General features: G+C 38.4%; 2 protein-coding genes across 3 annotated transcripts in view; both read left to right on the top strand.

Moving 5' to 3' along the window:
- Positions 1–9,586: 9,586 nt before the first annotated feature.
- Positions 9,587–20,940, top strand: LOC120785544 (serine protease inhibitor Kazal-type 2-like). Its single transcript, XM_040120341.1, has 4 exons — positions 9,587–9,658; positions 10,908–11,008; positions 20,315–20,424; positions 20,836–20,940. Exons 1-4 carry the CDS (start codon positions 9,610–9,612, stop codon positions 20,885–20,887), a joined length of 312 nt encoding a protein of 103 aa, XP_039976275.1. The 5' UTR covers positions 9,587–9,609; the 3' UTR covers positions 20,888–20,940.
- A 46,253-nt stretch (positions 20,941–67,193) lies between these two features.
- Positions 67,194–69,430, top strand: part of LOC120785090 (storkhead-box protein 2-like) — a 102,759-nt gene continuing 100,522 nt past the window's right edge. The window contains exons 1-2 of one of the 2 annotated variants that reach the window (XM_040119429.1): positions 67,194–67,682; positions 67,906–68,227. In XM_040119429.1, the coding sequence (XP_039975363.1) occupies positions 67,960–68,227 (268 nt within the window). In that variant the 5' untranslated portion in view covers positions 67,194–67,682; positions 67,906–67,959. Of the gene's footprint in view, positions 68,228–69,430 lie in introns of both variants that reach the window. The other variant, XM_040119428.1, reaches the window with a different exon arrangement.

Raw genomic sequence — 69,430 nt, 5'->3', positions numbered from 1 at the left:
TTAATAACTGTTAACTTGTAAATCATATCGTCTGTGAATGTTATTCCCCAACACGAAAGTCTAAACAACACTGTTTCAAAGCCTTCTCTACACTGCTGGAAATAAAATTCTGGTTGAGAAATACTGAATCGACGATTTCCTTATTTGGCTAAAAGTAGTAGATTTTCTACACAGAGAATAAAAAATATCGAAATTGGCCTTTAAAATATTAACCAAAAGAATTAAATATGGATAGTAGAATATAACGCCCTCCCAGTTTCCTAAAAAAAACCCAAATTCACAGAAAATATACATAGGAGGTCAAGTGTACGCCACACTAGCTGCAGCCCTGTACAGGGATCTAACTGAAATGAATGAGTATGCTGTGTTTTCTTGATGCAGTTCTTATCAATGTCAACAAAGTCAGACTGAAAACATAGCAGTGCATTAAAATGAACAAACAAACAAACAAACAAAAAAGAAGAATCAGGAACCTCAAAATGTGGGGATGTTATGTGGCAAATAAATTAATTCAGATTATCCAGCAATCCATCTCTGTTAGTCAGTCAAAAACATGCCAGTGAATGAAAGTTAAAGTAGCATGTCCCTTGCAGTGCAATCAGTCCTCTAGCCTAAAGGACCACATAGGTCAGCTGCCCCTTCCTTCTGATACAACCCATAGGAGCGTTTACTGAATTCACGCCCCTACGGTGGTAGAAGATACAACACAGATAAACTGTAAAAATTACTACTGAAAAATAAGTAATAACCCTTTTTATGATGTGAAAAAGTTATGGTAAAGTTCTGGTTTGGTTTAGTGAAAGATCTTGGTTCAGGTTAAAATAGGTATTTTATTAAGCTTAGAGGACCTTTGTTGTCGTGCTTGCAAATATAAACAAATGGTTAGGGGAATAGAACGCTTAAAAGTAAAGACTCTGACTATAGGTTTGAAACAGGAGAAACAGCGATCTCCTGTGTTAAAGTATCAAGTTTTGTCAACCCATCCATTCACCCCAACCTCCTGTTTATGCCAACTTTGTGGCTCTATAACATCATCACGCGACATCCTCCTTGGCAGTCATAGTTACTATGGCTCCTCAAGGGCGCTGACACTTGAACATAAACATGCTTAAAAATAAAATGTAACTATGGGTCATAATATGATGCTTGAACAAATGATCTATGGGGTCATTTTTTGTGGAAGGACACTCTCTGCAGCGCTATCTCATGGCTAGTGGCATGATGTTTCAGTGGCATATGCTAATTCATGTTTGGTACTGTTGCCTACTGGTATGCCACAGCTCTTCTACTAGAATGTGCTACTAAAAATTTTCCTACTAAAATCCCCCTCAAGAATGTCTGAAATTGTATTTTTTTTAAATGTTATTCAGTATAGTAATAGTAATAGTATAGTATAGTATGGGATAGTACAGTATAGTATGCAGTAGTATAGTAAAGTACCTTGCAGTATAGTATAGTAGTCAAGGCAATTTTTTTATATATCGCCAGATCATAACAGAAGTTATCTCAGGGTAATTTTCATTTAGAACAGGTCTAGACCGTTCTTCTTATAATATTATTTACAGAGACCCAACATTCCCCCATGAGCAAGCACTTGGCAGCAGTGGGAAGGTAAAAACTCCCTTTTAACAGGTAGAAATCTTGAGTGGAACCAGGATCTTGGTGGACAGCTGTCTGCCTTGACTGATATATTTGAGAGAGCAAGAAAGAAGGCAAGAGAGAGAGAAAAAGCGAGAGGAAAGAGAACATAGAACAATGCAGGTTCCACATAAAAGTGTAAACGAATAGTGATGCAAATAATGGTAATAATAAGATTAACAAGGAGACTAGTAATAGGACTAATAATAACACTAAATAATAATAAGACTACTAATTAAAAAAATAGTAGCTAGACCTGCAGGCAGGTATTGAGGGGGTCCAAGCCCCCCGCGTAATCCACACCCGGCATCCACACAATCCACAATCCACAATCCACACTTGCTCTCTCCCCATGCACACAATGCAAGTCTCAGGTTGAGAGCAGCACAGAGATTGGAAAACATTCCACCAAGGTTGGAATGTTTCTGAGGGGTATTCCAGAAAGCGTGATTAACCTAGCCTGGCATAAACCCTGGATATGGGGTGTAATGAACCTGTTAGAACCTACCCCAAGTTTTGGGATAAGTGTTCTGATCCTTGTCTGATCCTTAGATGTTACGCACAACAATTTTTACAGAGTGGACTTCAACCTAAGATAAGTTAGAGAAAGGTGGTTTTGCATCTTTTTCTAATTTTGTATAAAAGTGTGGTAATCAGACACACCTATGTAAATATATTACATCACTTCCATTATATGAGTACAAGTTATTTCTTTATAAATTTAGCATTTTTTGAGTATCAGAACTCTAATTTGTGATCATCAAAGTACACAGATTATACATGCAAAGTTTAATGCAGATCGCATTTACAGCCTACGACTAGTTTGTAAAAATGATTATAGCATTTTTCATGATTTTACAACAATAGCACCTCCTAGTTGCTGATTGGCGCCAAATTGCGTGCATGGTCTAAGTGGGACAAGAGAAGCTAATGGACCGTGTTTTGTGTTAACAGGAATGATTATTGGCAAGATATGCAACACTTCCTGTTTAGACTGCAACCTATAGGAAGTTTTTCCTTTATAACTTGCACAATTTTTGGATTATCAAAATTCTTTTAATAAGCTTTTATCGTGAGGGCCCATAGATTCTAGGGGCAAAGTTTTGTATGGCTAGGACTCACATCCTAAGAGGAGTTCAAAAAAATAGATTTCGCATATTTCACAATTATGTGAAAAAAAATTATAGGAAGAAATGGGCGTGGCCTATAATCATGATATTCAGCTACATTCAGGGAATGTGTGCATGTAAGGTTTTTGAATGTGTAATGTACAATGTTGGAGTTAAGGGCCAAAATACACTTACCTTGATTATAGTGCCATCTGCAGGTGGACATGTCTCATTTATGGTGTAAGGCATGTGTGCAGCATTCTATACCACCCTTCACTTACATAACTTTTACGGTGTATGCCTCAGTACCACTTTTACCAATGGAAGAATAAAAAAAACCCAAAAACTACTAGGTACTAACAGAGTCCAAGCCCCCTGCACAATTCCAACTCGGCAGCCTGTCGAGGCAATGAAAGTCGGACTGCAGGTCCATGAGTGCAAAACAAGTCCCAGGTTGAGAGCACAGACATTAAAAAACATTCCACAAAGGCTGGAATGTGTATTCCAAAGAGCATGGTTAAACTAGCCTGGAATAAACCCTGGACATGGGGGTGAGTCAACCTGTTTTGTGCTTTCTCGTCTCTATCCTCTCTCCTCCTGTTGCTTGCTGCAGATATTTCTTCCCCTGGTGCCGCAGAGTCTGGATCTGTGACTGCAAATCACCTGCTGCCCCCATGATCCTGCTCAACACCCACTGCTTCAATTATTATGATTATCATTATTATGATTATATTTAGTCCTTTTATTATCAATATTAGCCTTGATATTACAATTATTAGTGTTGAGTCCATCCTTCAAAACATCAGGACTCGCACATTCGTTTAGTGATGTATGCAGGACGCAAAAAGTTAAATTCAAATCTATTTATTAAAATACAGCAGTGTCTTAAAGATTGAGGTTGCTTACAGAGCTCTGGACCAGACTATGCATCCCTGACAAGCATACAGCATTCACATCAGTTCACGAAGTCTGAGCGAATATTCTCTCCCTGGTCCAGCAGATATTAAGTTTAAACATAGTAAATAACATTGTCGGCACCGTCATCTTCTTATTGGCTGAGACCTCCATCCCTCCTCAGGTATGTGCCTCCCACGTACGGACATTTCACTCTGGACATGATTGACTCTCCCTATTTAACGACTTTATCTGTAGAAAAAGAGGTAGAAAAAGACAAGACACTACACAGCACCCAAGGACAGTTTTTCAAATTGTCATGCCGTTTCCATATAAGGGGTTGTTTTTCACATATAGACAACCATATATCTTTGGGTGTATGCTTTACAGAATAACACCTCTGTTTAGTACAAGCACCTGAGTTTAATAAACACCATAAGCTGCTTTCTTTTAGTCTCATAGTAAGATATTATATATAAACACATAAAAATAACCCTTCATTAGTTTTATTATTAGTCTCATTATTATTATGCATCTTTATGTGGTACCTGTATTGTGCTATGTTCTCTTTCCTTCCTCCTGCCCTCCCCCTTTCTTTCTCTTCCTCTCTCTCTCTCTCTCTCTCTCTTTCTCTCTTTCTCTCTCAACCCAGCTGGTTGAGGCAGAAAGCCGCCCACCATGAGCCAGGTTCTGTTCAAGGTTTCTATGTGTTAAAAGGGAGTTTTTCCTTGCCACTGTGACCAAGTTCTTGCTCATTGGGGTATGTTGGGTCTGTAAATATAAATATAAAGAGTACGGTCTAGACCTGCTCTATATGAAAAGTACCCTGAGATAACCTTAACCCAGCTGGTTGAGGCAGAAAGCCGCCCACCATGAGCCAGGTTCTGTTCAAGGTTTCTATGTGTTAAAAGGGAGTTTTTCCTTGCCACTGTGACCAAGTTCTTGCTCATTGGGGTATGTTGGGTCTGTAAATATAAATATAAAGAGTACGGTCTAGGCCTGCTCTATATGAAAAGTACCCTGAGATAACCTCTGTTATGATATGGTGCTATATAAATAAAATCGAATTGAACTGAATTGGTGTGACTTACCCCAAGTTTTGGGTGCTACATGTAAAAATTTATGCAGATTGGACTCCAACCTAAAAAAAATTTGAAAAAGTTGGTTTCACATATTTTTCAATTTTGTGTAATAGCGCCACATAGTGGCCAATATGTACCAAATTTTGCACAGAACCTCAGTGTGGCACATCAAACTACTGGCCCAAGTTTTGTGTTAATCAGACAGACCTATGTAAATATATGACATCACTTCCTTTGTATGACTACAAGTTTTTCCTTTCTAATATTTTTTGGGAGTATAAAAACTCGGGAATATAACTTGGGATGCAGATCGCACTTGCAGCCTAAGAGTAGTTTTGCAACTCAATTTCATCATATTTGATGATTTTGCAACAACAGTGATTGTTGGCAAGATATGCAACACTTCCTGTTTTGACTACAACCTATAAGAAGTTGTTCTTTTATAATGTACACATTTTTTGGATTATCAAAATTCTTTTAATATCTTTTCATCATGAGAGTCCATAGATTCGATGTGCAAAGTTTTGTGCAGATTGGTCTCCAAACCTAGGAGGAGTTTGAAAAAAGGGGTTTTAGATATTTTGCAATTTTGCGAAAAAAATATATAGGCAGAAATGGGCGTAGCCTAAATAACGAGATTCATCTAAATTCAAGGAACGCATGCCGGTAAGGTTTTTTAATGTGCAATGTAATATATAGGATATCATTTTATTTATTGATTTATGTATTTATAACTTAGGTATACACTTATGTGATTTGAAAAAATTACTTCAGTCATGGGAGTATCGCAGCCCAAAAAATCCCATAGAAATGTCCATCCTGCTCTTAGTATCCTACACGTTATACAGTAATTCCCCTGCATTCACCTGATCCTGCTGCTTGTTCAATACCTTAAATTGCTCAATTTATTTATTTATTCGTTTAGTTTGAAAGAAATAATTAGAAAGTTTCATGATTCTGCAAGTTTTGTGTTGAACTGACCTGTGAGCCTCAGTGGGGCATGGCAATCTACATGCCCAAGTTTTGTGTTATTTGGACTGACTGTTGCCAAGATATAACATCACTTCTTGTTACCCAGAGGAAGATATTCCTTTACAACTTTGCATTTTGCTGACTATCAAAATTCTTTTCCTAACTTTTAATCATGAAGGTCCTTAGATGCTATGTGCAACAATTTTAAACCTATTGGACCTTAACCTAAGAGGATTTCGAAAAAGAAGGTTTTGCATATTTTTTTTAACTTTGTGTAAAAGCGCCACCTAGTGGCTAATACTTGCCAAATTTTGTACTGATACTCAAATTGGCATGGCAAACTACTGGCCCAAATTTCTTGTTAAGCGGACAGACCTATGTAAAGATATGACATCACAAGATATGCATCACTTCCTGTTTTGAATGCAACCTATCCTTTATAACTTGTGCATTTTTTGGATCATCAAAATTTCTTTAATAACTTTTCATGAGAGTCCATAGATTATATGTGCAAATATCTGTGCAGATCACACCCACAGCCTAGGAGGAGTTTGTAAAAGAAGGTTTCACATATTTTACAATTTTGCAAAAAGCGTTATTGGCAGAAATGGGTGTTGCCTGTATCACGAGATTCAGCTAAATACAGGAAGAGAGAGTAGAGAGACGAGGAAGCACAAAACAATGGAAGAGAGAAAATGCCAAGTTAATCACTCGCTTTAAGGGATATGAATGTGTAGAGATGGTTCGAGGAAAGCCTGAGCAACCCTAACTACTGTATAAGCTTAATCAAAAAGGAAAGTTTTAAGCTTACTCTTAAACATGGGAAGGGTGTCTGCCTCTACTGAGGGGGCCTACCTCTACTGTGGAACCATCTTCCAGTTTGGAAGATGGTGTGTACGTAGTGCAGGAGTCTGATAGCTGAAGGCTCTGCCTCCTATTCTCCTTTTGGAGACTCTAAGAACCACAAGTAAGCCTGCATTCTGGGAACATAGTGCTCTAGTGGGGTGATAGGGTACTGAGCTTTTTAAGATATATTGGTGCTTGACCAGCAAGAGAGATGAGGAGGAGGATTTGAAATATTATTCTGGATTTTACAGGCAGCCCATGCAGAAAGCTAACACAGGAGAAATATTATCAGTTTTCCTAGTTCCTGCCAGTAATCGCGCTGCAGAATTTTGGATCTTTAAGTCTTTAGAGACTTATTGGGGCAGCCCGATAATAAGGAATTGCAACTCCAGCGTAGAAGTAACGAATGCATGGACTAGTTTTTCTGCATTTTTTGAGACAGGGTGTGCCTGATTTTTGCAATTTTATATAGGTGAAAAGTACATTCCTTGAAGTTTGTTTTATGTAGGAGTTAAAGCTAACTGATTGGTTTCATCTGGCTTCACTGATAAGTATAATTAGGTATCGTCTACATAACATTGGATGTGCATGGAGTGTTTTCTAGTGATATTGCCTAAAGGAAACACATATAAGGTGAATAGAATTGGTCCAAGCACATAATGTCATGGAACTCTGTGTCCAAATTTTGAGTACATGGATGATTCACCATTAATGTAAACAAACTGAAATAGGTGTGATAAATAGGGCTTTGTGCGGTTCCTTTAATGCCAATTAAATGTTCCAGTCTCTGTAACAGGTTATGATGGTTAATGGTATTAAATGCAGCACTGAGAAGTAACAAAACCAATACAGAGGGTCAGTATAGAAGGTTGTTTAACTTTCACCAGTGCTTTCTCTGTACTACAATGCAATCTAAATCCTGACTGAAAATCCTCAAATAAACTATTATTATTTAGAAAGTCACACAACTGATTGGTGACTACTTTCTCAAAGAATGAAAAGAGAAAGGGAATGTTTGATATAGATCTATAGTTGGCTAAAATATCTGGCTCAATAGTAGGTTTTTTATAAAGGGGTTTAATTTCACCTACTTTAAAGGACTGTGGTACATAGCCTGTTAATAAAGACAGACTGATCCTATCTAGTAAAGACTTACTAATTAAGGGTGAAATATCATTGAGCAACCTAGTTGGGATGGGGTCTAAGCAGCAGGATTGATGGTTTAGATGAAGAAATCATTGAATTTAGTTGGTGAATGTTGTCTAAATATATATCAAATTTTAGAGCTTTTTATAAGGATCCTGTGTTTGCAGATAAATTGGTGCCAGTTGAGGGCAGGGGGTGGTTAATTTTGTCTGTAATAGTTAGAATTTTATCATTAAAGAAGCTCATGAAGTCACTACTGCTGAGAGCCATAGGAATACATGGATCGATAGATCTATTACTCTCTGTCAGCCTGGCTACAGTGCTGAAAAGTAACCTAGGGTTGTTTTTATTTTCCTCTATTAAGGATGAGTGAAAGGGCGCTCTGGCATTACAGAGGCCCTTCCTATATGTTTTTAAGACTATCTTGCCAGGCTAAGTGGGATTCTTCCAATTGGTGGAAATCATATCTTTACACGTTTTTGAAGTGTTTGCTTTGATATAGGGGTTTGGTAGTTAAACCATGGAGCTAGCCTCTGTTGTTTTATTATCTTCTTTTTTAGAGGGGCAATAGAATCAAGTGACATTTGCATTAAGTCTGCAGCACTATCAATAAGATAATCAGTTTGGGAGGCACTAAAGCATTGTTCTGTCTCTCTCTGTTCTATTGAGACATGACATTGAATTAAGTGCTGATGGAATCACATCCTTAAATGTAGCTACATCACTATCAGATAGACATCTAGTAAAGACATTTTTGCCTAATGGTGTGTAGTCAAGTAATAAGAATTCAAAAGGAATCAAATAACAGTCTGATAAAGGAGGATTGTGTGGACAGACTATTAAATGTTAAATGTTGTCATATGCCAGAAGAAGGTCAAAGGTGTGGTTAAAACAGTGAGTGGGTTTATTTACACTCTGAGAGAAGCCAATTGAGTCAAATAATGAGATAGTGCTTATAATAACTTCATCTGTACTAAGGACTAAACTTGACAAAACCTCAGAGAATTCATATAAAAATTCAGAGTACAGTCCAGGAGCGTGCTGCACTATAACAAATAGATTTGACTGTAATATATAGTGTAGTATAGTATTGTAAAAAGTAAAATAGTATCATATGGTATAGTATAGTAGAATATAGTACAGTGCAGTATAATAATGTGCTGTATAGTATAGTATACTATAGTATATTATACTATAGTACATATTTATGTACTATACACGCATGCACAGTATAGTATGGTATAGCATAATACTGTATAGTATAGTATAGTATAGTATAGGATCCTGAAATAGACATACACATATACAATATATATTTCAGTAGACAGATTGAAATACATTTTTGTAGAATATGTATAACTAAAACTGTATAACTTTATATTTTAATACTTTTAGAATTTAATCATTTACAGTACATTTGGTATGTAACTCTATATTGTACATAAATAAAACTAATCTCAACTCAAGGTCCTGTTCCTAGCTCTTTCCAGAGCTATCAACTGCATCTTACCACAGTATGTATTAGCAACTGGACCTTTAGTTAAAATTGTTTGTCAAATTACTATTCACTTAAGATGAACTTTGAGGCTTAGCTGTACATAGTGTTTGATGTTGGCTGTGCAGGCTACAGTATACACTAAATGTGTGAATCTAGTTCTTTCCCAGACAGTTTAGACATCAGCCTGGTCACTGGCTCCCTAACTTCTGCTACAACTGGATATTTGTTTTTCCAGCCTATTATTAATTTCATCCACTGGTGTAATCTTGTGGCCCAGATGATCTGGTGATTGTCACCTGGTGTTTACAATGTAGCCAGTCAGAGGAGAGCTTCAACGAGTTCGACAGGTGGTATATAAAAGGAAAACATAATGTGTGAAATACACACCTGTTGCCCAAAGAAACACGTTCACACAGTGGAAGTCATGAAGCTGGCTGTGCTGCTGTATTCTGTCCTGCTTCTCTCTGTCTCTGGTGAGTTCATTAACAGGTAAAATTAATGATCTTTACAAATCATTTGGTCTCAGTTTCAGCTTCAAAGACTTTTTTCCCTTTAAACCACCAACAGTCAGTTTGAAGTGTAGGAAGTTTCCACTTATTCCTTGAGTTGTTTTCTTGTAAAATGGGGTTTTCATATCGAACCGAGATAAACAGAAGGGAAACACTGCAGTATTGTCTCAGATAATGACAAATGTGACAAAATGAAAAAAGATGAAATATCATCATCCCGCTAGTAATTTTGTTTTTGCTTTTCGAAGAAGATAACATTTTAGGTTTCATTAAGAGACAAAACAATTTTTTTGTCAGTGTACTGTTCAGATAGTGTAATGTGAAAAACTGATTGCAGTTTCTATTCACAGTGTAATAAAGGGTAAATCTGCTTAACTTCTTTTTTATATAAAAATGCTCAAAATAATAATACAATGCCTGAAAATAATGTTACTGTGCATTTTCATGATCTGAAATCCGTCTGTCAAATCACACTGATGTACTTAATGTGAGAACAAGAGTTGTTCTTTTGTTGTTGTTGTTTTTAAATTAAAAAACAAATAAAAGTAGAAATAAATGTATTTTGGAAACGTGGCAGGACATGAACTGTGATGGATCATTTTTTCTCAGCTGTGTCAGATGTCAGCTTCCCACGGCTGATTAGAACTGGTTTAAGCAACCATGCTTATTTACCAACCAGATAGCAAACAGATACCACTGGTACCTGATATTAACATGTAAAGTTAGACCACAGTATTATAAAGCCTAACCATAGATACTGATAGCCAGTAATGCAACGGTCTTGCCACAAAGGATTTGTCCACCAGAGTTTTATTGGCAGAAGTCAGTACTACCAATACCAGACCATGGTTTGGAATTATGCTGCAGTGTGAAATTTTCAGTTTCAACATTGTTCTCCCACACATCAAAAGCAAAACACAAAGAGCATCAAAACAAGAGGAAGTTTAGAGAAAAGTGAGACATGGCTGGACCACTTTAATCTGGACAAAAAGCTGGTTACATTCTCACATAATGGGCTTGTTTTGTGTGAGACGTGTGATGGGAGATATTGTGTGAATGTGTGTGTGCGTATTCGGAGTACAAGCATTTTTACAAACTGTGGACTTTTTGCCAAGTCTTCAATTCTTCAAAGAACTGTTTAAGCATTCAGACTTACGATGAGTATCCTCAGAACTATAGTAAGACATGTTTGTGTGTGTGTGTGTGTGAATAGTCCTGTCCCAGGACGATGAGACTGTGACTCAGTTTCCAGACAGTGATGAGACAATGATGTCCGGAGCTCCAGAGCAAGAAGCTGTGTCTGAACCAAAAAAGGTGAGGGTTATCTGATTCTCTGTTTTTACTAAACAAGATAAACAAGATTAAAGGGTTGATTTTCAGACTTTACCACAACATCTTGTATTATACCAGATCAAAGGAGAGACCGGCTTTAAAAGTTCCTCATAATAGCTTTGAACTGTGACAGACTGGTTTCCAGTAACACCTCACTACTGGAAGGAACTAAAGCACAAACTAAGTGATACACACTTGTGTAAGACTTTTAAGTTCTACTTACTAATAGTTTTGATAATATCTTGCCATTTTTAATTAGTTTGTGTGTGTTTGTGTGCGTGCGTATCTGTGTGCAAACGTGCGTGTGTTGAGAAATGACTACCATGTATGGCAGACTTGTCTTGTTGTGATGTTGTGTATACAGTCAAGTCAAGTCAATTTTATTTATAGTGTGTTATCATAACAGATGTTAACTCAGGGCACTTTTAATATAGAACAGGTCTAGACTGTACTCTTCATAATATTATTTACAGAGAGCCAACATTTCCCCATGAGTAAAGCAGTTGGCGAAAGTGGCAAGAAAGAAACCTTTTTTAACAGGTAGAAACCTTGAGCAGAACCCGGTTCAGGGTGTATGGCCATCTGCCTCAACCTTTTGGGGTGACAGAAAAAGAGAGAGGGCAAGAGAGAGAGAGAGAGAGAGGGAGAGGAGGGGGGCGGGGGATTTTCCTGACACCTGGATTGTGAACTCCACCCTGCTGCCTAGGACAGACACCCCTCCTCATGTCATCCATGACCTTAACATGGAGATAAGAAAAGGATGTGCCATGTTACCCAATGTCCACCTGGCCCTCCACCCAACCATCGGCAATGGGGACCTCTATGATGGACTCCATCTACCCAAAGAGAGGGTGAGATCCTCCCAAACCTCATCCTCCTCATCACCAACCCATGATATTCCCCCTGCTGTGAGGACAGTAAGTAGACAAAACAGTTCAACCCGGACCCCCCACTACCCACACCCCCGCCACCTCACCACTATGAAGCACCACCAAAGAAAGCTACCTTTACCTGCATCAAGCCCTGTCCACCAACTGACTTTACAGCATCAGCAACAGAGACATGCAGCAGCACCCGCCCCTTGTGCCCCTCCCCACCCACAGAAGCAGAGCCATGAAGCAGCACCTGCCCCACGTCCAACTCCCCACCCACTGCAGCAGAGCTATGCTGCAGCAACTGCCTCTTATCCCCCTCTCCACCCACAGCAGCAGCGCTATGCTGTAGTTGTAGCCCAGATTACTGCCACATTCCCTCCCCCTGCTACCTCTGCGCTGGAAGACCTCAGGAAAATGCTGCACACCCTTTGCAGCCGGCTTCTGTTCAGCTAAGATATACTTTCTCAGGACACTTTTTCACTTGAGTAACAAAACAACATGGAAATGTATTTTTAGTTTGTAGTTGTAATAATAGCGAAAATTATATTAGTGAAAATAATAAATGCCTCCATTTAATACATATCAAATTATTATTTAGTATTATAAATGGATAGATAGGTTGTAGATGGTGTCATATTTGTCTCACTATACATGTACATTTTTGATTGTTTTTAATGTGTTCATTTCATATAAGATGCTGGAATATTCAGGGTCTCCACTCCTCAACCTTTGGAGCTGAGGGGTGAAAACCCTGAATTCATGAAATCTATCAAAGATGTTGACGTATTTGTCTTGAAGAAACATGTTATCAAAATCATCTGCTCACTCCCTGTCCTCCAGGATATAATGAAGTCATGGTGCTTTCAATAAAATTAAAGGAAGGGCAGAACATTGGGGGGATCATGGTGTGGTATAAAAGAGAACTTTGCTGTCAGATCTCACCAGTAAAACAGGGTAAGTCACACATCAGGTTAAGGTTAGATCAAAGACTAGGCATAAATGATAGGGATCTATACCTCTGTTATTACCCTTGTTATTTATATACCTCCAGTAGATTGTCTGAAAGATATGTTTAAAACTCTCCATCCAGAATTCACCTATTTCCAGGCCCCTGGAAATGTGCCTCTAACTGGAGATGTGAATGGAAAAACAGGAATTGTACCTGATGTCTTTGACCCACAAAAGAAACAACCCTGTGTTTGGTCAGTTTTCCCCACACCAACTATCACCCATCAAAACAACCTTAATTCCAAAATAAATCAAATTGGCAGGGAGGTGGTGCATCTTTGTCGGGTGATAGACCTATACATAGTTAATGGTAGGTTAGGAAGGTACTCTTTACGGACTCTTTGGATCTAGCATAGTATACTATGCTATCACTGACATGGGCCCCTCCACTATTAGTGCATTCACTTTCAGACAGCAATTCCCTCTCTCAGACCACAACCAAATAAATTTGTTTTTTAAAACTCTCAGGTCAAATGAGTGAAGAACAAAAGGGAGCCCATTAAGCTGTATAAATTAAATTCCACTTACAGATGGGCCCAGACAGTGGAGAAAAATTCATCATGCCCTTAAATTCACATGATCTGTTAAATTACAAATCAATTTATGACCAAAATCAACACGTCCCTACCAGAGTAGGTTTAAAGAAAGCCACTGATGATATAAATATGATATTTCATGTGGCAGCTATTAAAGCTGACCTTATAAAACAAAAATGGAAACCTGAAAAAGGAAAACACTGACAAATGGTTTGATCAAGAATGCAAGATGATCAGAAAAGACCTGAGAAAAACATCAAATGAAAAGCATCAAGCAAACAACCTAGCTTTATGGTGCAGATACATTTGAACTTTAAATAAATATAAAAGTACAATTAGGAACAAAAAACAAAATTATACCCAAATGAAACCTGATATTGAGATATTGAAATGTTGAGAATGCCATTAACCAAATTCATTTCTGAGATATGCAGAACAACTTCAACACAAAGCAACCACAAAAATTACCCATCCAAAATTGTGACATTTGGAGAGCACATTTTGAAAATCCGTACAAAGACATACCAATAAATCAAATTAATTCAGATCAATATATTATAAACGAAAAACTACAGGATTAGAGAAAACAATTAAAGACAACAAAAAAAACATTAATCTGTCAATTACTTGGGAAGAATTGGCCACACAGATTAAATCTCTCTGGCCAAGGAAAGCCTGTGGTCCAGACAGCATTAAAAATGAAATGCTCAAATACAGCACCCCAGCAGGGTGCAGTGATGAGGCTTCTCAATATCATATTACAGTCAGGATATTTTCCTGACATCTGGTGCAAAGGGCTCATTTCCCCCGTTTATAAGAGTGGGGACAAATCGGACCTGACTAACTACTGTGGCATCTTTTCCAGCAGTTGTTTAGGTCAATTATTCTGTAGTATACTAAATAAAAGAATATACTAGATTTCCTTGATGAACGCTCCATAATGAATAAAAATCAAATTGGCTTCTTCCCAAAACACTGCACCACCGACCATGTACAGTATATACCTGTCACACTTTAATTAACAAACATGTACACCAAACAAAAACCGGTGAGGTATTTGCATTTTTTTATTGATTTCAAAAAAGCTTTCAACTCCATTGGCATGAAGGATTCTATTAGAGACTTCTACAATGTGGTATAGAGGGCAAAATATATGATTTAAATCCATTTATTTTGAAAATAGGTATACTGTTAAAATTCAAATATATTATGTGTTCAGTGATTCAAATCACTGAACACATATGTATACCTACTTTGGTATAAGCATAACAGCGTCAGGAAGTTTCAACATGGCAGTGAATGCACTAAGAGAAAAAGCTCACAGAGGTCTAATTGAAATTAAGAGAAGCATGGGGTCCACTCAACTATAGCAGGAAGATGTTTATACCCGCAGGGATAAACAACCAACAGAATCTCTACATGCAGAGTTCTGCAGATACATTTTACATATACAAAGAAAAATACCAACAAATGCCTGTCAAGCAGAACTAGGCAGATACCCACTGATTATTGACATTTACAAGAGCGCGCTCATATTTTTTTAAGCACCTTAAATTCAGCACCCTGGACTTCCTCCATTCCAAAGCCCTCCAAACCCAAGAGCTGAGCCCAGAAAGTCCCCTATGTCAGTTGGTGATGAGACTAACTGCCCCTTCTAAAACACAAATTATACATAATTTATAAAAAAATGTAAAGTAACCTATTTGTAACACTGGAGAGAAGAAACTAACAGCCAAAGTAGATTAGAATGTTATCTGTCTCTAAACATAGATTATAAATTGGCAGAATATCTCTTAACTGTCAGAGATAGAAAGCAGTGGCAGGTCCTGACCAAGTATTACACTCATTGACCACAAGCTGGCAATCAAACAAGGAAGACCTATAGAAAACAGACCAAGTGGTCACTGTTCAACAGGTAAGTGTAGGATTGTAATTCCAAATTTCAGAGAGCTACACACACACACACACACACACACACACACACACACACACACACACACACATATACACACACACACACGCACACACTCACACACACACACACACACACACACACACACACACACACACACACACACACACACACACAAACATGCATGCATATCATAATACTGTAAATATATAATTAATCAATGTTGGTGATTAATTAGCATCAAAAGCTAATTAATCAAAATGTATTTTGATGCTTTGGCAACATTGTTTTTGAAACTTTCATGGCAATAAAGCAACTCTGAATTTGAATTTGAGGAGGGGGGCAGGAGAAAAAGGAGGAAAGAGAACATACCACAATTCAGGTTCCACATAAAGATGTGGAATGATAATAATAGTAAGGCTAATAAGACTAATAATAATGATAATAACAACTGTAGCAGTGGGTGTTGAGCAGGATCATGGGGACAGTAGGTGGCTTGCATCACAGGTCCAAACTTTACAGCTCCGGAAGCAGAAGTACCTGCAGAAAGCAACAGGAGGAGAGAGGAGAGATGAGAAAGCACAAAACCACGGGAGAGAGAAGAAGCCGAGTTAATGGGATATGAATGTGTACAGGAGGGGAGGAGAGAGGAGCTTGTTGCATCACAGGAAGTCACCCTGCAGGCAAGACCCATAGCAGCATAACTAGGGGATGCTATAAGGCAAGCCTGAGCCAGCCCTAACAATAAGCTTTATCAAAAAGTAAAGTTTTAAGCCTATTCTTAAATTTGGAGAGTGTCTGCCTCCTGGGCCAAACCGGAACATGGTTCCACAGTAGAGTAGCCTGATAGCTGAAGGCTCTGCCTCCCATTCTACTTTTGGAGACTCTAGGAACCACAAGTAAGCCTGCATTCTGGAAGCACGATGTTGGGCTCTCATGCCATGCACTCGGAATGCTAGAGGGCCTACATGAAGACCAGAGGCCTGACTTTTTCAGTTTCATGGAAGTTTCTGCGACCATTATTTGAAACAGTGCCAATCAACTATGTATGAATTTTGGCTTGAATTTAAACTCTGGCCTCTCACTGGACAAAACTCACTGGGATCACTGTGGGTTCCCTGTGAAGCACTGCAATGTAACCTAGGTTATAACAGCTGATCCACTCTGCTCCTCCTTGATTTTTTTTCTTTTGTGCTGTTGTTGCTCTAAGAGCCTCTCCCAGCTTTCCCCCCGGTGACCTCAGTTGCTGAAAGGGAGCATTTTGCTCAAATGTTTGAACTTAATTTTAGACCTAGGCCATCCGCCTTTAACTCACGGGCAAGTGGACAAACCGTTTGTATTCACCGAATACATTTCCGGATCAGAAGGAGACACCCAGCAGCATTAGGTCATCTCTTATACTGCCTGCAGAAGGACGGAAAGATTTAGTCGAGGAGAGAACAGGTTGTATGTTATTTCGACTCCACTGTTTTCCCACTGCCACCGAGGAAACCAGTTTGTCGTTACCGCTTGAGGAGCGAGACAAACGGCCCTGCCAGTGTTCAGCCAAGGACCGTGCTGAAACCACATCATGTGGATCTACACACACATCAACTGCTTTCTGAAGCAGCTAAAAGTAAGAGTGACTGGGCAGAAACTTTAGTTATTTAATAGTGTGTATTATAAACTTTATTGCTTGTACTGCTGCTGCTATTGTTCTGAACAATGGAGCGCGGTGTCCTGTGATTGCTGTTAATACTATGGACTATTTACATTGTTTGCTGCTTGTTTTATTGTGCTTAGTGTATTAGAGTTGGTGTGCATTCTAACACGTTTTTGGCCGCTCCTGTTAGTCTTACCACAGCAAGTAAATTAGGGGAAATTACTTGCAGTTTTAACTGGTTAAAAGACCAGTGCCCTGCCCAATGAACACTAGTTCACTTGTCGTACTATTTTGTAGTAAAATAGGACATTTTATTGTGTCTCTTTGTAGTGGCTAGGATCTTCTTTGCTTTCTTTGCATGCTTCTCTCTCTCTCTCTCTCTCTCTCTCTCTCTCTCTCTCTCTCTCTCTCTCTCTCTCTCTCTCACTCTCTCTTTTTGGTCTAACCCACACCTAAAAACATCTGCAACATTCACAAACACCCCTGGTGCACAGATAGCGCAAATAGCATCGTTGCATAACCAGATTTGCCCCAATGCCATGTTCTTGCCAGAGACATGTGTTAAATCACCTCTCCCACTCCCGTTTTGTCTCTCACTCCCTCTATTTAAGTATTGCGGTGGAGCCCAACATCTTTCGAACTCTTTTTCTCTCTCTGCCTCTCTACACACACACACACACACGCACGCACACACACACACACACACACACACAAACACACACATCGCATAAAAAAAAAACACACATCTCATCACATGTACTACATGTCTCCTGGTTTGCTGTTTGCTTGTTTGGTAGTATAGTTGCTTGTGCTCATACTTGCATGTTGTAGTAGTAGTCAGATGTTTGTTAATTAAGGGTGATATTGATTTTCGATTAATATTGCCATTGTTAATCAATTCTGTTATACTTAAAGCAATCATTGTTTGTGATTATTTGTGCATAGTTCCTGTGATAACAGTTGGATTGTGTTGGCCAGTGCTCAGATTCAACCCTTCAGTGTTCATTTCTTAAGTGGGGATATCTCCCAGATATTGACACTTATAAGTGAACACCCATTTGAGACTGCATTTATAGTTTGGTTATTGGTCCTTGATACCTGGGTGGTGCCCTATCATTATTAGTTCGTATTAATAATTTTATAAATATTAATAATTATCTTTGATAATTATTGGTAATTTGCTAATAATCAAACCTGCTCCCACCAGTGCACAACAGCAGTGTTCTAGTCAGGTAATAGGGCCTTATGAGCTCTTTAAGATATGATGGTAATTAAGAGCTTTGTAGGTGAGGAGGAGGATTTTAAATTCTACCCTGAATTTTACAGTGAGCCAGTGCAGAGAAGCTAACACAGGAGAAATATTATCTGTTTTCCTAGTTCCTGTCAGTACTCGTGCTGCAGCATTTTGGATCTTTATATCTTCAGAGACTTATTGGAGCAGCCTGATAAAAAGGAATTGCAATAATCCAGCCTAGAAGTAACAAATGCATCGACTAATTTTTCTGCATCTTTTTTAGACAGGATTTAGCTGATTTTTGCAATGTTACGTAGGTGAAAAAAGGAAGTCCTTGAAGTTTGTTTTATGTAGGAGTTAAAGGACATATTCCTATCAAAGAAACTTGAGATTGGAGGCCAGGTCAATGCTATCTAGAGTAACCATATCATTAGATAATGTGTTTCTGAGGTATTTGGGGCCAAGTACAATACCTTCAGTTTTGTCTGAGTTTAATTACAGAAAGTATCTGGACATCCAGATCTTTGTCCATAAGGCAAGTTTGAAGTTTAGCCAAGTGATTGATAACTACATTTGGGTATCGTCTGCGTAACAATGAACGTTTATAGAGTGTTTCCTAATAATATTGCCTAACGGAAGCATATATAAGTTGAATAGAATTGGTCCAAGCACAGAACCTTGCGGAACTCTGTGTCCAACTTTTGTGTACATCGAGGATTCTTTGTTAACGTGAACAAACTGCAATCGATGTGGTAAATAGGACTTAAACCAGCTTAGTGTGGTTCATTTAATGCCAAATAAATGTTCCACTCTCTGTAATAGGATGTGATGGTCATTGGTATCAAATGCAGCACTAAGATCTAACGAGGCCAGCACAGAGACAGGTACTTTGTCCGATGCAAATAAGAAGGTCATTTGTAACTTTCATCAGTCTCTGTGCTATTATGCACTCTAAATTCTGACTGAAAATTCTCAAACTAAACAAACTATTGTTATGTAGAAAGTCACACAACTGATTGGCGATGGCTTTCTCAAGGATCTCAGAGAGAAAGGGAAGGTTAAATATAGGTCTATAGTTGGCTAAAACACCTGGATCAAGAGTAGGCTTTTCAAGAATAGGTTTAATTTCAGCTACTTTAAAGGCCTGTGGTACATAGGCCTTTTAATAAAGACAGACTGATCATATCTTGTAAATAATTTGCTAACTAAAGGTAATACTTCTTTAAGCAGCCTAGTTGGGATGGGGTCTAAGAGACAGATTGATGGTTTAGATGAAGAAATCATTGAAGTTATTTGTTGAAGGTTGATGGGAGAAAACAGTCTAAATACATAACAGGTTTTACAGCTGTTTCTGAGTTTCCTGTGTCTGAAGATAAATTGGTGCAGGTTGAGGACAGAAGGTGGTGAATTTTGTCACAATCAATAGTTGGAATCTTATCATTAAAGAAGCTCATGAAGTCATCACTACTGAAAGCTATAGGAATACATGGATGAATAAAGCTATGACTCTCTCAGCCTGGCTGGAAGAAAACTAGAGAAGAAAACCATTTTACTCTATGAATGATGAGTAATAGGCTGCTCTCGCATTACAGAGATCCTTCCTATATATATATATATATATATAAAAACTATCTTCTATCTTCTATCTTCAAGTTTTAATATGCAGGTTTGGGAGTTAAACCATGGAGCTAACCTCCTTTGTTTATTATTTTCTTTTTTGGAGGGGCAATGGAGTCGAGTGTCATTCGCACTGAGCCTGCGGCAGTCAGTTGCCAGTTTATTAGGTACAACCGGTATAAAATCAAGGTTAGTCTAATACAACAGTCCTGTAATCAGTCCTCCTCCATGAAAGTTCAAATGTTCAGTTTGTGTTGAAACTGTTTTAGAGAGGTGTTGATACAGCTATTAGAGGAACAGCACCACACTGAGTTTGTGCTGCTGCCGAGTTGTATTGCACTATACAGAGAGTTGTCTCTGTTATTTAGCCTACCTTCACTGATATAAATGGGGTGGACATAATAACAGAAACACCTTTCTGAGTGTCTAAACAATAACCATGTAACCATCTGTTTTTTGTCCAGCCTGCCTGTGAGAAGTATGAAGGAGGAACCTGCACAAAGCAGTATGATCCAGTATGTGGCAGTGATGGAAAGACCTATGGCACAGAGTGCGTTCTCTGTCAGCAAAACAGGCATGTAAAACGTATCTACACCTATGTACACACAAGCACACACTGACACACACAAATACGTACGTATGCGTACATACACCTAAGTCAAACCAGTGGCCTGTGGTAGAGCGGGTCGTCTACTAACTGGATCTTCGATGGTTCTATCCCCGGCTCCTCCAGTCTGCATGTCGAAGTGTCCTTGGGCAAGATACTGAACCCCAAAGTGCCCCCGATGTATCATCAGTGTGTGAATGTGCATGTATAGAAAGCACTATTTGTATAGAAAAAGCGCTGTATGAATGTGTGTGTGAATGGGTGAATGTGGCAAAAGTGTGAAGCGCTTTGAGTGGTCAATAGGACTAGAAAAACGCAAAATAAGTGCAGTCTGTTTACCAATTCTCTAACGCCATGTTCTGTGTTTTTTTCCTATAGCAAAGAGAAGAAGAATGTGAGAGTGGTATTCAAAGGGCCGTGCCCTTCTTAACTGACTGTGGTGGACTGTGACACACACACAAACACACGCGCGCACACACACACACACACACACACACACACACACACACACACACACACACACACACACACACACACACACACACACACACACACAGCCTACTTGTACTTCATACTTTGTGAGGAAGGATTGATTGACGTATTGATTGATGTAGTAATAATGTATTCCCTAGACCCTTACCCTAACTATCACAACTAAATGTCTAACCCCAACCCTTACCCCAACCTTTAACCTAACCCTAATTCTAACTGTAGCCCTAAAACCAAGTCTTGACCCCCAAATGGCCCTTTTGAAATGTGTCAGAAACTGAGGTCCGGCAAAAATGTCCTCAATTTCCCAAAATGTCCTCACTCTTTAAGGTATATAACTTAACTAACTGGTCCATACAAAGATAGAAATACAAGTACACACACACACGCACACACACACAAATTAAAAATGGCAGGATATTATTAAAACTATTAGCAGTAGAACTTAAAAGTCTCTCAGAGGCTTATTTCACCTAGTTTTGTGCTGCAGTTCATTCTAGTAGTGAGATGTTACTGGAAACAAGTCTGTCCCAGTTCAAAGCTATTATGAGGAAGCCAGTCTCTCCTGTGATCTGATGTAATGGTGGTTAACTCTGAACTTAAATAAGGATGTTCAGTATCTCTGTAAATTGGATAACACGGCCTTAAAAAACAGAGCTATGCTGATGCCCTCTAGATGCCAGTGATGACCTTTGATGGCTGTGTAATAGGCAGGTCATATCCATTCCCTGTTTCTTGCCTTCTCAATAAAGTTACATACTGCAACATTTGTCCTCTGTTATCCTTTAGTACTCAAACAGCCTGGCTATGTACAGTATATCCCAGTGTAGATCAATCAGTCAATACTAGTATTGGGGATACTTCAGAAAATCTGGATCATTGTGACCTGCACTGGGACCTAACCCTTTTCTGTAACTAGCTTGTCTACACGTTCTATAGAAGGTCAGTGGTAAAAAAGCACAACACAGCTGTCCTGGAAAAATGACTAAAACTTTCTACAGCAAAGAGAAAAACACAGTTAAGCCATTCATCATCCCAAAAGAAGTTGGCTTGTGTCTTTATTCTTTCATCTATATTATGTTTTGACAAATTGTGATTTGAGAGAATCAGACTTATTTCAGCCAATGTCCCTCCAAAATATGGTATTATATCCATTATGAATTATAATACAAACATAACTTCTATTCAATTGATTTTTTGAAAAAACGGAATTCCATTACTGCAGAAGTTTACATTAAAGTTTTGGATATGTTGTTGAGCTAAAGACTTCCAGCTGCTCAGAGTGCCTAGAGAAATAGCAGTCCTATTTAGGACTCACATGCAGTGAGACATATCAGATCATGAATAACCCTCAATGCCATCATAAGACAGAAAACATAATTTTCAATAATCAATTCTTACTGAAATGTGTCCATTTTACAATTTTTTAAAATAAAAACTAAAACAACACTGTTAAACCCACAGTCAGTGTGGTCTGTAAAATAATGCTGGAACACCTCAAAAAGCCAGTAGTGGTCGGTCAGCAGTACATGCCAGCAAATTAGCTTGCTAGAGGTACTGTTAGCTAAGCTACCTTGGTCATGTGACACTGGCCTTGCAGGTCGTTAGTTCCATTGAGAGTCTCCATTTTATAACACAGGTGTTATGTCAATATCTGAATTCTCAAGCCAAACTCGTGAGTACCCTGATGACTTTACACACAGGCCTATCATATTACATCAATTATATTAACAATATAATCACATTACGAAGCTGCTTCAACTCATGAGCGATTCAGAAAACACAGAACAACATGATCATTCCATATGAGTTTTTTTTTCCAAGAGGTATTATAAATGAAACACATTCAATAATTTGAACTCCTACAGAGTTCAAATTATGTAACTCCTACAGAACACAACAGAGATTTTTTTCGGGGACACTAAAAACGGTTAGCGGCATGTGTAGCCAGCATCAATGATATCATAATCATGTAATCATAATGTTAAAACTCAAAAAAACATTGTTAGCTGCTTTTTCAACTTAAGCAAATTACCCATCTGTCAACCCCGTCTCCTAGAAATTACAGAGGTTATATTTTATTTAGTCAGCATCTAAAACAAGCTTATGTTTAAAAAGAAAAAAATAAACATTATTATCATAATTATGAGTGGCAGAGATTATAAGGTTTATGTATATGGAGAATAAAAGTGGACCAAGAATTGACCCTTGTGAGACACCTATACTAACTTTGGAAGCACTTGATATGAAACCATTTGAAAATACTGCCTGAGTTCTCTCACAGAGGTAGTCATAACACCCTTTAATTTACTGCTATGTAAAATATAATAGATTGGCTTACTTAAAAAAAGTATGCAAACTCATGGCCTCGGAAAAATTAAGTAAAGTTAAGATGGTGAGTTAGAATACATTGTTTATTGTGAGTGTTCAATTCTTAAATAATATACATACAACTAAAATAAACTTTTTAAGTTTAAATAACTTAAAAGACATGCTTAGTGATAACTTAATTTTTTTAATTTTATGTTCACTGATTGATACAAATTGAACCCTAAAAACCCTATCAATCACTAACCACACATTAACACTTTTAGTTCTTCTCAATCATCATTTTTCAGATTGATCCAATGAAATTAATCAAACTAATTTCCTTGAACTGAGGGAATTCTACTATAACCATTACAACAAAACTTGATAATTTATGAATAAACACATTGTGTAAACTATAATAATCCCCTAAAAACAATGCATTGAGAACTCTCATTGGGTTGATTCACCTGCATCAAAACATTTATTTTCAAATCCCAAAAAAGTCATTCAACCATCACTGAATACTGGACAGATTCTTGTATTTAAAATGTATTTTGAAACTAATTTTAAATTGTCCATACTGTGATCTTTGTAATGTAAATGACAGTATTGCAATAGCAATATGAATTTAATTTATTATTTAGCCTTGAGTGTACAGTCTTCTGTCCCTTGTTATTGAACTGCAAACATGAGGTTTATGTATGCTGTAGTATCGAACAAGGCAAAATAAAATCACATTATTTCCTTGCACCTTCCTTGCAAGTGTTTCACAGAATTAATCACAGAATTAAGTACCTGGCACCTGTTAACTACAAGACTGAACCTATACTGGTAAAGCCAACCAGACCTCATGCAATTATGACATAATTGAAATTTTTCAAATATCAGTGTTTTTCTGATAAAAACGGAAACTACAACCAACATAGTTTTTGTGTCCCAAACTGAGCATTAGTCCTAGGATTAAACAAACACAAAAAATTTTCAAAGACAGGATCACTAATTTTGTTCCCCCACAAATATTAGGTATTTGTATGACATATTAGAACTCCATTAAAAGTTTTGAAAGCATAAATGCAAAACCTTTGCTTAATTTTGATTCTTTTCTGGCCACATTACCTTAGCCTCCTTTGTTTTTCTTTTTTTTAAACATTGAGCAATCAACTCTGAGCAGTCACAAGGGGGCGCTATTGCCACCACTGTAGGAGCATTCCGTTGGACAGATCTGAATGTGAATTGGAGATTGCAACAATAGCTGGGACAGCAAATAAGCAAGTACAGTTTCAAAAAAGCATCTAATTTTTCTCAGATAAGAATTAACAGCACCGTTTCACAAAAAAATCTCACTTTCTCTCATAGCAATTAACAGTACAATAACGATCGCAAAGGTTACCAAATGCTATCTGCTAGCTGATGACTCCTCATTTGTCTAACCCAGTACTGTAGTAGTTAGAGCCATGCATTTGGGGTAATCCAAATGCAAAGCATATGCAATCCCAAATAACATGCAAACTGCTTGCAAGTCTTTTATATTGTCCATGACAATTCCTTCCTCAAGTATGATGGCAGTGGAGATGGGCTGGAGGTGCATTGAGTCTGGACACTGCTGAGATCTTCACTGAGAACAATCAGCACACCATCTATGATGGATGTTAGGGTCATCTTTCGCTGTATCCTGCAAAGATACCGACGTTCTTTGGAATAGCAAGTTATGTTTGCTACCTATTAGTTTTGCTCTTGTTATGAAGACATTTTTTTGGACAGGCATTTGAAGTAGCGTCTTAGTGTCATCAATGTAGTCACAAGGGGGCGCTATCGCCACCACTGTAGGAGCATTCCGTTGGACAGATCTGAATGTGAATTGGAGATTGCAACAATAGCTGGGACAGCAAATAAGCAAGTACAGTTTCAAAAAAGCATCTAATTTTTCTCAGATAAGAATTAACAGCACCGTTTCACAAAAAAATCTCACTTTCTCTCATAGCAATTAACAGTACAATAACGATCGCAAAGGTTACCAAATGCTATCTGCTAGCTGATGACTCCTCATTTGTCTAACCCAGTACTGTAGTAGTTAGAGCCATGCATTTGGGGTAATCCAAATGCAAAGCATATGCAATCCCAAATAACATGCAAACTGCTTGCAAGTCTTTTATATTGTCCATGACAATTCCTTCCTCAAGTATGATGGCAGTGGAGATGGGCTGGAGGTGCATTGAGTCTGGACACTGCTGAGATCTTCACTGAGAACAATCAGCACACCATCTATGATGGATGTTAGGGTCATCTTTCGCTGTATCCTGCAAAGATACCGACGTTCTTTGGAATAGCAAGTTATGTTTGCTACCTATTAGTTTTGCTCTTGTTATGAAGACATTTTTTTGGACAGGCATTTGAAGTAGCGTCTTAGTGTCATCAATGTAGTCACAAGGGGGCGCTATTGCCACCACTGTAGGAGCATTCCGTTGGACAGATCTGAATGTGAATTGGAGATTGCAACAATAGCTGGGACAGCAAATAAGCAAGTACAGTTTCAAAAAAGCATCTAATTTTTCTCAGATAAGAATTAACAGCACCGTTTCACAAAAAAATCTCACTTTCTCTCATAGCAATTAACAGTACAATAACGATCGCAAAGGTTACCAAATGCTATCTGCTAGCTGATGACTCCTCATTTGTCTAACCCAGTACTGTAGTAGTTAGAGCCATGCATTTGGGGTAATCCAAATGCAAAGCATATGCAATCCCAAATAACATGCAAACTGCTTGCAAGTCTTTTATATTGTCCATGACAATTCCTTCCTCAAGTATGATGGCAGTGGAGATGGGCTGGAGGTGCATTGAGTCTGGACACTGCTGAGATCTTCACTGAGAACAATCAGCACACCATCTATGATGGATGTTAGGGTCATCTTTCGCTGTATCCTGCAAAGATACCGACGTTCTTTGGAATAGCAAGTTATGTTTGCTTCCCTTAGTCTTATTCTCTCTAAAATTCTTATTTTTGTTTGAAATTCAATAAGTTTTGTTAGATTATGTTGTCACAAATCTGATTCCATAAAATGCAGCCTTGGAGGAAACTCATCTCAACCACTATTCAGGACAAAAACAAAAATAGCTTACCTGTCTCTCCATGAAAAGTGCTATGCTCTGTACAGCAGGCTCCTTTTTTAATATCTCGTCTATGTCGTGGGAATGTTTGGTCCATTGTTTGTGAGATGAAAGTGCCATTTTGTCGTTTTTTCTTCATTTCCAATTTGAGGACCTTTCTGGCATTTTAACAGCATTTCTCTGGCATTTTCAATAGTGTGAATGCTGAATCAGCATTCACACTATTATCCTAATCTCTATTATTCTCTTGATTCTCTGATTATTCTTATTATTATTCTTCCATACATTTTTGGCGGCTAACTACTTCTGCATATTTTCAGCTACAGAAACCATTCAGCTATCAACAATGATCAGCTTTTTCAGGACATTTTTTCCTATTATTTTTCGTTTTTACTACTATTTATAATTTTTAAAATATTCAGCTTTTTAAAAAAAAAAATCTGCCATTGAAACGAATGAGCAGAATTTTCAATTCCTCTAAAACTTTACTTTAAAATTAAACTACTTTGGCATTCTTTCAGCTAGATACTTAATTTAAGCTTTAAACAGGTCACAAGACTTTCAGCTATCAAACTTCTATTCAGCTTTTTGATATCTTGTACAGTTTTTGATTTCTCGCAGTTGAAGTTTAATGTTTTTTTCAGATTTGAGTTTATAATGATGGTCTGTGGGAGCAAGTTCCTTCAGCTTTTCTAGTTTTCAGAAATGTTTGAAATTGAGCTCTTGTAGCTCCCGCATCTTTCACTTCTGACACACAATTATCACATCTAATTATAGACAAATTTGCTCTTTCAGACAGTGTGACTACTTAAGTAATAGGACTTCCAGTTTTTGAATTGTCAGCTTTTGAGTAACAAGAGGAGCCCTCAACTCCTCCATAGACTCCAATGTTAACTGACCACTCCCACTCTAGAGCAAAAAAATATATGTGGGCACTTTTAAAACTGCAACATCTCAGTCATTTTTCACATTATCTACACAAATGACACATGCACGTCTTCACTAAAGTCTCCCAATGCTTGCTGAGAAGACATTTCAGCAATATAAAGTATAGTTTTGGAATAGAGATGTCTTGTTTGAATGGTGCCTCAGTGGGGCTCTTTGTCTCTTATCACTAGTCCTGCTTAACAATAACATTAAGCAGTTTCTACCTCCACACACACACACACACACACACACACACACACACACACACACACACACACACACACACACACTTTTTTTCAGCTGTTTTGTCAGCCATTTTCAACACCACTTCAGCAGTGTCCGTCAGCTTTCAGTTTCCAAGTTTTACTTTTACATTGTAGCTGTTTTTTCAGCAATTTTCAGCATTGCTTAAGGAATTTCCCTCAGCTCATTATTCACACTGCATTTTCTTCAGGAAATGCAATTTCTAGTTTTATAACCTTTTGTCGCAAAAACTCTATTCAAACGTCAAACGTGGGAGAATGTGTTGAACTGTTCTGAAAAATTTCTGTTTAACTCGCCCCCATGGCCACAAATTTCACTCTTCACACATCGTTTTTTGCCCAATATGTCTCTTTCAGACATTGTGACTACCAAAGCAAAGTGACTTACAGAATTTGAACTGCAAGCCTCAAAGTGGCAGGAGTACCATCCAACTGCCCCATAGACTGCAATACAAATTTAGAACCAGATTTTCAGAGAACAGCAACAATCCTGAAGAGATTGAGAGAGGCCGCTCCCATTTGTGTCATGAAAATTTTTCCACCATTTTGAATTTTTTGTAGACATACGTTTGACTTCCTACCCTACATCTTTCATTTAAGCTTCACCAAACTTGGTACATACCATGTTTCGATTACCCCCGAACACAGCCCACATACTTGATTTCTGAAATCTTGTATTGTTATTCGAAGATTGGCTAAAAAACTTTTTGTGGGTGTGGTCCAATCAATTCTACCTGCTGTAACTCTTTAATGCAATGAGACCATCTGCTGAGTTTCATTCACTTTTGCCACTAGGGGGCGATATGGTACAAAAAAACAAAAATTGCTTAATACAAATTGCTATTACCCCCAGATAGTAATGGCTAGAAACGTGGTTCCACTTTTAAAATTTCAAGCATGACTAGGCCATATTAGCATTGAAACAGTTTGTTGATATCTCTTAAAAATTGAATTATTAAGTTTTTTAATGAGGAGTGCATACAATCACAAGTATCTCAATAACTTGTAATGCTACAGAAATGAAAGTTGATAGGCTGACCAATAGTTAAATTATTCAAATAGGCAAAAGTTACTGCGATAGTGCCACCTCGTGGCTAGTTTACACTTTTAAACCTATATTATTCTCATATGTTTATGTTCCTTGCTTAAACTATGATAACATCCCTTTTTTTTGGATCAATCACCAGAAGCAGATGTTCTAGTTATTATTACTATTATTATTCTTTCCATTTTCTTCCATCTGTTTTTCAACACACTCCTAGTCCCACACGCTTGCAATTACATAGATGGTTCCAAAGCTAAAAATGTTAAGCATGTGTAGGAGATATGTGCTATTACTTTTGCTGCATATAACTGTAATGGTTGATTTTACATGAATTTATACATGATTTTTTTTTAGGGCCTGAGCACCAACTGGTGCAAGGACCCTTTTGAAACTGCTATGTTTATTATTATTATCATTATTATTATTTCAGACCTGGGGAAAATTGACATGTTTTATAGGTTTTGCAAGTGAGTGTAGCAAAATGGCTCGATAGCGCCCCCTACAAGATTTCAATGCAGTAGCCTTTGTGGTATGCTTCACCTACACTGTAAAACGTAATAAGTCAATTAAACTAAAAAAAAATTGTTGAAACTGATCACATCGAAATTTTTAAGTAATATTTACTTAATTTTCTAAGTTAAAGAAACATTCTTTTTGAAGTAACTTGTACTGGATCGTTTTAAGTGCCACAAACTTAATTTTATAAGTTAAAGAAATATTCTTGATTAAGTCACTTTTACTAGGTATTTTGGGTTCACAGTACAAATCAAAATCAAGTGTAGATAACTTAAATATTTTATTACCTTTATCATTAAGTACTTAATTTATCAGAAGCAAATTGTACACTATATGTTAACTTAAAGTTCTTAAATTCAGTGAAGAAGTACAAACATGTAAAAACTTTAATTTCAACTCAAAATTGCATGACAGTGTACTTAATTTTTTTTGGGGAAGTGATTACAAAAAATATATTAAGTAATTTTAACTCAAAATGGCTAACTATACACATTTTTAAATTAAAAAAACAGGTTAACACAGACAATTTAAATACAAGTTACTCTTTTATTAAGTAACAACATTAACCAAACATCAACTATAAAAATTGTTTGATAAATGGATATACATTCATCAAAAACAGTGCAAGGGCCGTGAGATAAGGCCTGAGGAAACAGAACTGTCACTTCTAGAAGTGGACAATATGGATAAAATCCTCTATCACAGTATACAAAACTTTTCATGTTAGTATGACAGTCTTAGTGTTTAATTCCTGACTTTGCACACACACTTTACAAACTGATGCCAAAAATAAAATAAAAAATCCAAAAATGCCATAAACTGTTTTGCTCATTTATTTACCACCTTGCACAGGTGGTAATGGTCTGAAATATTAAGCTGTCTACTTTAGTGTAAGCATTATAGCAAAATATTTGGATATTGCCCAGCCGTAATCACTTCCAAAGTAGGAACACTCTTCCAAACTTCACGTCTAACAGTAACATTAGAGATATAACTAATAGTATTTCAAAAAATAGTGCATAGGCCTAAGAATTTTTTTTAAATTGTCACTTCTATGAGTGGACGAACATATGGTTTATATCACTGACACCGTGATATAGTTATTTTTATATAAAAAAAAATCAATTGTAAACTTTTTAAGATTGAAATAACCAGATGGGAAAGTGATTGGTTAATTCAGTAAATTAAATACCTCACAAAGTTGTGGAAAAATCCAATATTGCCATGAACAGTTATGCTCAATGATTTACCACACTGCCCATAATGACCTTATAAACATACAGATATCAAAGATATGGCTACTGCAGTGTAAACAGTATGGCAAAGTGGCTGTCACCCTGTTTGACACATTCACACAGTGAAAACACAACATCATTCAACTTGAACAGTAACACATTCAAACTTTAAGTTTGAACAATAATACTTTCAAAACAAATCTGTAGGATATTTTCAAAAAACTCCTTCCATTGCTTTATGGTATGCCTCTGAAGTGCAAATGCAAATGAAAAGTCTTCAAGGACAACTATTAAACTTTGTTCAGCCACTAAGATTACTTCACTGCCAAAAGGTCAAAAAGGTCATTTTTAAGGCTCAACACTCTGGGCTTCAACTTCCCATCAAGACTTTCTGGTTGAAGTCATATGTGTTGGCCAACTCTTTTGGGTAACTTAGATGCAGGGCGTAAATCAGTGCAAAAAGCATGACAAATGCATCAGCCATTGTGGGGAAAATCGATAACTATGTTACCCTCAAGTACATCCGCAATCCTCCCTGGGCAGAATAATGTGGTATCTGTTGAAATGGCTCTGACTCATAGTAGTCCGGGGGGTATGTCATCGATGTCTGGTTCATCACATTGCCCCACCTGAAGACAAGAACAGAGAACGGTTACCTGTTACTCCAAATTTCCAAAGGCTGACTGATGATGCATCAGTGACATATCAGGAGAAAGTGAAAGAGAGCCACAAACATAAATAATCCCAATCAATATATGTAATTTCTTTCAGGTGTCAATCAATATGAAACATAAAATAAAACAGATGCCATCATAGCTTTGCATTGTGTTCACATTTGACACAGCAATTGTAGTATAAGGATAAAACTGAAATTTGGTAATTTTACCATTGAAGCAGTTTAGCAATACAGAAAATTGTGGTCTGAGATTTCTAGGAGGTGCTTTCCATCACATCACAGTAACAAAAAAAATCTTATTATTTTGATGTAGTTACATATTTACCTAAATGAAAAATACTGCTATCATGTCTACAGCCCTTGTTACAACAGGTCTGTGAGAAATAGCGGCTAAATATGTTACATCATCTGCTGTCCAGAACTCACCTACAGTTCTGGCACCTCGATTTGAATATTTTTTTGGTTAAATTTATCCTTTTTAACCATGACACTTGGAACAAATGTCATGAAAAAGTAGTACAATTTAGAAAGTATAAATAATTCACACCCAAAAATATTGCACTTGAATAAATTATTGATTTATAAGATTTATCAATATCCTTGCACTATTGAAAACTATGATGACCTATCGATTCATACAATAAAAATGTATAAAAATTACTGATCATTTTGTCCAGTTACCCATCATTTATTTTCAGACCCCATCTTCTTTAAGTTTATGATGTAAACATATAATAACTGAACTTCTACTACTACTTTACCTTCTTAGCACAGCACAATACAGTTCAACAGCAGCACAAACTACAGCTTCTAAAACTGAATACCATACAGTTGAATTAACACCTCTCTAAAATAGTTTCAGCAATAATTGAACAATAACTTCATGATTTATTGCATCATGAAATTTACTGGATTGGATTAGACTGGGATTAGACTGTATGAGTTTCAGCTAAATTGACCTATTAAACTAGACACTTGTTGAATGTGAATATCTTGCTTGGTTTCTGTTTGCATCTATTCCAAACCATTCCATCCTGTGCAATAACTATAATTCTAATGGATATAATCAAAACCTGCAACTAGAATCTGAATGAGATTTGAGTGGCAGGAGTGATTAAAAGTTTGATGGAATTATTCCTCACTATGGATTATTTCACACAATGGAGCTCTGATGACAGTAGTGCAGATTATACTCTACTATACTATACTACACGATCTGAGTCACGCATGTGCACCATTTAAGCGCATACGTAAATCATACTACTGTAGAAAGACGGCGATGCAACATGGCAGACTCCTTGGAAGAAAACCCACTCTCTATGTAGTTATGAAAGGCTCATTTTATGGTAACGAAGACACAACAATTCTTAGTTTCAGGTTATTATCACTAATCAAAACATAATCTTCTTCCTAAATCTTACACACTGCACCTTTAACCAAAGATAATCCAAGATCCACAATAGTATCTTTATCAGCCATTGAGAAGTGGAGGTCATAAATCCTGGAGAGCTGACCCAGAACTTCATCCACTTTCCCTGTACGAGCAGCTTTCTTCCTGAACAAGCTCTTAAGATGGGGGGCATGTCGGTGCAACACAGCAGCTGAGGTACTCTTCAGGTTGAAGTTGCTAATTCTGTGAAACTCCGCATAGATCTGCACAAATATAAATAAGAATTTAAGTCCAAGTGTATTTGTATAGTATATACGTGGTCCTGTAGAAAAAATAATTTTTGCAAAGATATTGCAAAACAAAACATTCTGAACTATGACTGTCAGATTTGGTGGGAAACATGAAGATCTTTACACTACCCCAACTCATATGATGTAAATCTGAGTAAACTTGACCAAGTTATCACTGACAGAGCCACACAAAGGAATTAAATGTAATAAATCTGCTCAAATGGGTGTACAAAGGAAAACATTTTCATCATTGACTGTATTTTAAGTGCAGGCCAGCGTTCCAGGATCTCATCAACAGCCATCATCACTGATGACCTCTTTGCGTTGCAGGGCAAAGGTGGTCTGCATTAACTTTGTAATCAAGACAAGATTTTCGTCACTCATCTTAACTTAATCTATAATTTGCAGCATCTTCACCTCTTGAGAAATTAGGAAGGACATTCACTTCTGCCCTCTTGAAAAACTTTACTGGCCTTCATTTGGTCTGCAGCCCAGCAATGGAATCTGCAGGCATAGTGGCCTCGGAAAGAGTGCACAAAGTTTGTAACCATCTTGCTCAAGTGTGTGCAAGTCTTTCAACATAGGTGACAGAACACTTTCATAAACACACTTCTGCAGGTCAGGTCCGCAAAGCAGAGCTAGCTGTCTGACATGTAGGCTGTACCCATACTTACTGGGTACATTGGCAAGCAACCAAGATACTGCACAAAGCTTGTGGATCTTTCTAGCTGTGCCTAAAGAATTCGGTAGTTCAATGTCATCGACACACAAAATCTGTGACAATTTCTGCTCTCCTTCCACTGAGAATGAGTGATTTTCTTTTAAATACATTCCATCTACATGAGACATGTACATTCCAGATGGCAATGGTTTGGCTTCTTGAATTTTATCAAGAAGATCAGTATTTTTAAGCACTGTCAAAAGCATCACTGGTATTGGAACATACACTGCTGTGTCCACTGGAATCTGAAGTGCATTGCACTGGCATTACCAGAGGGTAGTTACTCCTCACAAATGTTTTCCTCCGCTTAGCAGTGGACAGTTCCGCACCTTCCGCAGTGGCACTGACAAAGACATTACTTTGCAAAGTAATGTCTTTGTCAAGTAATGCCAAGCATGACAAGGCCATATAAGCTTTTAAACAGCTTGCTGATATCCCTTATAATTGATGAGTTATTATTTTATAATGATGAGCACATAAAATCGCCGATATCTCAAAAAGTGGAAAGGCTACAGAAATGAAGCTTGACAGACAGCTGGCACATAGTCAAAAGTTGTTGCAATAGCACCACTGTGTGGTGAGTTATTTATGTCATATTTGACTAATACTTTTTGGTAGAACGATAGCATCCTTTTTTATGCATCAATAGCCAGACGCAACAGCAGCAGATGAAGCAATCACATGCATTTTCTTCAGGAAATGCAGATGTTCTAGTTATTCTTTCCGTTTACTGCCATCTGTTTTTCTGACACACTACTAGTCCTACACACTTGCAGTTAGAAACATAGTCCCAAAATTAAAATGTTAAGCATGTTTATGAGATACGTGCTGTTACTCTTCATACTGATCATACTTGGATATCTGTATTGGTTGATTTTATATGACTTTATTAATGAATTTGGTTTTCTATAGAGAGTGAGCGAAGCATGATGAAACATGATGATATCTCAAAAACTATAAAGGCTACAACACTGAAACTTGGTGAACACCTCCCACATTCTTCAGTGCTTCACATACTCAGAAATGGTAGAAATAGCACCACTGAGTGGTGCAGTAGCACCGCCCTATAGCACTGACAAAGACATTACTTTTCAAAGTAATGTCTTTGTCAAATAATGTTAAGCATGACTTGGCCATATCAGCTTTTAAGCAGCTTGTTGGCATAAGTAGTGCATAAAATCACTAATATCTCAAAAACTGTAAAGACTACAGAAACGAAACTGGACAGATGACTGACCACTGTTGAAACGCTTATAGCAAAAAGTTGTGGCTAATAAATTTTTGTGGGAGTGGTCTAATCAATTTAACCTGGTACAACTCTTGAAAGCTTCATCCAGTTGCAACCTAATTTGCCCTATTGTACAGAGTGAGACCCCAGATAAGACTGCAAAGTTTCATGCAATTTTACTACTGGGAGGAAAATATACTATAAAACGAAAATTGCTTAATACAAATTGCTACTTCTCACAGATAGTGATTGCTAGAAATATGGTTCCACTTTTAAAATATCAAGCATTAATGAGAAGTACGCAAAATCATTTATCTCAAAAATGGTAAAGGCTACAGAATTGATATTTGGCAGACAGCTGGCCCAAGGTGAAATGCTTCAGATACTCAAAAGTTGTTGCATTAGCACCACTGTGTGGCCAGTTACTGATGTTTTACTTGACTAATACTTCAGTAGCTATATTTTTATTTTATGTTCATGTCACTTGCCTTGACTACGATAATGTCCTTTATCACACATCATTTGCCAGACGCGACGGCAGAGGATGAGGCAATCACACAGATATAGATATTATAGTTATTATTCTTTCGTACGTTTTTTTGCACACTCCTAGTCCTACACACTTGCAGTTAGAAAAAAGGTTCCAAAGCTAAAACGTTAAGCATGTGTAGGATCTGTATTTCCTGAAGAAAATGCATGTGATTCCTGCATCTGCTGCATCTGCTTCTGTCACTTCTGCAGATTGATGCATAGAATGGATGTCATCGTAGTTAAAGTGAAGGACATGTACATATAAGAATAATATACATATATAATTATTAGTCAAATAAAACATTGATAACTGGCCATATGGTGGTGCTATCACAACAACTTTTGACTAAGTGAAGCATTTCACCTTGGGCCAGGCGTCTTGAAGTTTTTTTTGATATTAGGGATTTAGTGTACTCTTCATTAAAAAATGAATAACTAATCAATAACGAGATATGTCCAGAAGCTGTTTAAAAGCTAATATGACCTAGTCATGGTTTATATTTTAAAAGTTTCAATCTGTACAATTGAGCCAAACTTGGTTGCAAATGGATGAAGCATTTAAGAGTTATAGTAAGTTGAATTGATTTGACCACACTCACAAAAGTTTGTTAGCCAATCATGGAAAAATTATACATGATATTGCAATCAACCATATGGGCAGGGTTTGGACTTGTCAAAACATGGTATGTGTCATGTTTGGTGAAGCTTGGATGAAATATATGGAAGAGGGAATCAAAAGTATCTCTAGCAAAAAATTCAAAATTTTGAATTTTTTTTATCATGCAATTGGGCAAGGCCTACATCAATCTTCAATCTTCACCATTATCAACTGAATCCATTGACAACAGAATTTTTCTGTTACACCTAACGGTCGCAGATGTTCAAATATTTTCGCACTTTTCCCAAAAATTTTTATAGGCGGTAATGGGTATGGCCTATATCACAAGATTCAGCTAAATTCAGGGATCACTCGAATGTAAGGTTTTTGAATGTGCCGTGTACAATGTGGGAGTTACAAAATGCCCTTACCTTGATTATAACTTCAGTGCCCTTCATACTCAAAAGTGGTAGTGATAATAGCGCCACCCTGTGGTGAGACATGAGCACACAAACATTGCAAAATGTTTTTTTCTAATATCTAGGCAACCGTGAGTCGTAGAATAAAAATTCTTTGCTAGACATACTGTAGTTGGACAGACAGCTGGCTTCTTGTGAATCCATAGAAAACAGAATTTTTCTGTTACACCTAACAGGTGCAGATGTTCAAATATTTTCGCAATTTTACAAAAAATGTTATAGGCGGTAATGGGCATGGCCTATATCACAAGATTCAGCTAAATTCAGGGAACACTTGCATGTAAGGTTTTTGAATATGACATTTACAATGTGGGAGTTACTGGCCAAAATGTCCTTACCTTGATTATAACTTCAGTGCCCTTCATACTCAAAAGTGGTAGTGATAATAGCGCCATGTGGTGAGAAATGAGCAGACAAACATTGCAAAATGTTTTTTTCTAATATCTAGGCAATCGTGAGTCGTAGAATAAAAATTCTTTGCTAGACATACTGTAGTTGGACAGACAGCTGGCTTCTTGTGAAATGCTTCAAATTGTTGCAATAGCAACACCATGTGGCCAGTTTAAAAACTGTTGGAATAGACTGTGGAAGTTTTTGCTCAGTATATCAGAAAATAAGGCAGCAGGTGCAGCAATTACAAACATTTTTGTCAGGAAATGCAGATGCTCTGGTTTTTCTCAGCTGATCCTAGAGGAGCTCCGTAGAAATCAGATAAGAAGGAGAATTTAGGTCCACACTGATAAGTGCAGACAATGAAGATGTTCAGGACATTGGTCACCATTGCCGAATTACATGTGTAAGGATTACTCAAAATCACAGGGCTAATACTCAACAATGAATAGTAAAGAAATTTTTTTTTAAACATTTAAATTAGAAGAATTTTTAAAAGGATTTTTATCACACGGATCTGTAGAAAATGTATGCTATCTCTGACCCCAACCTGGTTTTTAATCATTTTTAATTTTTAGCAACTTGGTTAATAAACATGCTCCTTATAAAAATTTGAGTGAAAAAAAAAATCTTTCAAATCCTGGGTTCTCCCAAAACATGTCCAAAGCTCCAATAGCTAGAGATGCTGCAAGGAAGACAGCCAAATTGTGGATATCATGCCACTTTTCCCAGGGCATCATAACACCAACTTTAAATGAAATGTCTTTCTTGTTTGCTAGTCTTCTTTGGCCTGTTTTTAAACATTTCCAGCTGACTTCTTTTAAACGAGAAACAACAAAATGGTAAGCTATGGCAAAGGTAAAGGCTCTTAATACTTCTCCTCTTAATACCTCCTCCACTGCTTTTTTTTTTCAACATTCAGACGTGCAGATAAGTCCTAATCTACTTGGCTTTAATGGCAGTGGTCATTGTTTTCAGCATTACCCTGATTCTTCTGCTTGGCACACTGATTTGGTGAGTAAATATTTTACCCGTATACAAACCCTTTTGCTGTCTTGTTGTAATTCAGTGCCAGGTTTATATGCTTGCTAGTTAGGGATAACTTTAGCTTAGCTTTCATGTTGCTGGCACCATGTGGCCATCCTGTTTCAACTTGGCTGAGAGGGTAAATATTTTTAACCCATGACTGTGAAAACTGTATGCAAATTCCTCACCTTTCGGCGAAATACACCGTGTTGACTTCAAAATAGGAAAGTAAGTCATCTTGAGGATTTGTGTGGGCTTTTATGTGTGTGTGTGCGTGTGTGTGTGTGTGTGGGGGGGGCTTGTGTTCACTCCACAAAATAACGTTAGATAGCTGGCTATCTAGCTGACACAGGGATTTTCCTAAGATGACATGGTGCAGAAGGTGAGAAGAAAAAAAGAAAAAAAAAAATCACATCTCTCAACATTTTATGTTCCGCTGAAAACGGCATGTATTGGAGCTGTCAGAGAGTACGCAATTGCAAAATCATGCGACCATGTTCATTCTAGATTATATGCTTCGTGGACTGCTTTTGAAGATCGCCGGCAGAAATTTAACACCAATACTAGCCATAGCAGTAAATGCCCTCACTTTCTCTTAAATGTAATCAGTATCAGTAGCCTACCATATTACATTTCTGAAGTACAGGCAGTGATGAGTAAGCAGGACCCCTCATGTATTTTGATGCTTTAAATTTAACCTGTTGTTATGGATTGCTGTTTTGTAAAAGACTCTTATTAGCAATGTTTGGTGTGGCCATGGCCCACAGTATCCTGAGACTTTTAGTTTTAATAAATCTTTGATTTGAAAACCTAAACTCTTTCTTTGTGTAGGCTAATGCTATGAAATGCTACATTAGTATAGGTAATGCTAGATGTTACAACACAATATTTTGTGTTGCTTCTGCTGTTATTTTCAGAATAAAAGAATGAAGGGAAAGTGATGTGCTGCTTTTTTGTGCTTTCTGTGCCCGAACATTAATTACCATCTCCCAAAATGCAATGGAAGACTATAATAATAATTCATTTACTATTAGGTTATTTTCCAACATACTGTAACCTTCAGTTATCTCTGGACCCAAATGCAGACACAAACAGAGGCAGGCTGGATGAGTGAAGTGACTCTAATGAGTGAAATAATCTTACAGTAATTCAGTTGAACAAGATGGCAGACAGGAATCCAGGAATACAGGTGACAGGAAAATAAACGAGGAAAACCGAGGAGCTAAATCAGGAACAAAACAGATAATCCAAGATCGGTAGAAAATCCACGGAGAAAAACAAGGGAGTGAACACAGATGAACTGAAGGAGTGAAGGGAAAAACAGACTTATTCACAATGGTGAAGGGAAAATAATATGACACATGTAAAACTAATTAAAGGCAGGGTCCAGGGCCCAGCTGAGGATCTCAGGGGAACAGCAGAAGGGCAGCACAGGTGCCAAGCAGGGGACCTCAGGCAGACGGCCCGGAGGGCTGACAGTATCGTGGAGTAGCTCAGGAGGGTGTCGGCTAGGCCAGGGACGAAGGCAGGATCTCACTGAAGGCCAACAGTAAAAGGTTAGATGGTGCAGGACAGGAGGCGGGAAGCTGGAGATCTAGTTGGGCATTGGCCAACTGTTGATTTGGGAGGTCAGGCAGTGTGTCAGAGGGAACTTGACAGGAGTTTAAGAGCAACTATTGGCCCGACTGCCAAAAGGGAATCTGGGATCGATGTCGGCCAGGCCACTGGCTGGGAATCAGGAGCAGGCTCGACTTTGGCTGACTCAGGAACATGTTGGGGAACTGACAGGATGTTGGCCAGGACAACAAACTCAGGGTCTGATCGTGGTGCAGGGCAGCTGAGGCTCTGTAGTGAGGGGCAGCTGAGGCTCTATAGTGCAGGGTAGATTGGAAAATCTCCATGACCCACGCTTCCTTCTAGGGGCTCCGACCACTGCATGTCTCAGGGCCAGACAAGTTGGACTGCTCGAGATCTTCAGGGTCATGATCCAACAGGAGGCTGGTTGATTTGGGAGCAGGAACATGCAGTTGGTTAGCTGGCTCAGGAGCAGGACCAGGCACAGTGCTTGCTGACTTGGGGGCAGACTGGACGCTAGGAAAATAAACACGAGGAAAACTGAGGAGCTAAATCAGGAACAATACAGATAATCAAACATAGTTAGAAGATCCACAGAGTCTTAAATACACTAGTGAGGGGAAGTCAATATGACACAGGTAAAACCAATTAGGGTGGGGCAAGCAATCACAAAAGGCTGGAAAAACACAAAGACAAGAAGGTTAACAACCAAACACATAACAGGTAAGTGATTACAAAATAAAGCAGGAAGCATAGAGTCAAGGCAAAGACTTGCTATAAGGGGTAGATCATGACACATACTTTTTTATCATTTTGTTTTGTCTTGTACAGGCTTTAGGGATAAGGTGATCTTTTGTCAACTTTCTATAGCCTGTATTAATTAATTATTTACCCCCACCTGCTGTGGTGGGGGTAACTGCTGGGGGGTATATCCCTGGATCCCCCTTGTACCTGGTTTTCTCTATTTACACAACGTTTCAGAAGTAATGTGTGACATTTGATTCATATAAAGTAGTAGACAGTACTTGTATGCTATATCACCTGTAATATTTTTTATTATTAAGATTATCAAATGGAGTTAGCAACTCAAATTCATTCCTAAATTTAATGTGTCATGGGGTTAATTTTTAAATGAACATAGCAGTAAAATAGGTCAACTATTTGGCATCTGATAAGCATGATGAACTGTTACGGTTAGTCTACTGTACATCTAGGCATAAATACTGTGATTTCTTTTATCTGGAGATTATTACACTCAGTTTTAACATAACCTGATGTTATGATAGAGAAGATATTGGCTGGCATACTCAATTGCCTAGATTATTCTTTCAGGTCATCATGTCCAGGATATCCAAATTTCAATACTGGGAACTTTGTTTGTGGTTTATACACCTATGTCCTAATTTTCACATGCACATTAAACGACATGTGAGGTTTGGTGAGGTTTGGTGAGGTTTGAGATTGTTGCTATGTTGTATGTATTTCAGTGTCTATGTTTTTAAATAGTTGTCTTAAATTTTATTCTTCTTAATGTCTAACTCAGTCAATAATCCCTGGAAAATAATGACCTGGAATAAAAGCTATATGCTTACATCACCACGACTGGATTACAACAAAAACAAATCCATTTAAGAAAATCAAAAGAAATGCATAGATTCCAATCTTGTGACTGTTATAAAAAAATATTCAATTCGGGTTTACTCATCTTCTCAGTGAAATGAGCAGATGTCTAATTTACCTTCACATAATTCAAACATAAATGAAATAGTAGTAGTCGGGACAGTGTTGTATAACTAATGTTTTGATTATTTTTGTTTTTTCCATGATGCTTGATGCTAAAATTATTATTGTTTCTTTCTTTTCAGGTTAACCAAGCAGATCAAAAACTTCCAATGCAGTTGACCTGTAAGTATTGCACTTTTTGTGCTGAAAAGAGAGACTACTTACTTTAAGCATTACCACTTAAAACAGGGGTGCCACACTTGGATATAACCACTCCCATGCCTTCAGAAGGAATGCCTATGCATGTTTAAATCTTTTAATGCACTCAAGGGACACTTATCATGGCACACTCAAAAAGGATCTTTGGGGAAGTAAGTGAAAATGTATTTCAGTGTCAGCTATGCGACTTTGTGGAGCCTTGCACTGAAGCTGACTTTTTCACCCATCTGCAAAGATATTTGAGGCTCAAGCAAAAGGCTACTTGTCCATATCAAGGCTGTAGCTTTCAGAGCAATGTTTATTCCAACTTTAATGCACGCAAAAGCAAAGAGCATCAGATGCACAATAAGATGGCATTCAAACCAGAAATTGTTTCAGAGAATGTACTTGAAGAATTTCCCCCTAATCCTAATGTTCAATGTGAGGATAGTGTCCCTGAAGCAGATGATGTTGAGTTTGAAGTTACTGAGTTCAACGAAGATGTGGAAGATTTAGACAATCAGTTGAAGAATAGTGTTGAGTATCTTTTTCTGAAAATTACATCAATTCTTAAAATCTCTGCAATTACCCTGCAAGAAGTTATAGAGCAGATCAACCAAATTTATTTGCTTTTGCAGTCATTGTTACATTCCTCCATTCAAAGAATACTAAATCATCTTGAGTGAGATCGCTAGTATGGTAACAGGGAATAATGTATTCCTGAAATTCACTTACATTGGGGGATAACTGTCAACTGCTAGCAAGCGAACATCATACATTTTAAGAGAATTCTCTGTGGTAACGCCTGTTGAGTTTGTCCTAAAAAATGACAAACAGACAGTTCTGTATGTCCCCATGCTGCAGACATTACTAAGCAATGGAGACATTTTGGATAAGGTTATGTCACCTGAGACAAATTTGTCTCAGTTGACATGGCCAGGGATACAAATCTCCCAGGGATTGTATATAGATTTGTTTGAGGTGTCTAACCCCTTTGGAAACTCCAGAAAGAAACACAAGCTATGTGCCATCTACTGGGTACTTGGAAATCTGTACCCTAAATATTGCTCCTCTCTTCATTCCATTCAGCTTTCTCTGCTTTGCAAGGTGAACAACATCAAAGACTATGGTTATTCAGTTTCTCTTGAGCAACATAGAGTATATGTCGAACAGATAGGAGCCAGCATAAAAGGCACTGTATTATTTGTCGCAGCAGACAATTTAGCTGCCCATTCCTTGGGAGGGTTCTTTGAAAGCTTCACAGCTAGTCAGACGTGTTGATTCTGTATGGCCTAGCGAGAAGAACTACAAAACAATTAAGTGCTCATTCCAACCAAGAACAAAAGGAAATCATGACAGACATGTGCAAGACATATTGCAGTATTCTACCATGGCCCAACAATAGGGTGTAAAAAGGAAGCTGCTCACTTACTGAAAACTTGGAACACTTTGTTGTTGATGGTTACTCACCAGATCTATTGCATGATCTTCAAGAGGGTGTCGTTCCAGCTGAATTGGCCTTGTGCTTGAAGGCACTGATATCAAAGGGCTACTTCTCACTTGAAACTCTGAATGTGGCTATTAAATAGTTTCCGTGTAGAATTTCAGACAGAACAAAACCCACCTCATCCAAAAGAGTTTTTATTTGAATTAGGGATGAAATGGTTACTGGATTCATGCTAAACCACGGTAAAATTCCCAACATTTAGCGTTACTGTTTCAAATTTTAATTACCTTCACCAAGGAGGTCATGTTTTCACCTGTGTCTGTTTATTGGTTTGTTTGTTGGTTTATTTGTCAGCAGGACTATGCAAAAAATACTCAACCAATTTGTACCTAACTTGGTAGAGGGATGGCGCATGGGCCAGGGAAGAACCCATTAAATTTTGAGGCAGATCCAGATCATTTATTATGAATTAGGAATTTAATATGAATTTTTTTTTCTGCATCTCATGTATGTTGTTTGACATTGGCATTGACAGAGGTATGCACTCTACTGAGTGCCATGCTAGTTTTCATTAAAACTTGATTAATGGCGTGATTATCACGCTATGAAAAACTAAGTGAATACTGTCCAGCATCAACCAAAATTATCAACTGCCTCCAACATAGGCACAGTATGCAAAGTGGGTTTATTTAGCATCATTGAAAACATGGCGAAAGGCAGTGATAGTGCTCCAGAGATTTTTCAGCCTTTTAAGATGACTAAGACGGAAGTGTTGTTGTATTTTTTTAGGTTTCAGTAAACCCATTGCAACCAACCCCAAGGTTTGGGGTAAGTATTGGACAATTACAAGGGTCGTTAAATTCTATTAGCAAAAATGTATGCAGATTGGACTTCAACCTAAGATGAGTTTGAAAAACTAGGTTTCGCATATTTTTCAGCTTTCTAAAAGCGCCACATAGTGGCCTATATGCACTTAAATTTTGTACATTAGCTCATTGTAGCACAGCAAACTACTGGCCCAAGTTTCGTATTAATTGGACAGATCTTTTTTTAAAGATACTGCACTTACAGTCTACGAGTAGTTCTGAAAAATAACTTTAGCATATATCATGATTTTACAACAAAAGTTTCATTTGGTGGCTGAGTGGCACCAAAATTTGCACAGAGCCCTAGTGGGGCAGGTCAAAATACTGGACCAAATTTTGTGATTATAAGAGAAATATTTGCCAAGATATGCAACATTTCCTGTTTTGACTGCAACCTACAGGAAGTTGCTTCTATGTACCTTGAGCATTTTTTTGATTATCAAAATTCTTTTAATAACTATTGATCAAGAGAGTGTCCATAGAATCTATGTTCAAAATTTCATGCAGATCGGACTCACAGCCTAGGAGGAGTTTGAAAAAGTAGGTTTCACATATTTTGTAATTTTGGGGAAAAAATAAATGTGGAAATAGGTGTCGCCTATATAACAAAATTCAGCTGTATTTAGGGAACGCATAAATGTAAGGGTTTTTTAAAGTACGATCTACAATATGGGAGTTACTGGCCAAAACATGCCTACCTTGATAATAGTACCACCTGTGGGTGGACATGTGTCCAATTAAGTGTCTGACATGTTTCCTCCATTTTACACCTCCCCTGTTTGGTGCGTATCCAGGATAGCTGGCAGCTGTTGAAGTTGACAGCTGCTGCAGCTGTCTTGTAGCTTCTGTCTTGTAGCTGCTTGCACCTGCTTCATCAATAACTGTCTACACGGTGGTGCTATCGCAACGATTTTTGACTATATGAAGCATTTCTCCGTGGGCCAGCAGTCTGCCAAATTTCAATAGTGTAGCCTTATAGATTTCTAGATATTGGTGATTTTTGCATTCCTCATTAAAAAATGAATTACTCATTCAATTATAAAAGATATCATCAAGCTGTTTACAAGCTAATATGGCCTTGTCATACTTGACACTTTAAAGGTGGAACCATGTTGCGATTTGTATTAAGCAAATGAGGTTTTTCACTATAGCGCCTGCTAGTGGTGAAACTGCATTGATTTTGGCTGTCTTTTTTATGGTTGCAATCTGTATACTACCTTGAGCAGAATTTGATTGCAATTGGATGAAGCATTCAAGAATTATAGCAGGCTGAACTGATTAACAAGTTTGGTGAGGCTTGGATGAAGGATGTAGGATAGAGAGTCAAAAGTATGTCTCACAAAAATTAAAAGTGGTGGAAAAAAAATTATGATGCAAATGGTCGCAATCTCTTCATCCACTGAATCGATCAACACCGGAATTTTTCTTGTACATGTGTATATATATTGTGCGTCTCGTCACAGTTGGCTAGTTATTAGTCAAAACATTTTGCAATATTTGTTAGCTGATTTCTCGCGACATTGTGGTGCTATCACTACCATTTTTGAGTATGTGAAGCATTGAAGTGTGGGGAAGCTTTTCACCAAGTTTCAGTCTTGTAGTCTGTATAGTTTTTGAGATCCTCATCATTTTTTGCTCATTCTTCCTAGAAAATCATTAAAAAAAAAACTGCACAATTTCACCTTTCTTGTATGTGACTGTGAGTTTGGAAAAGTGTGAAATATTTTACATCTCTCAACACATGCCCCTCAGTGGATTTAAAATCAGGATCTTTTTTAGAGTCAGTATTTTATTATTCTAAGCACAATTATCAGTGCAGTTACACAAGTGACTGCCACAACATTTGTTTATTTACTAATCTGTAGACTGTATTGTGGACAATGATTGTAGACAGTCATTACATTTAGAAAGACAGAAAACACACACATATATATTACAGGTTTAATACTGACAATGGCAATTAGTCATAATTCTGTTGTTCACTCATTAAACACAAACACCATACACCTGTGTGTGCCAAAGGCAGGTGTATGGTGTTTGTAAATTTGGAAGGTAATGTCCAAACAACTCTGTTACCCAAGCAGGGGATCAAACGCAAACCTCTTGAACCCTGACATGGATTCTTAATTGCAGATGGGTTATCCACTGAGCCAACTCCCTGCTTTGTTGAAAAAAACAGTTTGCCTTAATAATAAAGCTCTCTAGCTGTAAATTTGATATTTTTAGATAGAGCTTGAGTAGCTGAGCCATACATATTTAAAACATGAAAATTACTAAAATGTTTTTTATGGCTTTCACATGGATAGAAGTGGTTTGCCAATTGGTGTGACATTATTTTGTTATTTTAATCTGCATGACTGTAATACTTGAATGTCCCAAGGTCCTTCAATGCAACACAACATAACTTGAATGATACCAGAAGCTCTTACCATCACTTTCGTGTCAACCATTGTTCTTGATAAGTAACCATTTTAAAATGGGTTAGGAAAATAATGGTAAAAATAATTAATTCTGAGAAACATTTGGTTTTAAAATTAATTTGTGTATTATGCTGCTGTAAAAAACATCTCAGTATATTGAGAAGCAGCAGTATTTCTCGTAAAAAGCAGTGTATCATTCGTTCTTTTCATATTCACTTGTTCAAAATCTGAATCCTCCCTTTTTAAAGATTTCCTTACTATCAAAGTTATCCAGTGGTAGTTGTCAAAAAACCCATAGTAGAAAGCAAAAAGGAGCTGTTAATAGTGAATTCAGCAAACTTCATTCTCCAAAGTGTAAACTAGTATAAAAAGGGGCTCATGTTGCTGCTCACAGTCTAATTTGCTGTATTCATGTCAACGTTATACTTCCAGTTTCTTGTAAAGGTTTACACACAAGTGAAGACTTTCAACATGACATTTTGCAGATTACTTTAGTAAACAAAAAAAAACTCATATTGATGATTAAGCTCATATTATAATAAGAAGAAATATGGATATAGATTAATTTTTGTAACTTAAGAAAAATGAAACTTAAGACAAATCTAACTTTAGAAAACTTAATGTATAACATAACGAATGTTCTATTACTTTACAATGGTAACTTAAGAAAACTAAAAAAAAAAAATTTCAGATATTTTTATGTGTCCATTTAAAATTATATGTAAGGAGAAAGTTAAGGGACAATTAAATTAACATAACAAGTTGAAATGTGCAAATGCCCTGACCGGTGAGTCCCTAGATTGACTCCCAGCCGGCCGCAGCAATTGCTGCATGTCATTGCCCTGCTCTCTTTCCCTGCATTTCCTCTCTGTCTTTGCTGCGGATATCAAATAAAGACACAAAATGCCTGAAAAATAATAATGATATTACACAACATATACTGTACCACTTAGCTTTATGTGAAAACATTTAAGACCTTATTTAATTCCTCAATACAATTTAATTTCATACCCAACTGTTGTCAGTTAGTCAGGCACATGTACAGCCACAATGACTAATTGTCATTAAAAGATGTCTGTCTTTTCAGATGACATTTTGCTGGTTGGTGAGAAGTTTTAGAGGAAGAGATGCCTTTTCAGCTGGTGCCTTCGCTCATGATGTTATACAGGTTCTGAGAGTGTGTATGTAAGAGCAAACCTGTGAATGTCCTATTTCATCCCAATTGCAGTTCTGTGGGCTTATGTAGGGTAGTTTTTATTTTTATTTTTTTGATAAAAAATACATTAATTTAATTAATATTTTTTAATTCATATTTGGTTATATATTTAGTACTTTATTCTTTTTGTAATGCTACTGTGCATATCCTCTTTGTTTTTGGATTTTCCTTGGGAAGGTGCTGAGAGCACATAAGTAAAAGAAACCCTGTGAATGTCCTATTTCTTCACAATTGCAGTTGCTGTTGCTATGGGTTGGCAAGTGAACCAGAGACATTCCTGGGAAGTGTGTCCGCTACAAAAATTAATGCTGTGACCCTCAGACTGGTCAGTTGGACCTGACCACCGTCGTTGCTACCATATGAGCCATAAAAGGATTTAATGACTCTTTGCCTGGCCAGCTGGGGTTCAGCAACGGAAGCTGTTGCGGTGCCTGCCACTACATGGATTACCTGGTGTTGTCGAGTGGTTGGAGGGAGCTGACCACCACTTTGTGCTGACTCTTTGTCTGGATGTCAGGAACGGTCTTTGGTTGTTGCTTTGCTATGGTGTCCTCATCATTGGTCTGGCTGTCTTTTGAGAGACTTTATCCTTTTTAGTGATTAAAGAGACTATCCAGTTATTAAGTTCATGTTACAGATGTCTGGATGCTTGTGCTAGGGAGGTGCCCCGGGTCACTTTTGTTTGTTTGTTGTTGTCTCATTCTTCTGAACTGTACTACTAATTGTGCTGTGATTTTGGAGTATGATAGTAGTATGGAGTCATTTAATGTGCATAAGGTGGGGATGCCTGGTGATGCAAATCTGAGTGTGGAAAGGTGTATGAGTGTTTTGATGTACACTTTTCTCTGAGGGTCGTCACCAAACAGTCAAGCTATGTCACAACCATGCTATTGTAGAGGTCATGAATAGGATCCTGATGTGAAAGGGGTAGACATGAGAGACTCAGTGATGATGTGGTCAGGCTCCTGCCGTTCACTCAGCGGATATAACTGGTTTTCCAGCAAACATAACGTCACTGATTTCATTGTTGTCTGTGGTGTACTCAGGCACCATTTTGGAGACACTGTGCACTCTGTACTACCACTAGCTGATTTTTACGCAGTGCAGCTTCGTCTGGGGGAGAGCCCCAAAGACTACAGGATTAGACTCAACACTGCAGCTGAAAAGACGGAACAGTGCTTGTCAGTAAAGGCAAGCCTACCCTCTATTTGAGTCATAATGTAGCCATAATGTTTATTCAAAACTGCCCTGATAAAGGTATGTCTCTGATCTTTAAAACAAAACCATGTTTTAAATATTCTATCCAGAAAGTGCAGGAACACCAGGATAATCACAGAAAGGTGCAGACATTTTGTGGGAGCCAAATGTCGTTGCAGGGAGAGGTAGTATCGGGACTGCACCAGACCATGTCCCCCCTAGTGATGACTAGGGGGAACATGCAAAATGGATATGCAAAATTGAGTTTTAAGTTTACTAGAGCAAACCTTGTCTAGTAATAATCAGTCAGCCAACATTTCACCTCAGAACAAAATATGCAGACACACTCACAACTGTTTGTCTGTGGCAGTTCTGATCACAGCACTAGTGCACACAGCAGGATGGACAAATTGTGTTTCAGATGTTACTCACCAGGCCATATTGGTGCTAACTGTACCCAGTCAGTTCTTACACAGTCTCCAAACATGACTCGAGTCCCTCACACCCGCCAGGGTAAGTGAATAGTTCCTTGTTGGTGGAGGGCTAGTTGGTTTTTCTTCCATTTAAGATGATATTCCATCTGTTTTTTCTTCTCTTTGTGATTTAGCCCCACTAGACAAAACAGTGATTTTTCAGAGCACATTGAACGTAGGCAAACGTGACAATTTGTTCTTCACTACTGTGTGAGCACGGGACAAAGTCAAGCTTCAAGGGATGTTGGATAGTGGGTCACCTATCAGTGCGCAAATGTTTTTCCTCAGCTGAGGGAGGCAGGAGTTGTGAGGGGTGATTTAATCCCCTATGGACATTGTTCTCATTGGTTGTGGTGGGAAGCAGACAGAGACCCGGGGGAATTTGTGAAATGACACTCAGACTGACTCTGACTACCTTTTCCCAGTTTCTATTTTTCACAGATAGGTGGATGAGCTGGTTTTGGGCACTAACCTGCTTAAACCAATCATCAAGAGGTTTAAAGCTAATAAGGCCTATTGGCGTATCTTGGGCAAGCCTGATTCATCACAGTGGCAGGAGGCTAGTGAGCTCATTTGTTTTTTGGCTAAACTGGAAAGGTGGAGGTGGGACAAGATTCCAGATAGAGTGGGGACAGTTAGGCTAAAGAAAGCAGTAACACTGAAGCCTATGAGTGAACATGTGGTGTGGGCCTGCCTTCCTCCTCGTACTAAACTCTCGGTTGATAGTACTTTGGTTGTAGATCCAAGCATATCACATTGTGTGTGATACTATCAACATACTGGTTGGCAGATTAGTGACTTCTTTGTGGGGAGATGGATGGATTCCTGTGATGATAATCAACCTAACAGCATCCAAATTCAAGTTAGGGAGAAATGCGAAAGTTGCTACTGTTTCTTTGTGCATTGCATTGGAGGATTTGGAGGATGGTATCGAACAAACAGTCCACCAAGATTTGGGAAAGGTCAGTGGCAGCTGCCATGGCAGTTTGAAAGCACAGAGTTTTGTAAGTGGCAGTGTGGCAAGTCTGTATTCTAGGCTAAGGGACTTGGGACTTCAGGAGTTGTCAGTGGATGACTGTGAGGTATCCCCAGCCTGGAAAGAGAAAGTGACTGATCTGATGTTTTCAAGAGCTTGTGAGAACATAATCAGAGGCTCTCACCAGGTAAGTGTAAGTTCTTGCGGAGATCTGTGAAATCTTTGGGGCACATGGATTCCCAGGAGGGGATAGCAACTGATCCTGATAAGGTGCAGAGAACCTTTTGTGAGGCAAAGAGTAATGCATGGGTTGACAAGAATTCCCTATGAAGTGTTATTGAAGGAGGCTAGTGGTGTTTCCGTGCCTCATATGTAGGGTATGTTTTGTCTTTCCTGTGAGAAGCCAGGATTGGGGATGCATTTTCTGCCTATCTCAAGTTCTTCCAGAGTTTGTGTGGGTGAGGATGGTGTGGGTAAGATATCAGGGGACAAAGTGTCTACTGTGTTCGATGTCATTAGGACTATGGTGTGTCAGTGAGGGCTTTCTCTCATGTTCAGCAGCTACAGCAGGTGGCATCGATGTGTCAGACCCTATTGCCTGTTTTTTCTCACCAGGAATTGCGTGAGGTACAGTCTCAGGACCCTGTTTTGAGCAGAGTGTGTTCCTTTGTAGCCTGAGGCCACTGTCTGTCTCATAGGAAGAGAATTCATGAGTCTGAGGAGACTAACAGAACATTGAGGCAGTGGGGAAAACTCACAACCCAACTGGATGTCCTTTATTGTGTTTCTAAGCATCCAGTGAGCAAAAAGAAACTTTTCCAGTATGTTGTTCTAGTTGCTCTGAAGAGTAGAGTTCTGAGGGGTGTGTATGACGAAGCAGGCCATCAGGTGAAGCATCGCACTTTATGTTTTTCCTGGGATACGGTGACTGATGATGATAAGTTGTATTTGGTTAACTGTGGGAGGTGTGTGTTGAGCAAGGCTCCAGAGCCAGAGGCCAGAGCTCCACTCTTGACCATTATCACTACTGCACCTCTGGAGTTAGTATGTCTGGATTTTGTTCAGCAGAGGATGCTAACAAGTTAGTTAATGTTTTGGTAGTTACTGATCACTTTACCAGGCTAACCTGTGCCTTTCCCTGTCCAAACCAGACTACTAAGACGGTTCCTTGGGTGCTGTGGAATTTCTTTTCTGTGTTTGACTTGTTTGGCTGATGTGCTGACATAAGCGTATTGTGTCCTTTCCAGTTGCTGGCATTTCTGTCTTACTGGTAGGGAGTTTTGCTGCTCTGCCTGTACCAGTTAATTTTGCTATTTTTCTTTATACAGTGGCTAATTACCCACTGTACATTTAAACCTACACTAGTTCTTCTCAAGTACTCTTAGCTCTCTCCTTCTTTCTGCAATCTTCTCTCTACTTGACAGTTGTATACATCCTATTCAGATCTGCTTGTTACTTTAGCTTAGCAGTTAGCAATGGCTACTCCCTCTCTCTCTGAATCTCCTGCTCTCTACAACACCGGGGACCATAGCCAAATGTATTCCTGGGGCCAGAGCGGGCGATATTTAATCCTATTTAAAACTGCTCGATAAGGATAAACGCAAATATATTAAGATTGTTATTCACATCGGCGGTAACACTCGATTATACCAATCGGAGGTCACAAAAATTAATTTTGAATCGATGTGTACACATGCAAAGACCATGTCAGACTCCATCATTTTCTCTGGGCCACTGTCTAATCTGACCAGCGATGACATGTTTAGCCGCATGTCATTATTCCACCAATGGCTGTCGAGGTGGTGTCCAGCGAAGTGGGCTTTGTAGATAATCATTGGACTTTCTGGGGAGGAACTGGTCTGATTATACACCCCACGTTGGATGGAGAAGCTCTCATATCTAGAAATCTGACTGAGTTTATTAGTAAACCAAAACCATGACAACCCAGAGCTGAGACCAGGAGACAGAGTTGCAGTCCTACATGCTTTTCTGTTCTTCCAATACAGCAGTTACCAAACCAAAACCCTGCAAACTGTTTGCCCCATGACCACCTAAATAAATTAACTCAAAAATAAACAGAACAGGAGTTCTACATAAAAACCTAATAAAACAATTAAGACCAGCACAGCAAAAGTACAACAAAATAGGAGAATTAAGACTCACAAATATTAGATCATTCCCATCTAAAGCTATATAATAATCGATCTAATATCAGATCATCATATTGATTTATTTTGTCTTACTGAAACCTGGCTTTGTCATGATGAATATGTTAGCTTAAATGAATCCACTCCTCCTGTTCATATTAATACTCACATTCCTTGAGCCATTTTCAACGCTTATTTATCAACCCTAAACCAAACTCATTCGAAAGCCTGCTTCTTAGTCTTACACACTGAACCCGGAAAACAATACAGCCTGTTCTATTTGTTACAGTGTACCACACTCCTGGCCGGTACTCTGAATTTTTATCTGAATACTCGAGTTTTTTTTATCAAGCTTAGTCCTTAGTACAGATAAAGTAATTATAGTAAGTTATTTAATTATTCATGTGAACATTGATAATGATAGCCTTAGCCACTGCATTTATCTCATTATTAGACTCAATTGGCTTTGCTCAGAGAGTAAATAAACCCACACACTGTTTTAACCACACCCTCGACCTTGAATTGAATTATTTGGATTCTCAGCACTTCCTCATTCAGACCAAGGAGCATAGTTTAAAAGTTCTCTCATAGCCGAGCTCCTACATTTGGCGGAGGTCAAAAAGTCTCATAAGACCCTGAATCACCCTATGGGTAATTGTCAGGCCGAATGCTTTAACCGCACTCTGGGTAACATGATCTTTGAGCTTTATCACTGTCTTCAAAAGGAAAATGGCCTCAGTTGCTGAACACACCGACTTTTGTGTACAACTGTACCATTCATGAAACCACAGGGTTTCCACCCTGCTTTCTGATGTTTGGCTGCACTCCTCGCCTGCTTGTCGATGTGATGTTTAAGAGTGTTCTCTTAGATGGAGAGTGAGTCGGTGTTGACAAGTATTTTCAATCTCTCGGGAGGAACTTGAGGGAAGAAACGACACTAGCCCAGGGACATTACACTAGCTCAGTAAACAACAAGTCAAGCAAGCCGAAGTCTATAATTGAGAGATAAAAGGCTCCTCTATTGAATTGTTGTTGTGGGCAAAGATGATGAACTTTGCACATATAACTTCCAACATCATGCCTGTTAATTTCCTGTTAGTTTTCTGTCCCCAGTGCTAGCCAGAATCAAGATACTGGGGGTATGTTGGGCCAGTTGGAGCAGAGTGATGTTCGGACTGCCCGTTTGGTATCTGAACTTTTTGAGTCCCAAATTGATGATGACGCTGTCAGCAGGCTTTCAACATGTGGAACAGATGTGGGGGAAAGTGCTGAGCTACAAGTTCATTTGGACACAGGTTCAGTTCAATCAAGTTTAGGCAATGTCAGCCGTCTGTCCAGTTATTTGAAACTCATTGCATTTGAATCCTGTGTCATTGTTATTGACTTCACACGCTCGGCTGGAACATCGTTTGTGGAATCTGCAAGAGAGGCTCAGGCTGTGGCCACTCTGCGGGTGAGGGTTGCTGTGGAATCTCCAAGAGATGGACTCTGCACCAGAATAGGTAGAATAGTTAGGCCAGTAAATAGACTTATTCAGACTACTAGGTTGTTCAATAAACAGTAGTTTCTCTTTGAGGGTAACTATATTTTTCTCTTTTCTTATGTATTTCTTTTGTGTTATTATGCAATAGGAATTTTTCTTGTATGTTACAGCTGTGTATTATTATTGGTACTGTGTGTTCCATAGCCTTGAAATATGTATAGGGTATATCTTCCTGTGGTTGAGCGTGTGACTGATCACCTCAGTTTTCATGAGGTGTCAGTATGTTCTTTTCAAAAACTGTGTACACTAGAATACTGGGTTTCATGACAGGGCTAGATGCCTTCATAAAAAGGGAAGTACTGGAAGTTTTCATTGTAAGTATTGTGAGCATTTTCTTTTCCAAACTGCACTTGCCACAACTACCTGTGCTTTTCCTTCCTCTTTGTTTTAGGATTTTACACTTTTATGCTAGTGTAGCAACTTTGTTATGTTTTTAAGTAGCAGTCTGCCCTGAAGAAGTAGCTCTGCTTAGATGGTGAATTATAACCTCTTGTCCTGTAAGTGACCATCACCCCTACAAGAATCCGTGTTCGGTGGAGAAAACTTACAAATAACACCTTTAACTAACTGAACATTTTAGGCCAGTAAATTTTTATTCAAGGTTCTCACACTTGAGGGTCAGTGAGTAGTATGAGTAAGTTAATGACATACAGTTTAATGCAAAAGAGAAAATAAGTAAATACCACCCCTGCAGGAAACAGAAATTAAAAATAAGCTTTTTTTCATGTGTTACTTTTTATTTCATGAATTTAAAAAACAGGAAAAAAAATTAAACAGTAATTGTGGTATGTGCAAATGTTTGGGCAAGTCAGTATTTAGTAACAAAATATGTTATTTGGATACAACTGTTTTTGTCTCTACTTTGCCAACAAACCCACAAACTGTGAAATGAGACATCCCAGTCTTTTTTTTGTGTGGACTCCCTATGTCAGAAAATGTGATATGGCATTTAGATTTGCCTCCCCTCCTACGTAGAGGTCAGCTTCATTTTAGTTTTATCGCCCTCAACCCATGGCTTTAGAAATACCTTGTGAAGTTTTGCCATTTTTTATTCATCTATATGTGTTTACTAATCACTTGGTGCCTGACTATTTTACCAACCTGGGTCAGTACATGGTAGGACTGCCAACAATTTTTCTCAAAGAGGGATCAATACCAACTGTCTGTGGTAAGGCTGCAGACAAAGGGGATGTATTTAAAAAATATTAATGGCATTTGTTTGTTTTACCATTTAGCTGTACTAATATATTAGATGTAGTTTTCTCTAACATTACTTACTTTATGTGCTGCAGGATCTACAGTAAGGTTAACAGTACATGATTATTTTGTTCGCTGAATGTCTTGAAGGTTAGCTCCAACTTATCGGCATTCATAAACTAAGTAAGAGTAGAATTAGAGAATGCCTTTAAATTTCCCTACTGTTTATTATTATTATTATTGTCATCATAATTATTGTTATTAATTTAGTTATTAATTTATTTATTTATTGGGCTGCTGATTTAAGAAAGATTCACAAGAAATGTATGACTTGGCGTGATTCATGGAGGCCATTTCAACCCTAGTGACTTCGAGCATGTAGTTATAGCCATTGTGCAGTTAAAATGTGGTTCACTTATAAAACCAGAGGATAACAACGTTAGCTTATTGCTCTAGGGGAAAACGCTCTTTATGGCTGTCTGTAATCTGGCAAATGGGCATGATTTACAGTATATACGTATTTAGTGTGCATATCGGTACAAGAACGAGCGTAGAGATTTTCTCAAAGCAAATGTGAGTATAGTATATTTACAGCTGATTAGTGATTGCTAATTCGATTTGGCAAAAACTTGTCTGCTGTGCCACTTGTAGAATTCTACATTTAGGCTTCTTGACTTGAGAGATTAGAAAGTAGCTACTGCTAAAAACACTCAGATGTAGCTCAGGTGTCAGTACAGTCAGTACTGTTTTTCTTGTTTCACCAGTTAGTTTATTCTATCTTTTAAAGTTCTAGGACATGTTTATGGATGCGTGAAGCAAACTTGAAATGAAATTTCAGGATTCAAACTTCTCAAGTTTCAAAGTAACACTGGCCCACTTGCACCACATAGAAACAGTAAAATTCTAATGGACTAACGAATACATATGAAAGTGTTAATTGCATAATTCAAGTTGTATGCCAAGGTTTGGATATGCAGTGTGTATTGCTATTTTTTGATCCACTCGAAAAAAAATGCATGCATTAAGCATTACTGCTCTTGGTCTTTAGGCAAGCAGTTTGCTATGACACACCGTGTGGCCTGCCAGACCAATGCAAATATATGAAAAAGGCAGTTTATTTTTAGAAAAACCAAAAAACTATTATGTTCCAAGAAACTCAAGACCCAAAAGCATAACACAGTCAAAGATGGCGAGTGAAGAAATTTTACTGGAATGTTCAAAATGAAACAAACAAAACCAGGCAGGAAACAGGAAACTAGCAGAAACATTAGATGATATGTGAGAACCATGACAGAACCCAGACGGCTTAAGCGCAATCTCCCAGATGAGCTTGGTCGTCCCAGACCAAGCTCGTGGAAGGTGGGATGGAGCCAAATAGAATGTGGTAGGCGGAGACAGACGGTCGCTGGGTTGATGACCTTTGAGATGGGGAACAGGCCCACAAAACGAGGAGCCAACTTGCAGGGTTCCACCCTCAACGGCAAATCCCTGGTGGGCAGCCACACCCTCTGCCCACCAACACCCTCTGAATTACTGGTGGGCCTGCTCTTTTAACGGAAAGGAACCTCATGGCGGTGCAGAGCGTCTTTCTTGGCCTGCAATTCTCTGGTCGAAGACTCAGTGTCAGCTGGGTCCATGCTGGTCAGATTGTGATATCATGTTCAAAGAAACAACCAACCCAAAAGCACAACAGAGTCAATGTTGGCAGGTAAAGAGTCTTTACTGGAATGTTCAAAGCAACGCAAAAAAACCAGGCAAGCAACAGTACAAAGGGGTGGCAGGCAGAGTCGTAGTCGAACAGGCAGGCAAACAGTCAGGAAAAGGAATCAGGCAGATATGCAAACAAAGGTATGTTGGCAAAGAGCACATAGACAATCTGCGAACTGGTGACTGGAAACAGGGAGGTACAGGCCCCGTTCAGACCTGGCATTAACATGTGTCTTGGGTGCTCCGATTCTTTAAGAGTGTGAACACAAATGTGTCCTGGGCCACAATAACGGACCACCTACTCAACTGACATCCTCATCCCACTCTGTCATAGTTGGACTGGTTAAAAAGGAGAATGCATTTGGTCTTTTCAAATAGAATTGATGTACGTGTTTATTTGCATATAGAACAGGGAAGTGAGATCCTATCACAAGTGCTCAGTCAAGATTCATGTGGAGATGCATTGTAATGCCAGGTGTGAACTGATCGGATCTTGTGGTTAGATCAACCAAGACAAACGTTAATGCTAGATCTGAACAGGGCCATATATAGGTAAATATATATAGGTAAATGGGAACAGGTGTGTGCAGGGGGCAGAGGGGCCAGCAAGCAGGAGCTGGGCAGAGGGGAGTGGCTGGGTCTGAATACATGAGAGTTAGTGACAATGAAAACATGGAACTGGCAGACATAAATAGAATGTGAGAACCATGAAAAAAACAAAATTACATTATACTACAAATAAAAACAAAGCATAAGTAAGAACATAATGTAATCATTGTCTTCAAATGGCCTTCACAATAAATCAACTTCATGATAATGAAAATGATACAGGCACACCAAGAATAAAGTGTAAAGCAAAAGTGCAACACTGAACTCAACAGGGCTTTCTACAGTGTGAACTGACTGGGATGTTGGACAATTTCACAAAAGTAGTGCATTATGTTTTACTACTTTTGTGTTACGATACAGATGAACTGTCAGTAGTCACCTTTGTCAATGTTTTCTATGACCTTGCCCCATACGTGGATGAGGTTCAACAGATCCTCATCCCTGAGGATCCATGTGCACAGTCTAAAATATCAGAGTAGCAGGAAGTGATAACCAGCTTGGTGTCAATTTTCAGTCAAAGAAGGGTTTTAACCCAATGTGGCTTCCTTGAGCATGGGGAAAAACTCACAGTGTAGCACCACACAGACTGGCAGTACCAGTCTAGTTCTCCGGCCTACAAAGCCCCAGCACCAGCTTATGAAGCTTCTGTAGGCCAAGTGTCTGTAACGGCTGAGCAAAATGGACATGAGAATTAGTCAGTACCTATTTATGCTGTGTCCAGTTTGGTTCCGTGAAACCTCACTGATGACAGTGGTACCATAGCAGGTGTTACAGTCAACAACTTGTGGTACATTCAATAACTTTTGTTAAAAATTTAAAAGAATTTGACATGTAAACCGTCTTGTGTGCTTTTCAGTGTTTGATAAGTGACATGTTAAAAGGTGACAACATGAAAGATCTTAACAACCACAATTAAACAAACTAAAATAAGAAAACAGTCATTTATAGTCCTTTGTACCTTCCTCATATTTACATTAGGAGAGTAATTGACAGTTAATGCATAAAAAATTCTTACTCCTCTGTTCCCCTTACAATTAGATCCATGTACTCTGCACTATAGATGATGAATTAATTCTGTGGTGGGAACACATTCAAGCACACAGGTTTGAAGCCAGGATGATTCACCATGCATAATGCTTGGTTCTTTTTGTAACCAAGTCATGTAACTCTAACCCTTGAAAGGGTAAGTGATAGTTTCATTCAGCAAGTATACATACTTGCTGAATGAATGTGTTACAGGAAGATACCACTGGTAGTATACATACTACCAGTGGTATCTTCCTGTAGAGCTGTGTTTACATAGAGGCCCTAGGTCAAAGGTCCTCAGAGGGTGCCTCAAAGTTTGGAAACGGAAGTTAATGCTTTGTGACTGAAACCATATGTTAGTGACAGTTTTTAGGAAAACAATTGCCTTATGTAAGAGTCGGTGGTCAAGACTGATTTTCAGAGGCTTCACACCCTCTCACAAGCAGATCTGCAGATGCTCGACTTGACGCTGTACATCTTTGTAATAAACCTTTATATGCAATCAAGACGGTGTCAGCGGAGTCTCCTTCATCCTCTTCACATCATCAACACCATCTAATAAACTACACCATAAATACACCTGTGCGAGGAAAGAGATTACAAAAGTGGAAACATGGCAGGTGTAGTTTATTTGACTGTTTTATTATCATTAAGGGCATAGGTAAACAAATGCTACATTTTAGTAATGTTGACTGACATGTACAATGGTTTGAGAGAGTTTGTAAATGTTAAGTATATAATGTTTAAACATTTGAATACTTGTGGTATACTTACATTAGTGTGAATTAAGGCAGACAATCCTACAGCTCTGCTCAGCTAAGTGGCAGGTACCATAGTCATGACAAGACTGCTGACTGTTACCTAAGAAGTTGGAACTTGAATTTGTGCAGCATTTACTGGTGTGACAGGAAGAGCTTAATGGTATCCTGTGGATTTTACTTGTAAAAAAAAATCAAAAGTTATATTACGTTCGGTATTAATCATAAATCCCTCATAAAACATTTGGAAAGCTGATATTTTAAATCCATAATTGTTTGCATCCATGTTTATGAGCTTATAATCTTCCTCTTACCTGACTTGCTGGCTCACTGCAGCACATCTTGGTGTGTTACCTCCACTTGTTGATAAGTGAAATAGTTTGACACCATTTTTAGAATTGTGTATCATATTACCTACGTGTGCATTAGTACATGGGCATCCTCGCACATGTGCACTGGATAAACAAAACGGGGACCCAGTAATAGAAAAACAGCCCCATTGCTCTACAAGAGGTCTAATTAATTATGTTTATAATAATGTCTGTCTTAGTTATAGGTTATTTTTATCAGTTAAGCGCTGCTAGCTAAAAATGTACAACAAACTAAGCAAACTCCCATTTTGTCTATCACTGATTTAATTATTGTCGGAGCTGGAGTTGGAATTATTTATGTGGAGCTTCTACTTTATTATTTGTCACTGTCACAATAAATAGAGATCAACTCCAAAGAGGCTTCCTGGCATTTTCATTACTAACCAACACAATGCAGCGGGACATTGGTACTCACTTTCATCCCTGGAGTTGATAAATGTGGAACAGCACAGTGATGTACGGTTGTTGGAAGAATGAGGTAGTACCGGCAGCAATCATGGCCTCGCAGTGCTGCAGATTTTGCCAGTCTGTGATAAATCCCCACGGTGGAAGTGCATATGCTTGTGGATTCCTATGGATAATCCCTGCAGTGCAATTTGTGATCTGCCTAGGGAAGAGCGGATGGCACAAGGATAGCCTAACACTGCTTTATGTCTAGTCGCCACTAGACATAAATCACACTTTATCCTGCTTCATGCCTCTTTCTGAGCAGCAACCCCAGGTTGGTTGATACCCAGAACTGTTGCCACTTCACAGGCTGCTTTGGCAGCAGTTCCTATAGGAGACATGCTCTGTGCTGATGGGACCTATTCAATATGATCAAGGCAGATTTGAAGTTATGAATGTAACTTGTTGCTTATCCTTGTTGCTCAGACCACCCAGGCGTGTTCAACACAAGAGGCGGAGCCACAAACCTACCCTGCTTTTATAGTGCAGTGATTTCTGCCTCCTGGGGTCATTGACATGACTTTATTTACTTATGGGGTTAATAATAAGTTGAATGAAGACTGTCACTCTATTATACCTAGACTGTGGCGGTTATCCTTTGGTCCCACAGATTTCAGTTGTTTTTCTCTTAGCAAGACAATGCAAAAACAACTTAACATGTGAACATTGAAGTGTATAAACAAAATCTGTTATGCCTGGATTGTTTGGTTAATTTCATAAACTGAAAGGTTTGCCAAGGTAAATCTGGGTAAGATGGCAAATTAATTTATTTACCTAAATAAAAGAGTGTTCGTTTAGCACCCGGAGACCAAAGCCATTTTTAATGTTCCATTGTTTCTGATCCTTCAACCTAAATCACTTGATATTCAGTCTCTCAAAAAAAAAATTCTCAGACATTTCTCCTGTATTGAGACTTGTTTTCTCCATTAGATGCCTTTGAATCTGATGGACACAAACACATCCAATAGTAACCAGCTGCTCTCTGATAACAACAGGTAGGTGGAATGGCACAGAGAGCAGGTGTATCCTGAACACTTAAGAGAGATTTCACTGATGGGAGCAGGTTGTGTGCAGAGAGAATGTGACTGCTTGCTGCTACTGGGAGGTGGAGTCAGGAAGAGTTGATGTTTCTGTGACTTACACAGACATCACAAGGACTAGACAGGGCTCTGACAGTGGGCTTGGAAGGAATAATCAGCTCTGATGATGGTTACTGGGCCTGGCACAGTGACAGGACAGTCATTCACACTCCACACTCCTCTTTCTCTAACAGAGTAGCAGTGTATGTAGACTATCCTGCTGGTCCTTCTACAGTCTCTGACACACTGATCCACCCCCAAACCTTCAACTGCTCATTCACTAAACCTCTCCACCCTGTTGAAAAATTAGGTTTATTCATGTATTCTTTGTATCATGTGTGTCTAATGAAAGGCATGTGACACTTGATTTAACTTATCATGAAAAGTGTTCTATAAATAAAATGTATTCTTCTTACTAATCATTAATGTGAGTAACGTAATAGTCCGAATGATCTGTGAGTGTTTCTGTCTTGATCTTTGTTTTGTAATGTTTAGTATAATTCATCCAAATTTATTCATGTTACACTGACAGCAGGCATTTTAGAGCACATGTAATTACTAAATCTGTGTATATGTGTACTGATGTACTGTAGTACTCTCCCTTTCTATTGAAATGGTGGCTAATTGTGACTGTGATATTCAATAACATGGATCCTCACAGTGGTTCAGGCAGGCACTGAAGTCATGTTACAGTCATATGTTCCATACACCATCCAATCACATGTTCACAACTTAGTCTGCTACATAGTCTATGCAGAACTCCTCAGATTTGTTTCAGAGCATCACATGAGCTACATCATCAAACTAAAATGCATATTGTTGGTGAAAACCTTGAAGTTTGTGTCCTGACCGAACTAAAACCATGAATCCATGGGCACTGATGAAAGTCTGAGGGACTGAAATGTTATATGGCATTAATGTTAATGCTGCGTGAATCACATTTTTGAAACATATTTTAGGTTCTTACTGTGACTGCAGTGAACAGTGATGTCATTTCTGTATCAGTCTGATCTTCATGATTTCTATATAATAATGACTGTATTCATATATGCACTTGAGAGAAGAAAAATAGAAACCGTTGTACCACTTAACTTGTGCAATAAAAACAGCCTTCTCCATTTACAAACATATGAGTTGACAGAATATTAAAAATACTAATATAATGTCATCCAGAACAACAACCCGACAGCGTGCAGCACGTAAAGTCTAAACATCAGCAATCTCTCACACATACTGCGTGTAGTTGGTTTCTCGCTTTTTGTGGGAGCTTAATCAACAGACACATTCTTTTTTCATTTCGGCCATTTGTTGTCACTCAGAAACATTGCATATGATCCCACACATCTATTACTAAGGCAGTGGCTCTCAAACAGCGGGGCGTGCCCCCCTGGGAGGGCATAGAGCACTGCAGGGGGGGCTTTGATGTCCAGAGGAACAATATGGAGTGACACTAAGCTGAATGAATATGATTTATGTAGGGAAAATAAACAAACAAGTTTGCTGATGCTATTGTGCTGACCTTTATTTCACTAAAATTGAACTTGGATCCTTTTTTATAAGTTGCTTCCCCTATCATTTTAATGATTGATAAAAATTGTGGAATGGGAGGGCACTCGGCTTATGGAAGGGGGCATGCCAGAAAAAGTTTGAGAACCACTGTATCAAGGAAAGCAGTCTAACTACTTTTCTATTCATGGTCTTCCTCGCTAGAGGAGGTGTTTATTGTTACTGCCTTGACACTAGTAGAGGTGGTGAAATTGTCCACCTGAAAGCTACATACAGAATATATTCATGATATTTTCAGATTGTTTTTGTCAATCAACTGATTTCAATACATATTTTTTTTTCTTTTTCTGATGACTGTTCCAATATGTTCATGCTGTATGTTTACATGATCCGCAGTAATAATATCAGTGCTGCATTTGCTCACTGTGACCCCTGGAGGGCAGGACTCACTCAGTCATTTCTCTATACCAGTCCTTTAACATCAGTGTTCTCTATGACCAGGATTAACATCAAGATTTAACACTAGTGTGTATATCAGGGGTAACAGTCATTTATATATAACATTCATTTATATATATCTATATAGTGCATATATATAAGTATTATATATCTGTAACGTAATTCTAAACATCCATCTATTTTCTAAATCCACTGTTTAGTGTGGTGGGGCACAAGAATCCCTTTATGCAGTATATGTAGGATGGAGATTTGTGTATGTCTGTGTGTGTATGTTCACTTTTCTGCTAAAACAGAATCAGAATAAAAAAATCCGACTACCCCATTAAAATAACTATAAAGAGTATGGTCTAGACCTGCTCTACATGAAAAGTGCCCTGAGATAACCTCTGTTATGATTTGGCGCTATATAAATAAAATTGAATTGAATTGAATTGAAACAATATTTGATTAGAATTCATGAAGGTCAGGACATTAAGAAACTGATCACCCGATTATTTAAAGCATTATCCAATTAATACACACTCTTCAAATCAAACAACCGATGCTACGCTATGATTGGCCAGCGGGACTGAGCAAACGGTCAATTAAGTTAGAGTTGGCTTTGCGCACCTCTTGAGTTCCTGCAATTCTGTAAAAATCCATACCTCATTTCGCCAAACTTTTTACACCACCAGTGCTGCAAGACCTTGCTGTACATGTCTGTGCAATTTTGTGTTCCTGGTGTTAAAAATGTCAAAAATAGTGTTTTCCAAAAAAGGTTTGTTCCTGTTTTTCTCTGAAAATCCAATTCTTAATTTGTATTGCAGTCTATGGAGCAGTTGAGGGCTCCTATTGTTGCTCAAAGGCTGACTATTCAAAAGCCATAATTTCTATTGCTTAAGTAGTCATATTGTGTGAAAGCACAAAAATTAGTCTACAATTTGATGTATAAATTGTGTGTGAGGAGTAAAAGATGTGTGAGCTACAAGAGCTGAAGTACAAAAATTTTAGAAAAGCTGAATAGCTGACATTTAAAAATCTAGTACTCTAACCTGCTCCCATATACCGCCATTATAAACTCAAAAACTGTTAGAAAAAAATCATAAAACTGTAGAAGATCTGAACACTAGTTTAACAGCTGAAAGTGTTGTGACCTATTTAAAGCTTATATGAAGTCTGTAGCTAAAAGTATCCTGAAGTAGTTGAATTTCAGAGAAGAGAATGTTTTTGGGGGTTTGAACATGCCATCATTCATTTCAATGGCAGAATTTTTTTAGAAAAAGCTAAATATTTTAAAAAGTATAAATAGCAGAAAAAAAGAAAAATAATAGCTGAATAATGATGAGGAACAGAGCATTATGATAGTTGAACGGTTTCTGTAGCTGAACGGATACAGAAGTAGTTAGCAACCGAAACACGTTTGGAATAATAATAGTAATAACTAGAAATTGCATTTCATGAAGAAAATGCAGTGTGAAGGCTGAAAGCTGAAGGAAATTGCTGAAGCAATGCTGATAAATTACTGAAAATGGCTGAAAATGGCTGAAAAAAGCTGATATGCAGAATCAACATTTGTAAGCTGAAAACTGAAAGAAATTCTTGAGGCAATGCTGAAAATGGTTGAACATGTCTGAAAAAAACTAGCTGAAATGTGAAATCATAACTTGGAAGGTGGAAGCTGAAGGAAATTGCAGAATCAATGCTGAAAATAGCTGAAAAAATTTCTGACATGAAGCAGCGAAACAAGGAAAGTGAAAGCTGAAATAAACCGGAAACTGAAAGTTGAAGTAAATTCCTGAAGCAATGCTGAAAATGGCTGAAAAAACAGCTGATATCAACTGAAATGCATTGCTTTGAAAACTTTGAAGATGAAATGTGGAACTTAAACCGGGAGCTGAAGTGCATTAGCTGAAGAAGCTGGGAGCTGAAACATGTTGTTGAAACAGCTGAAAGGCAAAATATATACCGCCAAAGCTGGAAGTAGAAATAAAATGCCTTAAAACTGTGAAAGAAAAAATTAATTGTATTAATAATCAGACAAAACTGCTTCCGGAAACAACTGAAGGTTTGAATTTCTTGACAGTTACAATGGAAAGAAATAGGTCTCAGTTGCAGACGGACAGTCTTAGCCTATCAAATAACTAAAATCGATATAGAATCGAATGACTTTGTTATTGGAACATTATACATTTATAACCAAAACAGAGTTTCTCTTAAATGATGAGTCAAAGTATTACATTTGGAGGCAGTTATTATCAGTGTATCAGTCCATCAATAGAAAATTTACCCCCTGCAAACTTTACATAGTTAGGTATTAATGTTCCATTTCTGTTAGCCATATATGGCATTTTGTTTCCTATATCGGTTCAGCGTTAACTGGATTGTATTAATCAAGATGAATCCTTGTCAATCCCACAGCAAGTGTTCCTTTGTAGGGCAAGAAAAGGTCCCCACTATTCCTTCTCCATCTTAGTGAGGAAAGTCTCAACTTCAAATGCAGTTTAGAGCAGCTTGAATCCTCCTTGCTCTCAGATCAGCAGTTTAGCTGGGTAGCGGTTAGCATATTTAGTGTTTTCTCTTAATGCAATGAATTTCTACTTAACTTGAGTGTTGAGAGGGCTTTGATTGAAATTTATGATTGCCTGCCCCCTGAACGACCATGATTTAGGGAGATAAAATACCGTATTCAGGAAATAAATAAATAAATAAATAGGAGATCTGCACAGAACTACATGATTTTGCAGTGGCAAATATAAAAAGGCCTATTAACATTTAAACAAGATGCATGTTTAAGAATTGAATGAATAATTAAACACATATCACTGGACAAGCATATAAAATGAATAAAAGAGCTTCTTGAAGCAGATATGTTTGGTAGATGATCTGGGTTTTTTTTACTGACACAGGTTGTCCCATCAAACAGGCTGCAGCTGCTGGGCTGCATCACAGCCACTTATCTTCCATGTTCTTCCTCAACGTGCAGTACCCTCTACTAAAGCTGACTGAGGTCACTCTCCTGTTCACATGTCATGGGCAGAGCACCCTCTTGTAAAGAACTCCAGGAGACCTCAGTGTCTGTTGATAATGATGATGATCCTTATCCATGTGGACATCATCTGTGGGATGTGCAGATAGTGGGTCAGGCACTGAGCTCCATATTTCACCAGTACTAATAGAGATGTAGTAGAAGAATGTGTAGTAACAGAACTATGTGCAGTAATAAAAGTAATACTATAATATGTAATATTATGACCCTGGGTCATATTTGTCCTGTTGATATGGCAGATGACTCTCTCCTCCCCTCAATATGTGTGTGTATTGGTAAGGAAACAGGTGTGGCCCTGATATTGGTCCTTCCGAAGGGATTGCTGCCTCTGGATTGGAACAATGGATGACAACAGCTTTTTAAACCCCAGCTATCAGCAATCTGTCCCTCCTTCAACTCTCCCACTTCCAACAATCAGCCAGCATCTACAGAATGGTGACAAATTACAGCATAAACCAATATAAAGTATCTTAGTAAGGTGTTGGGCCACCACAAGTCACCAGAACATCTTCAGTGTGCTTTGGCATAGGTTCTACAATTCTCTGGAAATCTACTGGAGGGATGAAACACCATTCTCCGAAATTAATTGGTGTTTTGATGATGGTGGTGGAGAGCGCTGTCTAACATGTCAGTCCAAAATCTCCCATAGGTATTTAATTTGGTTGAGATCTGGTGACTACAAAGGCCATAGCATATGATTTAAATCATATGCTATGGCCTATGATGGCCATAGGCCATACTCATCACATCTTTCAGTGACACATTTTAGTTCAAATCCTTTAGTTAAACAAAGACCTCATGCATTTTATAGCTTTTTTGTTTTGGGAGTTTTTTTAATCGGCCTAAGATAAGTGTCCACATCCATAAGGAAGTATCTCATTATTGAAATAAAGTATGGAATTGTTCAGAGAGCAGTAGAATAAAATATCATTATCCTCAAAGTATACAATGACAAGGGGTTTTCCGATTTTCAATAAATTTCCCAGTATTGCAGCTGATGGATTAATATTTAAAGACTTGGTTTCTAAAGCTACATTACTTACTGACATAAGATCAGCGACTACTTGAAAAGTACTTTGTCACAGGGGGGGCATCTGTACTTACAGCAAAAAAGACCTCTCTCAAACACACACACACACACACACACACACACACACACACACACACACACACACACACACACACACACACACACACACACACGACTTAAGTTAGTTGTGAGGACACTTGTTGACATAATGCATTCCCTATCCTCTTACCGTTACCTTAACCATCACAAATAAATGCCTGACCCCAGCTCTTACCCTAACATAAATTTAATTCTAACCCTAAGCCTAACCCTAAAACTAAGTCTTAACCATCAAACAGCCCTTTAAAAAATGTGTCAGAAAGTGAGGACCGGCAAAAATGTCCTCACTTTCTCAAAATATCCTCACCCCAAAAACTCAAACTGGTCCTCACAATGTATAGCCATACAAGTAAACAAACTTAACACACAGCGAAGTAAAAAATGTTTACTTCAGCGGCTCTCACACCTGCTTGTAAACGTTGTAAATTTTGATTTGAAAGTTTGTCCGGAAGCTAGTGCCATCTGTGTTGTTCACTCTCTTGACGCAGCTCCGTACGTACCAACGCTGCCATCACTGTACCTGGATGAGAACGTCCTGAAATCCTGCTGTGCTCCCCTGCACCGGAATGGAGCGTGCCAGGCCAGAGATACGACACTGTCATCCCTCAGCTGCAGAAATCCTGCTTGGTCGTTAACTCTGAAGGGCAGCAAAAAACATACAGGTGTCCCACGACTACAGGTTGCTGCCCGGGGAAGAGAGGAGGGGTCTGGCCGCATCTATTGCCTGGATGAATTCATTAAAACGTTAGCATCCAGGTAGCTAGCTGTAGTCCCAGGTACCTAACGTAACCTCGGGGTTTAAACCGAAAATCACGTATGTCAGCTCTCGTTTCTGGTGGACAGTGCTCCACACGAGTCTGCTGATAACGGGGTGATATATCACGTCCGGAGAGGAAGACGGACCTAAAAGGTGCGTGGATGGGTCTAATGTAAGGGTCGGGAGCTAGCGGGCTAGCTTCATGGAAACAGTATAGTCTGCAGAGCGTAGCTTGTCGCTACACACCCTCCTAGGCTAATATGGATGGCCTGATTCCCACTGAGTCTCACGGTGTCTCACATCAGTAAATACAATGAGAACACTGTTTTCCATAGACAGCTAGAGGGCCGACGCGATAATGGAGTCTTTCTTGCAGATAGCTCCCCACTCCCTGGCTATAGTGCTGTCCAGGGTCGGGGCTGGGGAGGCGATGGGGGCTGCCGGGGTATCAGAGAGCGACGAGCTGCCGAGGCACCACACTGGCTATGAGATTTTTGCTGACTTCAAAGCAGAAAATACCCAGCAGCATGTGTGGAACCAACGGATTACCGAAGCAGTGTCCGATACCTTCTTCCTCGGCTGGATAGACGAGCATGTGCTACTGATCCAGGGGAAGGAGGACCACCTGGAGGTGCTGAGGGAGGGATGGATGCGGAGGTCCCTCAATCCGCCTCGGGGATTCACTATCAAATACCTGGGTAAGGCCTCTACACCCAACGGTCTGCTTAGAGTTAGGCCCACTAATTTCCTTGGGCTTGTGCATGTGTTTTTATTGATCCTGTCAGACACTACCTTCTCCATTCAGCACCCAGACATTGATGCTGCTTATCATCATCCTCGTCGTCATCTTAATAGCCTGCTGGACTATTTCTCAATTGCATTCAGACTCTCTTCTAAAACTGATTAGTCAGAAATTCCAGTGGCTTGTGCCAGTAGCATCACAATAGATTACGATTTCTATAAGATTACAGATGTAGTGGATACATTGGCGTCTCTAATTTTCCCAGATAATTTGGTTTAGTTGCTGCTTTTTTTATACATGTTATTTGTGCACCATTGTGCCGGCACATGTTCAGAACTAGACAAGATTTGAACATTAAATGAAGTAATGCATAAATCCAAATGATTTTTCTCTTGTAGATGACCCACAATAAGACATCTGACTATATAGTAACTAGATTGGCAGTATTATACCAATAGCTAGTGACAGAGGAGGAGTTGAAAAAGGCATAAGTTCGACCATTTGCTTTTATCTTTTATTTGATTTAAAAAAAAAAAAAAAAAAAAAAAGGTTACAGACATTTTCAGCCTAACTTGGAATATTAATGTTATAAACTTATGGTAGTTTCACAGAACAGGCAGTACTGGTAAAATGATTTGTTGTTGGGTCCACTAACCGTCATGACTGTACCAGATACTAACAGGCCACAACATACACTGAATTCCTTTATTGTCAACAACAAGAAAGGATGTTGGTCTTACCTGAACCCCTCTTAGCATAACTTACTTCCCGTGGATGCCCCACTCCTTCCCCTGCAGTGTTGCTCAGTCGACTGAGGGGTTGGAGCCGGACCCAGTGTCATCAGCCATCCACTGAACTGGACGTTAGCTTACCTTCATCTATGTTAACAAACAGACTATAGCTGCAACGTTTATTAGATTAATAAATTAATCGTTTGAAAGAAAACATTTGGCAACTATTTTGATAATTTATTGATAATTTTTGTCATTTTCAAGCAAAGGTGCCAAATATTGCTATCTCCAACCTATTAAAGTAGTTCGCAGATCAATTGATAATGAAAATAATCTTTAATTGCAGCCCTAAAATAGACACGGACAGAGACTAAAACAAAATATTTCAGGAGTCAGGGTTAACATTTGTTTTTGTTCAATAAGCGGTA

This window comes from Xiphias gladius, chromosome 23, assembly GCF_016859285.1.
Source record: "Xiphias gladius isolate SHS-SW01 ecotype Sanya breed wild chromosome 23, ASM1685928v1, whole genome shotgun sequence".
NCBI classification, from domain to species: domain Eukaryota; kingdom Metazoa; phylum Chordata; class Actinopteri; order Istiophoriformes; family Xiphiidae; genus Xiphias; species Xiphias gladius.
This window is presented reverse-complemented; position numbering and strand designations above follow the sequence as displayed.

What these genes read in the sequence shown, in the direction of transcription:
- LOC120785544 (XM_040120341.1), top strand. Translation starts at nt 9,610, where the DNA reads ATGAAGCTGGCTGTGCTGCTGTATTCTGTCCTGCTTCTCTCTGTCTCT. An exon ending in CCTGCTTCTCTCTGTCTCTG is followed by an intron (nt 9,659 to 10,907) that starts GTGAGTTCATTA and finishes GTGTGTGAATAG; the next exon opens with TCCTGTCCCAGGACGATGAG. An exon ending in GTTCTCTGTCAGCAAAACAG is followed by an intron (nt 20,425 to 20,835) that starts GCATGTAAAACG and finishes TTTTTCCTATAG; the next exon opens with CAAAGAGAAGAAGAATGTGA.